Below are 72,089 nucleotides of genomic sequence, written 5' to 3' on the forward strand. Positions count from 1 at the left end.
GTAAGTATGGGATATTTTTGGAGGGATGAGTGTTTTATTTTTATTTTTTGTAAAGATTTTAATTGCTTTTAGAATTTTAAATTAGTAAGTACTAGTACTAGTTTAGTTCCCATGCGATGCACGGTTTTAAACAAACACATTGTGAAATTTGTTTATAATGCAGAGAAAGAAAGTTTTCTACTCTGTAAAATTTTTTGTATGCATGGTAAGTAATTTATACTGTAGCATATTACTTGTAAAATATACAAAAAAAGAAAAAAAAAAATCACAACGAACACTTTTGAACATTGATATAAAATACCTATAAAAATAAAAGAACTTTGTTGGGACAAAGGGTAAAGCATATGAAAAGTTTATTAGATAAAAAACAAAGGTGAAAGTAAAAAAATTAAAATAAAAAAATATTACTAATGACATCATCATAGCAAAATGGCGGGAAAAATAATTCACATGAGTGTTTAGCATTGGGGTATTGAATGCTCCTTGTGAAAGCAACTCTTAAATAATACATACTAGAATGTGTCCGTGCTAATACACGGGATATAATTAAGAATATGATTTAAAAAAATACAAAGTATGAAGATGCAGATAGTATTTAATAAAACCAAAAATAGTAACAACAAAAACCACACAAAAAAAAAAGAAAAAAAAATGATTACAATAAAAAATACCAAGTGTTGATTCCTTAAAAAAAAAGTCTTGAAATATTATGCTGTTAAGTCTTCAATTAGATTGTCCACGCATCTCTTGTTTTAGATATAGAATTCTTCCTTCCATCTTATTTGTAAAACAGATGCAAGTATGATACCATCATTTCCTATTTCAGGAACATGTAGTATGAAAGTGAATGTATTCATCAAACGTTCACTCAGATACTCCTCTAGAAAGTAGTCTCCAAATTCCTGTTCATAAATAACAAATGTAGTCATTATGCAGGTGAGTAATTCATTAACATATATGATTGAAGGATATACTTACATTATTTGTCATCGTTTGAATACTTGATATTGGACAACCGATAATCATCTCAGCATATTGGCCAAAGAGTGTAACAGACAATGTATTTGTAGCGTCACCAATTTTCACATGGATTCTATATATGTTATTATTGATATAATTAGGTATAGTGATATGTAAAGAAGGTTATACTTATATTTTTTAAATAAAATAAAAAAGTGAAAATACCTTGGCCTACTGGAGGAGGGGTCACACTCCACGCACATATCAACTCTCCTTGAGTGTCGAACACATGATTCATACCAAATAGGCATAGAAGAATCAATGGATAACACTTTTGCTAGTACTCGAAAGTATTTTACCTGAAAACACACATCAAATATTAAATACCTCATGTATAAGAAAATGAAATAAATAATGGTTTATGTACATACATTATGAGCAGCTGAAAACTAATTTAACTTGATCCTTTTACCATTAATCACCATTTCCATTTGATAGATACTATTGGCTAATATTTGACTCCAGCTGATATGTTTTTGGACATATCCATCATCCACATACCAATATGAGTTATATAAGTACATAAGTATGAAACATAAACTTACATTGTTGATTATGATGTTTTTAGGCTTACCATCCATGTAGATCATCAGTTTCATCAATATCAGGATCAATAAAATGTTTGGTACATCCAACAGTCGAAAGACATGTACATATTGGAAGGTTAGTAAAAGTATTCAAAGCAATGATAATAATGAAAATGACACCATATTCTTTCTAGGGTTATCTAATTTTAAAAATTTATTTTACCATAATAGGAGCCAACTGATACCATGGATGCACCCAACACATGATCCTGATTAAGTGTAATACCTCGTATTTTTATATGTATTTTATTTAAAATAAGTATTTTGAGAAGTATTTAAGTAAATTTAAATATTTTATTTAAAGTATTTTAATTATTTATTTTAATAAGTTTGGAAATATTTATAAAAGGAAAGTTTATTTAATTAATTAATTTAATTAAGTTGGGGTTTAATTTAAAGAAAGTTTTATTTTAGTAAAATTTTATTAGGGATGGGATTAGGAAAATTAAAAGAGAAAAGTGTAGGGAGAAGGATTTCTAGAGAAGGGGTATAAATATTCACACATGAGGCAAATCAAACTTTGCCCAAAGTGGAGAAAACCTAAGGTAAACTTCTCTCTCCTTTCTCCTTATTTTTCTTTCTTTTTCTTTCTTTTTTTCCCTTCCCCTTTTTCTTTTTTTTTCGGCTCCTCTTCACCACCACTGTCGACCACCAGTAGCAGGTGGCCGCCGGCGCTGGCAGCTGGCGTGGTGGCTGCCGCTGCCCCTCTCCCCTTTCGAATAAAAAAAAAATCAAAACTTTATTTTAAAAAAAAACCAATTTATTCCTAAATCTAATTGTTAATTATGAGTTTTGGGATTTGATTTTGATGTTTGATTATAAGTAATATGTTAATTAATTTTCAGATTATATTTTTAATTTAAAAGCCCCAATTTTTGAAACCCTAGGTTCTTGATTTATAAATTATTGAAGGATTATGATATATAATGGTGTAAACCTTTGATTAAAGTGTTTTAAGGCTAAATTACAGCAAGTCTTCATTAAAATATAGTGCTGGAATTTTCGGTAGAGCATTAGAAATCAAGTTTCTTTAAGGAATTTTAATTACCCATTAATTGGGATTAAAGTATGATGTTTTAAATATGATTTCAGCTTATTTTAATTAAATTATGAGGGGTTTTATAATAGTATATATTGCTGGAAATTTGTGTAGAGTGGATTTTAATACACTTCTATGATTTTAAATTGTAGGAGACTTTTGAAGTGAGCAATTTTTATTAGTCGTGGCGATTTTAAGATCGTATACAAGGTACGTTCGCGTACTTAGCATAATTATATTGATGTAGTAGCATGCTAAATGTGTTTGATTGATTACAAGTAGTATCATGCTAAGTTTGGAATGGAAACTATGATTTGGATGTTATTGGTGATTGGATTATAAAACATGATTTATTTGTGATGGATTATTGAATGGAAAATAATAGTTTGGAATATTGTTTATGAACCACATATTTATTTATAGCATGTTAGAGAGCATGTTTAATTAAACTAAATGTTTAATTTGGTTTGAAATATAGAAAAGAAATTTTATTATGGTTCATATAATTTTTATTGATGCTATAAGCATGTGAAAAGAGCTATTTAAGTGTCTTTGTACACGAGGAGTAAATTATATTTTTGGTGCCTTAGTGCACTTAAGGTGTTTTTAACACCGAGGGATAGGATTTGTGGCGCTTTATGCGTTTAAGGTGTCATTGGCACCGAGCTAGAATTAAAAAGGATTCAACATTAAATATTATGTGGTCACTAATTATTCAAGAATTAAATTGGTATATTTGGTTGATTGAATAATTATTGTTGATTGAATGATTGTGGTTTGAGAGTCATCACCAAGTTTAATAATCTGTAAATAACGTAAAGTGAAAGAGATTACGCACCAAAACTCTTGGAACGTATATACCTTGAGTATGAACATATGGGGGGAGTTATGGGGTTTTATATTTAACCATAACTTATACTGGAGTACAGGACGCTGTACATTCCTTTTATTATTATTATGCGCAGGAATTCCGCCACCTATGTGTGGTTATTGATGCTGGCACGGTTAACTCCCGTGTCAGTAACCTCAATTTATTTGGGAGAGGTTAGGGGGAAACCCGTTCGATGCGTAGTCAACATTAAATAAATTATGTAGTGTCTAGTGAGAACTTTGATTGATTGTTGTATGCTTGAAAAAAACAGGTGCAATGAGGTAAGTTGTGTATTTATAGGGAATTGTATGCTAGTGTGTTAATTACGCTTATGTACTCATCTTTGCTGATTGTGTGTTTGTTGGCCTTGTCTTTATCTTGGCCCTATGATGACCCATTTTTAATGGAGAGTAGTGGAAATAGGTAGAGATAAGCTTTTCAGGTGATGAAACATATTCATGAATGGGCATGAGTGAAGAGCGAATCATGCTAGTTTCTATAAGTATATGATGTGTTTATTGCTCTAATTATTTATGACATTATTGTTATGCATGACTAACGCAAAGGTTTTGAGTTCGATTTGGTTTTAATAAGGGCCTATAATGGTTCCAAGTTGTAGGTTGATTTTATTTTACTTCGTTTGACTTTGGTTTGACTTTACTTTCGTTGATTGACTTTTCAAGTTGACTTGTTTTGAATGGTTTTGAAATTAGTCTTCCGCTGTGTATCTTTGATAGTTGCCTTAGCCGTTTTCACGGTGGCGGTAATGTCTTAGATATTCCTATTTAAAGTTTTAAACAGGGCAAAACAGGTATTTTAAAAGAAAGGAATTTCTAGGGTGTTACATTAAGCTCATGGAATAAGAAACGACCTTGATCATGAGCAAACCCTTTCCATAAAGTTAGCCTCATTGATTCCATGTTGTAAATCAAAATATGTCTTTTTATTTAAAAAAATAAAATAAATAAAATAAAAAACTTAACATTGCATAAGTTGTTATAATTACATAAACATATTGTAACTTGTGTAATATGCTCTTACTTTGTGTTGCAGAGTAACACATCTCTTTTGAACTGTTGTCTTCCACCTGAGACTCTGTATGATTCAGACACATATATAACCAATCCAATAACATCTGTGTACATTCATCATCAAGAAAAAAAATCGGATATGACATTAAAACTCAAAAAATAATTTTAAAAATGCAATAAATATTCAAACTATGTATATTAATAACTAAAGACACATACCGATGAGAGGAGAATTGCCCATGTGAAGGTACTGTGGAATGTGGAAAAATTCAATAAACTTGAAATTGTACCTTGGGATATCATCACAATCATCAAGAATTTCTGTTATCATGGTCCTGATGCCAAATTTCAACCTCATTTGGTTATTGACATATTTATAAGATGTATCTAGAGGCATAAGCTCTAGCTGAGCAATTGAATAAACCTTTCCTTGTTTCAAGATCTCTTTATATTTATCAATGTCAGCATTAAATAATGTGATTTGAACTTCGTGCCCCTAGAAATTAAAAAATTCATACATAAGTGTCAAATAAATTAATATATTGGAAGAAAAAAATAAGCACTAAGTAAAAATATAGTTTCAATCTCTGAGTCAACGAATACCATACTCCATGAACGGTGGACGTAATTTGTACCTCTAGCTCTACTTTGTTCATTGACCATCCATAATAAACGCACTCTCATATTCACATTCAATGTCGTAAGGGCAATGCAACAACATGGTGTGCATCTTGTGTTCATTTCTTGCATTTTAACATCATTGAAATGGGCATAAAAAATAATTTACATACTATATCATTATTGATCCAACCTCGCACATGTATAAAGGTTATATAAATAGTATAGATAATGAAATAAATCTTTAATAAAGTAAAATGGAAGCATTAACATGACAAAGAAAATTAAAAAAATAAAATAAATGTATAGCTCTCAAATTACACTGAAAAAAACATTGCTAAGAGTTACTAAATAAATGTTATAACAAAACTACATACATAGCTAATTTACACTGTTTAATACTTCCTTATACACAATATTTTTAGTCAAACTGTTACAAACATCCTTCTTATTTTGTAGTAAGATTTTTAGCCCGAAAGGAGATGTAATTCGTGATAGCGCAACATATAATCGGCCATGACTAAACTCGGGCCTAGGGAGAAAAATGCCAACTTTGTTCAACGTTTGTCCTTGACTTTTTTTTATTGTCATGGCAAAGGTTAATTTTAATGGAAATTGTCTTCTTTTGAGACGGAGATCTATCTTTTTGTTAGAAGGTGTTAAATCAATTCGTGGAATCAGAATTGATTCTGTAGCTCTTGGGCATGTGATCACTTGTGCTTCAATCACCCTATGACCCAACTTCTTGATTATAAGGCGTGTTCCATTGCACAACCCTATGGATTGGTTCATATTGCACATCAATATTACCGGGGCACCAACTTTCAACTCTAAGCAATGATTAGGAAGACCCGACAAATTTAATGAGTTTAACAATTCCATAGGCTCCATGTTCTCAAGGAACCCACCATCTCTTGTATGACCCAAAGTATCTGAACTATAATATCTCTGCACATTTCCTGGTAGCATTGATAAAATTTTTGAATTTAACTCATCTACATCATTGTTTGTTGGTGCTAGAATTCCGCGATCCCTGAGGTACTCCCAATTCGTGTAATTTGAAGGGATGTTGGGATAGACAAAGTTAATGAGATTTTGCAAACCATGTTCATCATTGGTTATCAAAAATCATGTGGCATTTCAATCCAATTTGGTTCCCCTTCCTCTGTAATGGACACTCCTGCTATATCTCCTTCTCCAACTTTTATTATCCAATCAGCAAACTCTCGAATTTGTTCAAGGGTATCAGAGGGAACGTCACTTCGACATAAACGCATGTTTATCCTTAAGCACATAACTTGGAACTCTCTTCAAAAGGACGCTAGAAGCAAGGTAGCTGCAACAATAGATTCTCGTCCTTCATTTGGCACCACAGGAAGTATCTGTCTAAGCTCTCCACCAAGAACGACCAATTTACCTCCGAAAACTCAATTGTCATTACAAATATCCTTGAAATGTCGATCTACCGCCTCAAATGCTAATCGATGGGTCATTGGAGCTTCATCCCTTATAATCAATGATGTTCATGGATCAAATCAGCACGGGTTGAGTCTTTTTTGAAGTTACAAACGGAATGTTGATTAGGATCAAAAGGAATCTTGAAAGTCGAATGAGCAATTTTACCCCCAGGCAATAATAAAGCAGAAATTCCCGATGAAGCCACAGAGAGCACGATCTTTCTTTCAGATCTGAATTTCGCAATCAGAGTGTTCCATAGGTATGTATTTCCTGTCCCACCACTACCGTAGACAAAAAATAGGCCACCTACATCTCAAGAATGAACATCGAGTATTGCAGCATATACTCTATATTGATCCGTGTATAACCCTCTAACTAAGGTATAAAATCTGTTGGATTCATCATGTGTGTCATAATCAAGTTCATCTCTTATCAACCGATTTAAGGCATTGCGTGCTATCTCTAAAGAAGGTTGTGGCATGTTAGGGAAATCTATCAATGACCTTTCAAGTTTATTCAAGGTATGCTCAATCTCTTGTAATCTTTGATTCTGCATCTCTTTGAGAGTTAATAGTAAATTAGGGTTTCTAGTTTGACGTTGCATCATTCTCTCAAGGTCATCAGTAAGTTCACCCCAATGTTGTTCCCACAATTGTTTTGGATCACTTACTTATGAAAACATCAATATAGCGCAAAACATGTTTCTCAATTATGAACCCGATGCCCAGTTAGAGGCTTCTGACAAAGTTTCATTCCACTCATTATCATTGTCAAGCAACCCTAATGCATGACATGAAAATCTAAAGGTAGGGTGGGTGACACCATCAATAGTTCGTATATCTTCAAAAGATTCCGCTCCACAAACCTTAGTTAAAAGCATCCTTAAGTAATATCGTTCCCCAGAATTTGGATGAACAAAAGGCAATCTACCAATGTAAGGTCTTTCTTGCCGTTGTGCCCACCTTTTTGTAGAACGATCTCATTTGAATCCCATAGGAAAATTTTGATAAGTGTATTGATTTACTTCTGGAAAATCCTTGTTAGCTTGAAACCACATAGTTAACATGGTTTGTTGCAATCTTGGTCATTCAAGGACTGTGTGCAGATCATCATTATCACTAAAAACTACAAATTGTTTACTAGGTAGATGAAACTGAAGTAGTTCTGTTGAAGGATATTGATGTTGCAAATCAAACTTAAATATTCTCCAGCATGCTTCAATGGCCAATACATATTGTTGTTTCAATGAATACTACAAGAAGGGGGAAAATAAAACTAAGTAAGCTAAAGGAACAGAAAGATAGCTAAAGGAACTAAAAGTGCAAGAGAGATTTTTACGTAAAAAACTCCTTGGCCCTAATCAAGGAGAAAAAACACAACCACTTAGGATTTTAGGAAAAGAATCTTTACTAGAATAGGTCAAACAATCCCATTACAAACTAAAGACTCTAACTTTGAGTTCCTCAACGAACCCAAAGCCCCGAGGAGCAAGTCACCCAACTTGTTACTCTTCTCTTTCTCTCTTCTCACTTCTCTTTCTTTTCTCACTTCTCTTTCTCTTTCTCTTCTCACCTCTCTTTCTCTTCTCTTTCTCACAAATAGAAGTTCACTCAAACTTCCCAATTCCCCAATACAACTCGAAAAGATTAACTCTAGTATAAGGACATTAGAACACTCTAGCTATTTCTCTAGTGTGGAATTGACTATTGACTCGATTAAAGAAAACAAAGATTGGAATCTATTTGAGCAAGGGTGAGATTTTCCAACTGAAATCATATGACTATTTATAGACCAAAATTTGTTTAGGAAAAACTGACTTGTGCAGCAATTCCATAACGCCACTACTCCAACCCACTAAGAAGATCATGTCCTAAAATCAAGGAACAACACTCCTTAATGTGCAAGACCATGACTTTGAGAAAGATCATGGGGAGTATGACGCAAGTTTTGGAAAACAAACAGATTTTATTAGTTTAACTAATTTTCGAAAATAAATAAAATAAAATCTTTTTCATAAAGATAGAATTTAAACTCAACTATTTTCCTAAAAACTAGCTTGCACAATATTATCTTTTTAGACCAATTCCACACAGATATTTTCGAGTGTAATATTATCCTTACACTTACATAAATCCTAAAATATAAAAATATCTTAGTCTTCATGATTCTCTCCTGAAGCTTCTACTCCGAGACTTCTGTTCCTTAGAAGGAACTTCTCTTCTCTAGCAAAGCTTCCATTCTGAAGCTTCTATTCCCTGAGGGGAAACTTCTCTTCTCATGTCTTCATTTTTGAAGCACCAGTTCCTATGAGGGAACCCTTCTCTTTTAGATTGCGTTGTTCCTGGATTTCTTGTTCTTCATGGAATCTTCGCATGACACTCAATTCTCCTAGTCATTGCAACTGATCACACACTCAAACAATCAAGCTCTTATTAGTTTGTAAATAATTTAGGTTGTGTCATCATCAAAATCATTAAGTCCAACACATATCGACAATCTAAGTATTTTTTTATCTCATCCACTCTATTTCCTTGCCGTACCTCTTGACCACGTCGTGTGGTTGAATTGTTTTCAATGACAACCGTTGCTCGATCTTGACCTTTAGTAACATACTTGTATAGATACTTTACCATACTTCTCATAGCAACACGCTCAACATTTATGTGTGCATTGTACTTAACACATAGATCTCTATTATATGGTACCACCCAACGATTATCAACCTCCCTTCCATTAACAATGATGGGCTCTCTATTTTGTCTACGTCTATACTGCACAAAGCCATTATCATCAAAGGTAGTTTCAACACAAAATTTCTTCGGGAAATGCTTTGAACACTTTCTATCGATTAAACATGGCCCACATGGTCCCTGGAGCATGTTCTTGGTAACTGTTTCAAATTCCAAAGGATCTCTATCCTTGTTAGGTATTTCCGCAGAAATAATTACATCAATATCCTCTAGACACTTAGGTTTATCTTCTGGAGCCAATGTTATGAGAATATGCGCATGTGGAAGTCCGCGCTTTTGAAATTCAATGACATAAAAATCTGTAACATGAAATATGTCCCATGTTAATTAATTAGATATGTCAAGAAATATAGTAAGATTATATAATTAATCAACACAACTAAACAACAATGACTTTTCCAAACTTCTTGTTATCCTTCAAATCGCGAAGCATTTGTTTCAATTTGATCTTGAAAACACATGCTACAATGTCTGGTCTATCTTCAGTGCAACGACTTCCATGTGTAGATATCTCATTTTCAATCTCAAGCCAATTTGGATTGCAAGTGAAAGTTATAAATAAATCAGGCGGACCAATAACACGAACAATTGCCATAGCATCTTGATAATGATGGGCCATATTACGGGGGCTTCGTGTGAAGGATGATGGTAATATGAATAATCGACCTACATCAGTAGCATTGACATCTCTAGCCGTGATTGCATCTTGGAGTCCACTGTATAAATCAGAGCGAAGCCTGCCTTGATTTCTCCTTACCCATGATAATCGATATTGTTCCATTTCAGCGTATGCATCAACAACAAATTGTTGCAATAAGCGTCCGGAATCTATCAAGGTGTCACCTTCTTCTTCTCTATCATGTATCCTAAATGCATAGAATTGTCGCATTGTCATAGTATTTCGACTGTTACTTGTACTTGATACCTTAGGTATCCCAACTCTCCATCCATCGGTACCATATGGAAACAGTAGTGGGTATTGTAAAGGCATATAACTTGGATGAGTTTCATCAATCCTTTGTAACCCACCATCTATTTTTTGCAATATGATATCCCGATTACCTATGTCTTCAGTTCCATCACCTACCATTAATGCAGCCACCTCACTTGCGGTTGGTTGGATATATTGTCTGCCTTTTCTTGCGCAAATTAGCTTTATTCTCAAATCTTGATGCTCACCTTGATCGCGCAACATACTGCCAGCATTTCTGAAGACTGCAACATAAGGATTTATATCATTAAGCATCGTTTGTAGTCCTTGTAAAATTCTCAGATCTAAGGAAGAAGCCTCTGTGCCCCCCAGGTAATGCAGCCAATTGGATGTTTCGTTGTCAGTGTCATAAATGTACAACTGTGCAAACTTTGGTTCAGTTCTAGGCTCAGGGAGTAAAGTTCCAATTCTATGGTAATTACTACCACTTATACGATAAAAATATATAAGGACCTCTTCCATCATTAACTCTGTTATCAATCCGACCGCCCATAGAGGTGAAAGCTAATAGAGAATTGAGAGCTCTAATATTGTTTCGAAATTGTTGATATGGCAAAATTGACATCAGAAATGGCAGTGTCAAAGGTAAAAGCGGCTATTTAACTTGCCCACTTTGACAACAATGATAGAACCTTGGGTGTGTTTTAACTAGCTACCCTTTACCCTTTCTTCTATTCACATAAGGGCCTTGCAATTAGGACAAAAAACTATTCTAGGTCCAAACTCCCAACGTCTATCAAACTCATCTCTACGATATTGATGAGTCACTTCTGCATGCAAATGATTTATTTGAGTGAATATCAAATTAACAATGATATATTAGTAACGTGTGTGGTTAAGTAGCATGGCAAGGCAGTTACCTCTCCCTGCGACAATTTGCTCATCAGCTCTAGCATCATATTCTATCCCATTATCAAGAGAGCTTTCTGGAATCAAAGTTTATAAAATTTTAATATAATCCTTAATCAAGGTATTAATATTCTAAAGTAAATATTAATGGTTTTTATAAGTACCATTCATATTGATCTCATTAGCTAATTGTTTCACTTGACGTGTCACATCTTGACATTGATGTGTAGATCGACGTAATTGCATCATTAGTAATCGCAATGAACGTGCTTCTTTCTCCAATAAGTAATGACGTCGCTTGAAAATGGAATTCTTATGGTTTGTAGTGTGTTTGAATAGTAACCTTCGCCTAACGGCTAATCTAGCTTGTTTATGTTGCAAAATCTCTCTAAATCGATAATTACTTGTACTATGTCCATTCTTATCTATTAATTATACGATAACCGAGAAGGAAATTATTAGAACCGATATTATAGTTTGCACAAACATCAATAAATAAACTAAGTTGTAACAATTGATTTTTTCGTGTTAGTATTTTTAATTGACATGTTTTATTTTATCTAAGTTGTTGGCTTATATTTATTGGTAGTGGACCAACTCAACCAAAAACTTATGCTTATGGTTGAGGCTCATGAATATTTTTTATACACTATCATTTATATTTACATTTTCAAATTCACCCATTTAATCTTGTATGTCTGTAGACTTATATTTATACTTCGTTTTCATAAGTAATTAAACAATATATAAAAAAACATTAATCAAAATTATTAATAATTATACATGTTACGTAGTATAATTTTATATCTATACAATGTAAAGTGACAAATTGTATAACATGCCCATTACAACAGACAAAAAAAAGTCTCAATTCACCTAAATATCCATGGTCATTCACATAACCAAAATTAAAGCATCAAAATTAAAGCAAAAATTACTATATACATACCTGTAGGGTCTAGTAAGATAAAGGCGAAAGCAGTCAACTGATCTGTATACCGTAAAAAAGACCATAAATAAAAAAGATTAATAGATCATTCCAATAACTATAAATAAATAATACATGGATCACTTAAAAATTTGTGTTGATGAAAAATAAAATGCCAAAGTTAATTTACGATTTAAAATTGATTAGAAGAAGCTAGATTAGCATACATAAGTGAATTTGTTTATCAATGTATTGTGTATTATATATAGTTGTGTAATTCAAAAAATGAATTTGTCTCTTTGTTTTTAAGATAATACCAAGTATATAAATATATAAGTACTTATTATATATACTCTAAATTCATCAAATGCTTTTTTTAATCCTGTATATCCTATATATAAAGTGAAGAGGGGTTTTGGGTGATAAATTTTACTTTCCCAAATTACCACTCTAAATTCATCAAAGGTTCCTTATATTACGCGTGTGTGTTTTTAGCTTGTAATAAATAAGAAGGGGGGAGGGGGTAAATAAGAGGAGGGGGGAGGGGGAGGGTTCCTTCCTTAAAAATGGAATTACTTCTAAACATACGAATAGAATTAGCCCAACTTAGGATTGGGTATACTTGGCTTGAAATACAAAACCAAACAGCTATTGAACACATACATGAATAATCGAAACCAACCCACCAAAAATTAGCCTAGTAAATAATTAACAAAAATAAAAAATAAATAAAAAATAAGAAGGGGGTCCTATCTTTTTATTTGTTAAATATTTAGATATTCATAGGATTTGTATTAATCATGTGATTTGGAATATGGTGGCACGTTTCATAGTTAAGTGTTGTTAGTAAATGGTTTATTTTTTAAATATATATTTATATTTTTTAAATAAAAATTAGATGATTTTTTCTCCATAGGTTATTTTAAGTTCCATATGCATTATAACGGCAATTGCAATATGATATGTTAAATCATCATTGATAAATTATAATTCATATAGCACAATGAAAGTCTTAATAATTCACCAACTTGCAAAATACTCGTACAACAAAAGCATATATAATTACATAGATATAAATCTTTATTAGAATTTACAGATTAATAAATATTACTTTTTTTTTTGTCAACAGCATAAAAAGTATAATCAATGTATGTTGTAACCAATTATAAATAATAAATAACAGTTACTCTCCATTATACATTATGTCTACCGATAAAAAAAGTAAATTGACCAACATTTTGGGTTTTTGCTCTTCTTGTGCTATCTCTGTCGCTTAGGTTCTTCATCCATCATCTTCCTCCTTATACAACTTAGAATGAAAAAGGATGATGAGTATGATGTGATACCTTGTTCGAGCTCACCGCCAATTGATGTATTTGGTCGTTCAAGAAATTTGAAATTGTTGGTTATTATGTAGTAGATGGTGATAGATATTCCTACAAAAATGGATAGAATTACCGAAAATAAATTAATTGCAATGTTGATTTCATTCATCAAATGCAAAAGGACGTAATTAACTATGAAAATATAAGAAGAGAAGAAAAGAGTTAAGGAAATAAAATCAAATTAAATTAGACTTATCTAAAACTAACTAACTACAATTTCAAATTAAAAATAATGATTAAAAAAAAAAACATAAATCCATATACAGTAATTATCATATACAAACTTAGTGTGCAATCATCACACGAAATGTAACATATCTAAGTATATCCAAATCTAACATTTACAATAATGACATATCCATATACAAACTTAGCGTGTAATCATCACACGAAATCTAACATATCCAGATACATACTCCGTAATTATCATATAATCAAAGCCTAATTTCTAAATCGAACGACACAGCGAAATCATAAATCTTGATCGAGGAAATACCTATGATTTCATTTAATAAAGCATACTTGTATATAGCAGTAACCTACAATTGATAGAGTTGCAGATCAACATCAAATGGAAAAGGACGTTATTAACTATAAAAATATAAGAAGAGAAGAAAAGTGTTTTTTTTTTTTTTTAAAAAAAAAAAACTTACCTTTCACTTTAATTGTCAGTAGCATATAACATCATGTTTTTGGGAAATGAGAATGTATAGTTTAGTAAGTATTAAACTAACCGTGTGCTAGTGTTTTAAGTTGGAGTTTTAGATTTTAGTGGGTAGTTTGTTCTTTCATATTTTAGTGGGTAGTTACTATTTATTTATTTATTTATTTTTAATTTTTTTTTTAAAGTGTAATTGTTTTTTAAATTTTAAATTAGAAAGTAGAAGTAATTTTGGAGGGATTAGTGAATTTGGGTGGGAGTGAATGTAAGGCAAGTATTTGGGTTTTGGTGTTCTCTCGTTAAAGTTGGCTGTGCAATTATAGAATAGATAAGATGACTCTACAAAAAATCTTACTCGAGAATTTTCACCATTAACAAATAAGGACACATAAGTCAAGATATATATATATGTATATGTATATATATATATGTATATATATATATATAATATACACGCAAACTAATGAATTTCTATTTTTTTTTAATCAATTTCAAGCTCAAATTGTATCCTTAAAAACTAAAATGATCTCCAAAAATTTAATTGAACATTTTTCGACACGTAAACTATATTATATTTTGTTACCACTAACGAAATCTTGAATTTTTTTTTTCCAGAGGAGACAAAACATAGTAACTAGTGGTAGCAAAATCAATTGTTTTTTTTACTACCCCCGTTAAATATTTTTTGCAACTTTGAGAAGATTTACGGTTCACGATGCAAAAGTTAAGAGGCAAAGATAAAGAAAGTTAAGGAAAGTGATTAATTCTGTAGGAGGGAGAATGTAGGACCCTCATTTTAGTGGGGAAATTTGTTAAGAAAGGAGGAAGTTTATTTTCTCTCTCAAATTTTCACCAAAATTTAAAAAAAGTTTGAGATTTAGGACTTTTAAATTTCCTACTAGATTTTTTTTAAAAAAAAAATAAAAAAAAAAACAGCTAGCTTTTTTTCTCTCACTTGTTTTAACATCAAATATTCTTCATTTATGAGGCATATAAAAACCAGACTCCATTAACTCCTAGCATTCAATGTTCATCATAAAATTACAAACCATGAGTATTTTCAAAAGATAACTAAATACACTTGATTAGCCCATTAATACAAAAAAAAAAAAAAAAAAAAAAAAAAATCCCCTAACTATAATTAGTGCTGCACATCTTCACAATTGAGAAGCTTCATCAGCTTGAGACCTCCACCATCCACAAAAACCCACACGGCAGCTCCTTCTCGACAAAGAAAAGCTACAGCCAGCCCTGTTTGCCCAACCCTGATCTGAAAAAAAAAATTAAACAACATACATGGCAGAAATGGGTGAAGGCGTGTTTTTCGATGTTGATCAACTGTTAAGTGAGGAAGAATTGGCAGAACTTTACTATGACTACCAGGAAGACATGCAAGATCATAGCATGGAGGAATATGATTCAGAAAATGAAGCAATGCAAGAAGAAGAAATTGAAAACAGCTTACTTTACAAAAGAAGAGGGAAATTGTTGATGCAATGTTACTTAAGATGCAAAATGGCATTTTACCAAGAGGTTACAAGCATCAACTGCCTCTCCAATTCAGTGTTCACCGATTCCTCCAATCAGTGCCTCTGCATCTTAGGCAGACAGAAAGAAGTTATGCAGCTGCTCTGAAGATTTCTCATGTTACTCTTCACAATTTGAAGAAAAAAGGCAGGCTAAGGACACATATAAGAAGCAGTAACAAGCCAGCACTCACATCATACCACAAAGTTGCAAGACTGAAATAGGTCCTATCACACATAAATCCAATCATGGCAAGTGAGGACCCCCACTTTTGATGACATGAACCATGTCATCCACATAGATGAGAAATGGTTCTATCTCAACCCTAACAAGAGGAGATTTTATCTCCTTCCAAGTGAAGAAGATCCATATAGGGAATAAATTAAGAAGATTCAAACTTAAGATAATGTTCATGGCAGTTATTGGAAAGGCATTATATGAAAGAAATGGGGCATTACTACATGATGGGAAGTATGGCATATTCCCATTCACAGTGAAGGAGAGAGCTAAGAAATCAAGCAAAAACAGATTTGCAGGAACCTTAGAGACCAAGGCACTCCAAAATGTGAATAGAGAGGTGACTAGGGAGATGTTGCTCACAAAGGTCATACCAGCAATTATGTCTAACTGGCCAGAAAGTCTAAGTTTTAATCATAAACAAAGAAATTTTTCCCAAAATTATATGATTACAAAAATTAGACTTGATCTTACTCACAAAGAAAAGTAAAATAAGGCTCTTAAAATAAAATATCAACTTCTTATTATAACTTGAATAAAGGTATCAATCCCAAATAATGACTCTGTGGTACTGGTGATAGGCCGTCGTCGAGCCTACCAAAGATAAAAACCTAACTTGGTCTCTCTAATGGGTAGAAAGGGCAAGTAAGGGTCGATCCCACAAGGACTAAGGGGAGCACTAACAAATATTGATTTGTGATAAGCTAAGACAAGTCTTTTTGGGTTTTGAGTTATAAAGAAAAAACTACAAACAAGAATATAAAAAGGATCTTGGGAAGGTATCCACCAATTAAGTCATTCACAAACTACAATTTAACATACAAAACATAGCATTTGGGAATAAATTAGGGGAAGTCATTTAAGGCACCCAACTACTCTCTCAAGCTAGAGGGATTACTTGAATCATGAATACACCCTACTCTCGTGGTTACAAAGCATAAAGCAAGTGTTAAAACATAATCACAATGACATAAACATTCCCTTGACTAGAAATTCCTATTCTCATGGCATTTCAAGTCAATTAAGCATAATGGAGCTAACTCAAGTTCATCTCTCGATCCTTCGTTGAGAAAGCTTAGATAAATAGTTCTAGCAATGGCCACTTACAAGAACTAACAATGAAACCACTTAAGCTCAACTAATTAACATCCCACATTGGCTAAATCAACACATGCAAATAAGTATTTTGTGAATTCATTAATGGTTTCAACCATCCCAAGTAAAGGAATTACTCACAAATCATAATAAATTGCAAAAATAAGGAATTAACAACTAAGAACATGAATTCAAACACTAATCTAACATAAACAAGTAATTAAACTAGAAAAGATGCAAAAATAAGTAATTAAAGCAATAAAATAAGAGAGAGAGTAAGAAATTCTCATTGATATTGCAAGAAATAATCAAATCTTCAAGTCTCCTTCCTTCAATTCTTCATATTCCAAGCTTTCAACAAGTTTTTCCCACTTTTTCTCTCTAGAAAATGAGAGTTTCTCTCTCTAAAAACCCTAACCTAAGCTAAAATTACACTAAGAAGCTCTCCCTCTCTAAAATCGGAGCTAAGAAGGTATATATATTACCCCAAATAGAAAGGACGGAGAAAACAAGAAAAACTACCCGTCTACAGGTCGGCACGGACGTGCCAAAGGTTGCACGGACGTGCAGACCTGTTAAAATACGAGCACTAGCTACTGCCTGAACTTGCACGGACGTGCTTCATTTGGCACGGACGTGCAGGGACCTGCACGGACGTGCCACTTATTGGCACGGACGTGCAGCCCTTTTCTGGCGAAACAGCTTATTTTCGGAAGGTCATAACTTCTTCGTTACTCATCGGAATAAGGCATGTGACCAGTCGTTGGAAAGATCTTGAGATGAATTTGAATCACTTCAAAATATTGAGTAGAACAAAAGTTATAGTCAGTTGAAGTTGACCCTTGTGCAAACAATCCTTCAAAGCTTTCCAAATGCTTTCCATTTCTCTTTAAGGCACTCATCCTTCTTCCTCCATTGCTCTATCAACCAAGCTTGCCCTTCTCCTTGTTCACTCATGATTGATCACATCCATATATGGTGCTAAAAATAGCTACATTACATCAAAAACACAAACAACCTGTGAAGCATGGATGGTACAAAATTTGTATAAAAATAGGATAAATAATGAACTTTGATGTCGGATAATCACGAAAACAAGGTTCAAAAGTACCCTAAAATCGTACCAAATAACAAGTTATCAACTGGCTACTTATTTAAATTAATCATCTAAATCATACTATAATGAAATTCTAATAACCTTTATTAATGGCAAATTGCCTTATTCATGCTAACTCTACCCTAACAAAAATAAAACTCAAGGTATCACATTGCTGTTTTTATCTTTCTTCTCATCATAATTATTAACATCAAAATCGGGATCCTTCTCATCATCTGAGTCTTCAATAATTATTGCATTGTAAAGCGGATTAGGATTCCTAGTAGCTCTCCTTCCAGCATTTGGATCTTCAGGTGGTGGTTGTAGCCATTCAAGGTTATTCTCATCTGAAAATTCAATAAGAGTATAGTCATGGAACATTCTTTGGTAGGTTTTAATCTTATGCTTTTTGTTCTTTGTAGTCTTAAACTCATGTATATATTGGTAATCTTCCTCATCAGGATTAGCTGGCGTGATATTCCTTTCAAACCTCTCTAGAGTATCTTCACTTCGAGCATCATTCTCATCCTCAGACACAACAATGGGGTTGTTCCTAGTACCATTATTCGTGCTTTCAGACGTGCTTACTGAGTCACTCATTTCTTTTCTACGTCAACCCAACGCAACGAACATACAAAAGCATAACACAAGCACATCATAAAACACATCAATTAGGACATTAATTACAACATGTTAAATAAATAAGAAAAATAACACTTCATGTGACAATTAAATGAAAAGATATGTATGACATATGCATGCACTCCCTTCTTAAGTCTACCCAAAGCTCACTAAGTAGACAAAATAAGCTTCAAACTCATTTTAGATAAAACGTTTCAAACATACTAAGTTTTGAAAAAAAAAATTCACTTTAGCCTTTGAACTTAAATCCTCAACTGATAGTTAGGCGCCTAAGATACTAAGCTAATTGGCTTTAGTGGTAATTAAATCTAACCTAAGCTCTGATACCACTTTGTAACACCCCAATAATTCTCTCTTAAAAACCTGTGAGAAACCTGTATATAACCCGAACAATTTCAAGAGAATTACTGGCGTGCTACCGCCACGTGTTCAAACGTTAAGGCTATCTCAGAAATTAGCAGCGGAAAACCAAAACAGTTTTAAATAAACCTCAAAACAAAGGAATTAAATCAAAATAAGTATTACAAGTTGGAACCATTAAGACCCTTATTTAAAACCCAATAAAAGTAGTAAGTGATTAAATTCAGTGTTCAAATAAATTCAAACCCAAAAGAATTAGTGTCAAATAAAATCGAATTAAGATAAATTCAAACTTGCCAAAGAAATAAAATGCAAACAACCAACTCTCTACTCAAGATCCCACAACCCTGTTGAATGCTGCATGTGTAAGAACCTGTGGTTATTCTGCTCCCCAATATTACAAGTGTAAAATTTGGATCGTCATAGGGTCATTGAAAGACGAAGGCCATGACCAAAGAAAGACACACACAAAAGCACGCAGTCAGCAAAGCTGAGTACTTACAAGCTGCGAAATTAAATTAAGAAAATACTTAACATGCTACGAATAATCAAGCACAAGCATCATTAAATATAGACTCAATTCATGACTCGATTATTAAATTTATTAAGACCTCACTAATTGATATTGACTGACTCATTTAATTAGTTCATTGGATTTAGCAATAGACAAGGTTGTCCAACCCATGTCCTATTTGGAACATCAATAAAGAAAAACCCCATGCCTCCTTTCGGAAACATCCATAAACATCCAACGACCACGGGCGCGACTCTGTGACCGTAGTTAGTATGAGATCTCACCTAACTCCTAGTTTTAGAAAAATAATATTTGAAAGAGGAGACTCGTAGATCAGACGGCCTCGATAAAAGTACACGGCTAATACCCCATGTACCCCAACCCCTGATTGTCATTACTCCAGATGTGCACCATTCCAGAGTTTTATTGCTCATCCATCTTACACTTTACGTGATTTACAGGTTTAGACTTGGTGATGACTCATATACATTCCAATACAAACATCCCAAACAATTCAATCAAACATGACAAATTCTCAATTTAGATTCTTGATTTATTAGTGATAAACAACATTTATTAATTATTCCATTACTACCTCGGTGTATAAACACCTTGAGTGCATAAGGCACCCCAAAACCTTAACCTCATCTTACAAGACTTGAGTTTCTCCTTTACTCATCCTGTTTACATAATCATGAATGAGTAATAATTTGATCTTTACACCAATCACATACCTTTGCCTTTAAGCGCACCTTGCATAATTAGAGCACAAATAATACTTGCATTATAAACTAGTGCACATCATTTGAAATTCACAATGTATAACCAGATAATTTAACCCAGTCAATCCTATACATGATACTAAGTTATCGATCCGTCCTTAAACATGCACCTACAAGCAAGGTTTCGTAACTTGTACGTACCTTGAGTAAACAATTCGATTGGCCACTTTAAAACTAGAAGTCGCCTTCTACGAAGTCCTCTCCTAAACCAAACAATTAGAAATAAATCAATACCAAAGCAATTAAAATTACAGCAATACTAAACTACTTTAAAACCTCTTAAATCATCAAAATAAAGCCTTTAAATTGTCCCCAAAATCAAAGCTAGTAATATAACATCCCAACTTCAAGTTTATATGTTAGATTTATTAAAATATAGTGTTTTATATCAAATTACAGCAACTTTAAAGTGGGTAAATAAATCTGGAAATTTGTTTTAAGTATATAAAATAACCCCATAAGCGTAATTACTTGAAATAGTCATTATATAGCAAGTTAGTGTGTTAAAAACCCAAGAATATATCAATTCAATGCAATTAGAGGCTTCAAAATAAAAGGTATGAAATCTGAAAATTATTTTTAAAGTTAGAATATAAAGTTCAAAGCTTTTTCAATCACAAAATACTCACAATAATTATTTTATAGGTTTAGAAGCATAAAAAATGAAATTAACACTACTTGTTCATAAAAATTGAAACTTTAATAAATCTGAAAATTTATATATGATTAAAATAATTATACTTTAATGTAATTTAAACATAGTATGATTAGATAGTTTGATTAACACGTTATCAAGCCCTAAAACATGAAAAATCAATGCTTTAAACCCTAAAATATACAAAATACATAATCTGAAATTTTATTTAATAAATTAAACATGTCAAAACTTATAAATTTATAATCTTTTAGAATCCAAACATATTATCAAACCATAATAATATAATTTAGAACAAAATTTTAATTAAAGGTTGAAACTTTAAACAATTTTAATTAAGATAATAAAGCAATAAAAAAAATAAAGGAAGAGAGGGAGAAGAGGGGCGAACGACAGCAGCAGGCGGTAGCTGGTGGCCGACGGTGGTGCAGGCGGCGGTGGTGCTGGCTGGGCGGCAGCTGCTTTCTCTCTCTCTTTTTTTTTTTTTTTTTTTTTTTGTCGTGAAATTGGAGGAGGGGAAAGCTTGAGGGGTTTTATTATTAGAGTGGTTTAGTTTCCTAGTTCTAATAAAACTAGGACTGATACTTGGGCTTAAAGTGAGTGGGTTTTTTTTAAAAAAATTAGGCTTAATGAACTACGGGTTGGACTTGTATAATAATAAAAATATAAGTAATGAAATAATTTTTTATGAAATAGTTTTATCAACGTTTAAAATAGTAAAATAAATAATCATCTAATAATAATAATATTTTTTTTTGAAATGGTAGAATAAATCATATTAATAAATAATCATAGTTAAGTATTCACATAAGTATAAATTTTTTTGTATTCACATAATTATGGGGGATTACAAAGGCCGTAAGGGTAAATATGTAATTTTCATGTATTTTGTTTCCTAAAAATAGAAAGAAAACAGAAAGTTGCAGATAAAATTGATTATCATGTTTTGGCAAAAGTTGCAGAAAGCATTTAACGGAGGTAGTAAATAATATTAAAGTTAGTTAAATAAAATAAAACTTATGGAGTATAAATAGTAAAAATCACTTTTTTTTTTATTTATTTTTATTTATTTTTTTTGAAGCAATAGTAAAAATCACTTTTATTATTACTGTACTGTATTTTCCTTTTTTTTTTATTATTATTTTTTTATTTTTTTATGAAAGAAAGTAAAAATCACTTTTAAAAAATACAGAAAGTCAGATTTTTTAATAAAAATTACGTAAAATAACAATTAGGACACTCAGTGTTACATACTGTGCTCTTTCTCTCTCTCAGTTTCCCCCATTGTAGCGCACCCAACCTTTTCCATTGAAGCGCACTCCACGTTCTCCATTGTCGCAAGCAGCTTCTGAGGTAAGTTGATGTTTCTTTTTGTAATATCGAATATCAATTTCACAATTTAGGGTTTATCGTTAATTTAATTTTATTTGTCAGTATAGTAAATTTAGGGTTCGGATTATTGAAATATTGGTTCTAGTAAGGTTATGAACGATCATAACGAGCGATTTTGTTGCTAGAGAAGAAAATTATGAGCTTTATTTGATAATTCAATCAAATGTGCCTTTTGTTCTTAATGTTATGTGATTTTTCGAGCTTAATTTGATAATTAAATGAAATTTGGTTGCTAATGTGTTGCAGAACCCTATATGTTACGATTGAACTATGCTAATTTGGTGTTTAGGGTATAATTATTTTTTATTGTGTTAAATTTTAAGTATACATCGAGAAATTCCAATTTTTGATGAATAGTAGAGATGAAATTGATGTTGAGTTTAATGATTGTAAGGTAATAATAATTTGTACTGGAAAAATGGTTTTCATTTGACATTTTCTAAGCGTAGTTTGTTGATAGTTCGGAGTATAAATTTGTATACATTTGGAGGGGATGTTGGGTTTAATGATTGTTGGGTAATAATAATTTGTACTGGAAAAATATTTTTCGTTTGACATTTTCAAAGCGTAGTGGGGGGGGGGGTGAGGTTGATAATTTGGCGTTCAGTTAAGTAGAAACCAAGGGCACAAATATGAGTAGAATGAATAAACTATACTCACTTCCTTCAAAGTGCCTGCAGCCCTTTATCTTATTTAGGAATTTGGGTCAAAAGAAGTAATGGGAGACTTGTATGAATCTTATGATAGCATTCAGAATGCTTTTCTCGCAATGATATGGGCATTCAATAGAAACAAATTAACTCAAGTTGTGCTGAGACAAGTAGCATATGAAGAGGATGATAAACCATTGATGAATAGCTTAAGAACAGATCCAGCAGCTGGAAAAGGTGGGTACAGGAATAAAGTCAGACTTGGCATAGAAACATGTAACCAAGTATCGCAATAGTATTTGGAGGCACAATGGAAGAGTTTAGGTGGTCGAACCCAATTGATTGTGCACACCAATCTTGTCAGGTGTTGATAATGCCATAGATAACCCTTGTCAGAAAGACCTAGGTGGTTAGAAAGTGATGTACTGCCGATCATATTTTTTCTAAAAATGTAGCAGAGTTATAGATGTGATATTTTTATCCTACAACTGCTACTATTTGAAAAGAGCGACTTACAAACTACAATTAGTTTAGATTTGCCGAATTTAATTGACTGATGTACATGCGAAGACCAAAAATTTCACGCAATCAACAACTTAATGTATGATGTTTATGAAATGAAAGGAGTAATGAAGTTGTTCAGAGGATAAGAGCTTGATCATTCAGCTTATTTTGGGAATCTGAGCTAAAAAGTTGGAGGTCTTTATCTAAAATACTGATTTTTATCCGGCTTATAGTCTTGTGCTCTTAATTCTATATTTTTGTTTTGTGATTGTGTTTTTTTGATTGACTTGTATTAAATTGATCTACAAATGAGTCAAATCTTATTAAAATCCTAGTAAAAATGTTAATGTTAGTAGTACTCTTTTAAGTATTTTTCTTAATTATCAGCATCAAATTGGTATGCCACAATGATAGTACTATGTATAATTTGTATGATCTATAAAGAGCACATGAACTAAAGTTGCAGAAACCTGTTCCAGGAAGTGTGTATCGTAGTCAAGTTGATACTAGGTTTCTGCTCAGGTTTCTTATTCGTTCGCTTCTTGATGTTTCTATTTTTATTGTTTTTGATCTTACTCAACTTGGATTTTTAACCGGGGGGTGGGAATTATTCATGTGATGAGCAAACTAGTTATTTTGGGGTGGATGAGATGCTTTGCGAAATCATCAATACGTGCTCGAGAGGGATAAACGAGGGAGCTGTCCTAGATTAACACTAAACGCCTAATTAACGAGGGAGGTGTCCTTGATTAACACAAAATGCCTAGAAAAGTTGAACTATAGCCAGTCTTCCTTTTGTAGAGAAATTCTTAATTTCTAATACATGACGAAATCAATAGCTTACTACGATATAATTTCATATAAACCCACTTCTACATCAATTAAAGCAAGAGTTTAACAACCAAACAGAACAACCACACTTTCTTTAAATTACTACAACTTGAAAGGCTCCCAAATTCAGAATATTATCTGAAAAAATAGCAACAAATCAACTCATAATGGCAATATTAACTAAATTCTCCAACACTCAAATAGATAGACCACAATTTCAGATTTCATTCTAAAAACAAAATTCCATAGAATTCTCAAAATTACCTTCAGATGAGAAAATTCAAGGTCAGTGCCTAGCTGAGAAACTCCCTCTTTGCACAAGATTTCCTCTCTCTCTTCTTCTTCAGCAGCTTTCCTTCTTTCTATCTGGCACAACAATTTTGGGAGCTGTTGGGAGCTTTTAGCTTATACTCTACATCTTTTCTAATATACGCGGTTTTTAACTTGCATCTTTTTTGTTATTATTTTAATTATGTTAAATTTTTTTATTAACAAAAGTGTCATGGGATATTTTTTAAACATCTCTCCAAGATACATTAGCATTAGCTATTGCTCTGTCTTACTTTGCTTTTGGGATCTTCTCTTGGTGTTATTAATATTTCAGAGTTACTTGTTCAAGTTGTCTAACTGTTTCTGTTTTGTCGCCGTTATTTTAAGCTGTTCACGTAGTGAATTAATTGTATGTATGGGGTGATTATTTCACATTTACCTTTTACTTTAACATAGAATTGTTTTCTAAATGAACAGGCACGCAAACATATGCAAATAATTACGACATTGCCATAAGATAAACGAGGAGATTAACGGGGCGCCTGCTCCTAAAAGTATTCTTCGTTCTTTTCTTTCGGCTTCTTCTCTGTCTTGAAAGTTTTCTTACTATAAATTATTTTAGTTTTCTAGGTCAGCACATCTTCATCCTCTCTTTTTCATCATTTTCAATATTCATTTTATTTAGCCGGTTCTGTTGATTACATCAAATTCTGCCATCTTCAATTTGCGGAAGAAAAACGGAAATCAGAAAAAGAAATGCAAAAAAGAGAACAGGGAAAGCAAGGAGGGTCTGGAGGTGGTGTAGCCGCCACTCCGCCACCAAAAAGGGGACGTCCGCTTGGGAGTGGAACTAACAGCGCTGCCGTTGCTGCTGTTGCTGCCGCTGCAGATTCTGCCGCTCCTCATACTCTTCTGGGCCCTACCCTTCAGGTCCACAGTGCTTTTGCTGGTATGTCTCTTCCTTTTACGCTTAGCTCTCTACTTCCCTCCAACCTTTTCAATTTCAATCATATTTTCTTTGTCACCTGTATACATTTTTATTATAATTATTATTTTAGCACCAGAATTTTACCACCATAGATTTCAATTTTTGGTGCATTGTGTTACTGTTAATTTGATGGTACTTGTTGAATTGTGCACACAAATTGGGTTCTCTGATTTCTAGAATTTGATAGGTTGCATAGCTAAACAGTTTGATTTTATGAGATTAGGAAAATAAGGGATGTTTTGAGAGAAATAATAGAAAAGTAGGAGTGGGGAATTCGAAACAATTATGAATACCTGATTTAATTTACTTTCACTGGTTTTTTCATTAATTTTTATATTAAATTAATGAAAACTTAATTTAATATAAATTTGTAGATTAAATAGATTATTGTCAATGCTGTTTATATTATTGTCAATGTGTTTTCTTCATTTAAAGCTAACAAAGTCGTGTATAAAGAGTTGCAATTGGTTATATACTTTCGAAATCACACTATTTACTTTAATGTTATGTTTCACTACCGATGCACAATATTAGATTTAAACTCTTTAATGTTATGTTTAGTTTTATGTATGTATATTTTCCTGTCTCTACAAATCTATGTAGGTGTTACTTTAAGATTTAAACTCTTTGGGATTTTCAGATCAAAACCAGAAAAGGATTGTTTTGGCTCTGCAAAGTGGCTTGAAGAGTGATCTGACATGGGCACTAAATACTCTTACTGTACTCTCTTTCAAAGAAAAGGATGAAATTCGCAAAGATGCTACCCCACTGACTAAGATACCTGGATTGTTAGATGCTCTTCTTCAAATTGTATGTTATATCACACACTATCCTTATTTTTTTCCTGACTTTACACAAAGACATTTTTAAATTAGGAAGGTGATCTGTAGCCTTGCTTTTTTACTTTATAGATTGATGATTGGCGTGACATAGCTTTACCTAAAGATCTTTCCAGAAACCGGCGCGTGAGGCTGTTGGGTGCAAATGCTCTTGTAACTGGTTTTGGAAATGAATATGAGGCGTTGGCTTCCAGTGACAATTACTCGCAATCCATGTAAATTTTATTTGATTAAGTCATCATTATGCTTGCTTGATTCTGGATTGAATGTTAAAAGGTCTTACAGCCCTTGAGCTGATTGTGGAAAATGTTTATGCAGTGCTGCCCCTGGTTCTTATTCATCACAAAAAATTGCAGCAAGACATCGACCTACTGGTTGGTGGTTTGAGGAAGATGGTTTGTTCAATCTAGATGATGATGGGCGTGCTGAGAAGCAGCTGTGTGCTGTTGCTGCATCAAATATCCTCCGTAATTTCTCTTTCATGTATGAAAATGAAATTATCATGGCACAGCACCGTCATTGTTTGGAAACTGTATTTCAGTGTATAGAAGATCAAAACACAGGTGATAGTAACTAAATACGTTTAGTTTTAAGTTTTAAACTTAATGAAGACTGTATGTTATCATTGAAAGGCTTAACTGATTCTCCTTCAATGTGAAATTCTTATTGTTCAAGACATTCTCTTACAACAGTCATCATCCATTTAATATCAGAAAAATGTATCCACTTAGAATGTTGCACCATGAATCATCTATGTTAATATTTTATCCTTCAAATTATTTGTTTTGCTCATTTGCTGTTTTGCAGGGGGCGGGGAGGGCTTTTTACAATGTCTTATGCTAAAATTCAAAATTTCCTGTTTGAGGTCATTCAGTAATGATGCTTATCAACTTCTGTCTTTCTTCCAGAGGATGAAGAACTTGTGACAAATGCCCTGGAGACAATAGTCAATTTGGGCCCATATCTTGATCTACGAATATTCAGCTCTTCAAAGCCTTCATATATTAATATGACGTGAGCATTTGTTTTGCATCTGTAATGAGCTATTTGATCGCTGAAAGTATGAGCCTGTTATTAATATTCTTTTTGGATCCAGGGAAAAGAGTGCAGTTCAAGCTATCATGGGCATGCTTGATTCTCAGGTCAAAGCGTGGCATTGTGCTGCTGCAGAACTGCTTGGCCGTCTGATTATAAATCCTGATAATGAAACATTTCTTCTTTCATTTGCTACCCAGGTTGCAGCTACTTACTGTCTTAACATCTACAGCTTTCCTCAAGTTCCATATAAAACTCTTGGATATCTTGATAACATCCATATCTTTGCAGATTTACAAACGATTAGTTGATCTACTGAGCTTACCAGCAGTCGATGCACAGGCAGCGGCTGTGGGGGCACTCTACAATCTTGTGGAGGTCAATATGGACTGCCGGTTAAATCTGGCAAGTGAACGATGGTGAGATTTCTTTCCATTATCACCTCTAATAGCTTTGTGGTCCACCTACTTAAGGATGATCACTAACCATTTATATGCCAAAAATGACTTCCAGGGCTATAGATAGACTGTTGAAAGTAGTTAAGGCACCACATCCTGTTCCTGAAATTTGTCGGAAGGCAGCTACGATCTTAGAAAGCCTAGTCTCTGAGCCACAAAATCGAGTTCCACTCCTTGCATATGAGAACGCATTTGCAGAGATACTCTTCACGGAAAGTAAGCATGCTGATACTTTTGCAAGGATATTGTATGAACTGACTTCTCGGCCAAGCAACAAGCAAGGATCAGCACGTGGGATATGGGGCCTGTAGTAGAAGACCGATTTTAACAGAAAGTGATTAAAGATTTCAATCTTTAGCCTTTTTGTTTTGCCTGGTGTTCGCGAATCTTGTCAATGTATACATTTATTCATGAGCAGGAGCTAGTTCATAACCAAAATTGAAATGTATACATTTATGCATGAGCTCAAGTTAGTTTTTTTTTTTTTGTTGTTTTTTTTTTTTGTTTTTTGACGGGATCTCAAGTTAGTTTATGACAAAAATTGAAAGGTCTCTCAAAGGAATGTTCCAACATAAAGAAAATCTAAGCACTTTTAAATAGAGGGACTATAAAAAAATTTCTTGAAAGGGTGAAAGGAAAGCAATTCTTTCATTAGTTAATAAAGTATCCATTGTTTTCACAACTTCATTGGTAGCTTACCATCTAAGAGAAATCAATAACAAGATATTTCCATTTTAAAGAATTAAAGTTGCACAAATTGTTTTAAATAAATCTATCCTAACTTAGGTCACATTATAAACAAGTGTTTGTGCCTATTATTTAATTACTACCTTCGGTCCAATTTACTCGTAATAATTTCCTAAAACGGATGGCTCACATTACTCGCAACTATTGTGTTTCTTCCCTTTTTAGTATGTTTTTGGGTAGTAAATAACCAATATACCCTTATTTTTTTTAAAAAAATAACCTTATTAAATTACAAATCTGATTTCATTAGATTAAACCCCAAGCTTAAATAATTAAACCCCCTTCCCCTCAAATGTTCTCTCTCCTCCTCCAACCCATTTTTTTCATGGTGGTTTCGTGGTGTTAAGAGCGGCGGGGAAGTCGGTAGGTTTCAGATCAGCGGCCTCGTGGTTTAAGATCGGCGGGTTGGTTGTGTCGGTGTGCTGGGTTGTTTGTTTCGGTGTTGGTCGGCTCGTGGTTTCAGATTGTCGGGTTCGGTGGGTTGGTGGTTTCGTTGGTGTGGTCGTGGTTTCCTTGGTGCGGTGGTAGTTTCGTGGGTGCGGGGGTAGCAGATCGTGATTGCGTTGGTGGACCGGTGGTTTCGTGGTTGCGCTGGTGGTTCGTGGGTGCGGTGGTGGTTGTAGATCGTGGGCGCGGTAGTTGTTCGGTGCTACTGGGTGGTGGTGGTGGGTATTTCGGTGCTGCAGGTGGTGCTAGTGGTGTTGGGTTATTAGTTTAATTTTAGTTGAATTTTATTGGGTTGGATTAATACTTAAAGTGTGCCCTTATCTTTCACTAACTATATTTAAGATCTTTGACTTGGGAACCGCAACTTCTCCCTTTATTGCGTGAAAATTGGACCGAAGGTAGTATTAATTATGTGGGTTACGATTTGACTTTCGGGCCAAAGCATTAATCTCAAAAACCAATCAATAACACGGGGCATTGCCCACACTAAATAAATGTAGTAGAATTCCTAATTACGTGAATTTAATTTTAATACAATATTTTTATGGGTCATAATTAGATTGGTTATGTAAGGGTCGAGTCATGTTGGTTTCGAAATATGATGTTGTTCTATTAGGACGGATAAGATCGAATAAGGTCACTCCAGGTAAAATTATACGGAGTAAAATTTATTATTTTGTGTAAAAATCAGTTTGGATTCAGTTTGAGTTATGTTTAAATAGAGTTAATCTCATACTCCGTATTAGTTTAAGTCAACACTCAACATTGATTTTGACAATTTGGTAGGATTTCTACAGGTTCAAACTAAAACGGGATTTAACCCAAAAACAATTGCAATTAACATGACCAACATAACTTGTGATCTGGTTCGACCTGAAATCTGTTTCCATTTGATCCAATAAGACCAATCACTTGACTCAACCCATCTTCTTAAGGTCATCCATTCTCAGGTTAAATAAGATGTTTGATTAACATCTTATTGATTCGGGCCAATTTTGTACCATCAAATTGATTCGGGCCAGTTTTGATACATCAAATTTGGATATTACATCCATTTCATTTAATTGCAATAAAAGAATTTTTGTATCTTTTACAAATAATATCCCTTTATTGCAACTAAAATGGAACAGAGGTAATATCCAAATTCTTCGGGTATCATCGGGTTAGATTTCGATTGGTTAATTGAACCGAGACCCTTTATTAACAGCTCTACATCTAATTCATATACTTTATGTAGAAACATTATGTAGAAAGAGCCTAATATTATGATTTCAACTTATTATTGACTTATTGTATAATGTATATATTTTTCCTAGTTGTGTGTTTTTATATGTTGTTCTCCACTAGTTTGTCTATTTAATTTGTTTTTATTAATTTTCAACCTTGAAATTATTAGATGCTTAAGTAAAATAAATATTCTAAATTAGAGCGGACTTTTCATGAATAGCGAAGACTTTGATTGCTCCATTATAAAGTTTAATACAATCTCAATAGGTTAGCAGAGATCAAACAAAGTTTAATTAGAATAAAGTTACCTTTCTAAGATTAATTGCTATGGTACAAAATGAGGCCAAATTGTTACTAGCATCGCGAGTTAATCACAATGCGTACATGGAGCACTCGGGAACTTCCAATGCAAATCATGGGCATACAAGAGTGAGTACTCTAACAATGTAGCTAGCGTCGTTAAGACATTATTCTCAAGTGCATAAAATAATTAAAGTGTTACTCCGTAATAATAACTAGCACGTACTTTGATAACTATTGCAATTAGCGTTCAACACATGGTTTTAAATACTGCATTCGTTTCATAATGTATTTTAATGTGAAGAATTTTCTATTTTATCCGTTTCTTAGGAATTATAACGTTATTACTCCGTAGCATTTTCACTCCATCGTGTGAAATGAAAATAATAATTTTGCAACGCGAAGACTTTTAGCTATGATGGTTTCTTTAATTTATAGTTCTAGAAGTTGTACTATCATTTTTCTAGAAGCTTTAATACAATATAGTTGCTTCCTAAGTAAAATTTCGATAAATCAAATAGTAAACAAAAGTCAGTTGGCCAGAAGGAAAGGCATGTGCATGAGCAATATTTTATTTTGTTTTCTCATACCAATCTCGAATGATTGGAATTATTGTCTTATAAATATGAACAATAAAATTGATCAAATTAATATCATCATTCTTACAAATATAGAAGTACAAATGGAAAAAGATTCAATGGTGCATTTTAAGCTCTTCCTCATATTAGGAATTCTTCTGTTTCATTCTTCTGGTAATCAACTTATATTACTCAATCTGTTTCTTTAAGTTGTTTTCATTCAGTTTTTTTTTTTTTTTTTTTTTTTTTTTTTTTTTTTTTTTTTTTTTTCCGTTAAAAATTACCTAATAAAACCCAGATTTTGTGACAAATTACTTGATAAAAAGAAGTTGTAATAAATTATCCAATAAAAGGTAAAATGTTATAAAATACTAACTCTGTACGGAATTACACTGTTGACCCACTTCAAAACATCCCCAAGCTAAGCCACCACTTTTATCCCCAAAACCAACACAACCTGCTTGAATTGTCTCCATCATGCCGAAACCACCCTCCTACCCCAAAACCATCACCTCTTACCCCAAAAACCACCATCCGGAGCACAAAACTACTCTCACCAATTCAGAATATCCCCCAACCACCCCGAAAATAACTTTAGCACCTTGGAAACCAATCACCGTGGTGGTTTTGAGGGTGTTTTGAGGTAGGTCAAGAGTGAAAATTCAGCCAAAGGAAGTATTTTACAACATTTTATTTTTAATTTGGTAGTATCTTACAAGGTTTTTTTTTTATTAGGTTTTTTTTCACAAAATTTGGGTTTATCATGTAGTTTTTGAAAAAAAACTCTTTTTTTTTTTAATACAATTTTCAATGCATATTATTTGTAATAGTAATAACATATTTTAATTTGCATTGTAAAAAAATTATTGATAAAAGAGTTGAATTTAATACTATAAATAAAGACAAATCAAACAAAATTATACTCCAATCCGTACGTTTCGTTATAATTGCAATAGTTTGACTTTTGTACTATTCATATGCTTACTTTGACTATATTTTTTTTTTATCAATATGTAAAAAAATATGGATGTTGCCATATAAAATAATTTGAATTAATTTTTATGTGTATTTTCATCTTATTAAAATTTAATTTCATACTTCTTAATGATAAATTTTTATAAATATTATTGGTCAAAGTTGTTCATTGGCATGTATACCAAATTACCAATCAAAGTGTTGTGATTATTAACAAACGTAGGGAGTACATAAATATGTTTTTTTTTTAAAAAAAAAAATTTAAATTAAATTAATGTATCGACAAAGTATTAGACTCCATTGTCAAATGTCAATGGATCAATTATACACATAGTCTTTAAATATTACTCCATTTATAGTCTAAATTGTACTCCGTAACATTACTCTTGTAATACATTTTCTAAGGGAACTCTCAATTTTAAAATTAACGTCGATTACATTTGGTCATGTTGTAGATGTACTATGTAAAACACCCGGAGGACTAGAAGTTTCAGGAAAAGGTGGTTTTACACAAACACAAGGGCGGCATGGTAGAAAATTGTTGCAATATTGTGCCCTTCGAGGGTACACTTGTGATGTTTATGCGTGTTGTGGAGGATCTTTTTGCACTTATTATCCTTATAATGGTCATTATTTTTATTGTGTTTGGTCACCTATATAACTACAAGAAATATGGTTATCTTCCAAATAATTCAAGGTCGATCAAGACCAAAATTTTGCATCACTTTATGTAATGATTTATTTCCTTTTATTTTTAAATTGATTTGAAGGGATTGATCAATATGATCAATCTATTCCTAATTTATTTCCTCGTTTAGTTGATGTTGTTCGATTTTGGTAAATAAATTGAATAAGATTGAGCATTTTATACTTTGTACATGTGTTAGGCCAATTATTTATATTTTTAATTCTTTCACTTGCATTTTATGCGGCCTCCAATAATTTATGTATTTTTGGATGTCGGAGATAAGAAGAATTATAGAAAGTTGATCTTATTAAACACATTTTGAAATGCATAGAATAAGAATTCTCTTGATATTGATTTCTTACATGAACTACACAAATAACATGTAAATGAAACTTAATATGCACCTTAAATGGATCTGTTTTAAATGACTAAGTTTGTTTAAAATATCTCATACATGAATCAATAAAAATGTTTTCGGCTATATAGTAGAAAACGAAAGAAATTAAGATTGACTTAATTTTGATTTTTTTTTTATCTATTTTAATTGAATTGGGTATACGTCCAGTGAGGAGGGTGACATATCCTAACTTGTTGTATACAGAAAATTCAATTTAAATTTAATTGAAAAAAAAAGAACCTTTTATGTTACGATTGAACTATGCTAATATGGTGTTTAGGGTATAAGTATTTTTGATTGTGTTAAATTTTACACATTGAAAAATTCCAATTTGTTTTTATGAATATTAGAGATGAAATTGATGTTGAGTTAAATGATTGTAAGGTAATAATAATTTGTACTGGAAAAAAGGTTTTCGTTTGACATTGTCTAAGTGTAGTTTGTTGATAGTACGGAGTATAAATTGTGTACATTTGGAGGGGAGGTCGGGTCTAATGATTGTAGATTTGTAGGGTAATAATAATTTGTACTAGAAAAATACTTTTTATTTGACATTTTCAAAGTGTAGTTTGTTGATAGTACAGAGTATAAATTTGTATACATTTGGAGAGGGGGGGGGGGGTGGGGTTGATTTAGGAATTTGGGTCAAAAGAAGTAATGGGAGACTTGTGTGAATCTTATGATAGCATTCAGAATGCTTTTCTCGCAATGCTATGGGCATTCAATAGAAACAAATTAACTCAAGTTGTGCTGAGACAAGTAGCATATGAAGAGGATGATAAACCATTGATGAATAGCTTAAGAACAGATCCAGCAGCTGGAAAAGGTGGGTACAGGAATAAAGTCAGACTTGGCATAGAAACATGTAACCAAGTATCGCAATAGTATTTGGAGGCACAATGGAAGAGTTTAGGTGGTCGAACCCAATTGATTGTGCACACCAATCTTGTCAGGTGTTGATAATGCCATAGATAACCCTTGTCAGAAAGACCTAGGTGGTTAGAAAATGATGTACTGCCGATCATATTTTTTCTAAAAATGTAGCAGAGTTATAGATGTGATATTTTTATCCTACAACTGCTACTATTTGAAAAGAGCGACTTACAAACTACAATTAGTTTAGATTTGCCGAATTTAATTAACTGATGTACATGCGAAGACCAAAAGTTTCACGCAATCAACAACTTAATGTATGATGTTTCTGAAATGAAAGGAGTAATGAAGTTGTTCAGAGGATAAGAGCTTGATCATTCAGCTTATTTTGGGAATCTGAGCTAAAAAGTTGGAGGTCTTTATCTAAAATACTGATTTTTATCCGGCTTATAGTCTTGTGCTCTTAGTTCTATATTTTTGTCTTGTGATTGTGTTTTTTTTTTTTATTGACTTGTATTAAATTGATCTACAAATGAGTCAAATCTTATTAAAATCCTAGTAAAAATGTTAATGTTAGTAGTACTCTTTTAAGTATTTTTCTTAATTATCAGCATCAAATTGGTATGCCATAATGATAGTACTATGTAAAGATGGGCACGGCCCAATAGGATTCCGGCACGGCACGGCGGCCCACCTGGGCCGTGCCGTGAACAAAAATCTGGGAATCGGCACGGGCACGGCGGGCGGCACGGTGGCCGGCCCGTGGGTCGGCACGCCGGCACGACACATGGCACGAGGGCACGGTCCGACACGGCACTCATAATTTTTTTTTATTATATGTATTGTTGTTTTTTTGCTAAATTAATAGAATTATTTATATAACCTTAATTAAAATAAAGTTGTTCAAAACAAAATATATTAACATTAACATAAACATAAATTAATAACATTATTTATATAAAATTAAGTTGTACTAAAAAATATATATATATATCGTTTTTTATTTACATTATATATATATATATATATATATATATATATATATATATAAAAGTGGCACGGTCTGGCCCACGGCACGGCGCGCTAGACACGTGGGCCGTGCCGTGCCGTGGGCTGGGTTGTGCCAAATATAGGCCCGCCGCAGAGCCGGCACGACACGCCCACCACCGCGGCACGGCACGACCCATTGCCCATCTTTAGTACTATGTATAATTTGTATGATTAATAAAGAGCACGTGAACCAAAGTTGCAGAATCCTGCTCCAGGAAGTGTGTATCGTAGTCAATTTGATACTAGGTTTCTACTCAGGTTTCTTATTCCTTCGCTTCTTGATGTTTCTACTGTTATTGTTTTTGATCTTACTCAACTTGAATTTTTAACTAGGGGGGTGGTGGGAATTATTCATGTGATGAGCGAACTAGTTATTTTGGGGTCGATGAGATGCTTTGCGAAATCATCAATACGTGCTTGAGAGGGATAAACGAGGGAGCTGTCCTAGATTAACACTAAACGCCTAATTAACGAGGGAGGTGTCCTTCATTAACACAAAATGCCTAGAAAAGTTGAACTATAGCCAGTCTTCCTTTAGTAGAGAAATTCTTAATTTCTAATACATGAGGAAATCAATAGCTTACTGTAGGGAATATTTCAAGCATCCCCACTTGAGCCTCACTGTGATCATACATTTAAGCATGGTGGCGTCCAAAGGGAAGGAAGATAGAGCAAAAGAGTCGCCAACAAGTTTTAGGAACTTGTAAACCGTTCACAGGGTGAAGGTTACACCCCTTGACGATCCATGAGATCGCTAACTCCATAGTGGTCTGGAACCATGGCTGGATATTTGGGGATGAAGGTACAAATCCAACCTAAAAGAGATTTAATCTGCCCTAAAAATAGGCCTCTACTTTATCCTTCTCATATTCATGTGCACTTTCTGACTAATATACAATCAATATATTAATCCTAAACCTGTTTATTTATGTTGGTTGAATATTAATGCACAAATAAAGCTATTATTGGAGATCACTTGAATTATAATCATATTAGCCTAAACAAGATTATTAATTATCTTATTAAGCGTGATTACAAATACAATTCCCTTTAAACCTGCAAGAAAGGGCGTGATCAAGCAATACCAACAATAATATCAAGCAACATAATAGCAACAATCATCATCATAATAATATTCTCATCAAAGCATAATAATAGCAAGATCCAAGGCATGATACTAACAAGATTAATAACAAATCCTAGCATGTCACTAAACAGTAAAGACCAAAGCTTCATCCCTAACATGATACTAACATGATATAAGAAAGAATAGGAAACAACCTAAACATGATACTAGAAATTAATATAAAATTATAAACATGATTTATATATCAAAAGAATAATTAAGCAATTAAATTACTTACTTTGATGCCTCGTATCTCTTTCTAATAACAAAATACACACGTTAGTAACTTCAGGAAAAATATTTAATCAAACAAATAAATAATTGAAATAGGGATTTGGGACCAAACCCTTAGAAATTATCAACCTTTCACGTCGAGGGCGAAGGCAACTTCGAGCTTGGCTAGGTGTTTCTAGAACTTGTGAATGCGGTATTTTGTAAAAGGGAAGACTTAGAAAGAGGGAGAAAGAATAAGCTATTGCTGACAGAGAAGAGAAAAGATGATTTTTGATGATTGTGAATGATTTAAAACGGGGAAATACGACCCTATTTATAGAAAAAATAGTCCGAAAACGATAGAAAAGAACTAGAATTCGAATCGGAATAAATCTGGCTCCTGTCGCCAGCGACAGGATCCAGCGTGAAACGACGAGCATCACGCATGGCAACAGGGCCTGTCGTTTGGCGCTAATTAAAAGATAAAACGCACTTTTGTACGGAATCCTTTCTTTAATATAATTAAATAATTAAACTCCGTGTTTATCAATTTCAAATCAGATTTATCATAATAAGACACTTGTTTTATTCGAAATCAAACTCCATATTTTTAAAAGATATAATAATTAATCCTAACTCTATTAGAACTCAAAAATAATTTTCTAGACTACTCTAGAAAATTAGAATCAATCCTAATAATTTTAGGAATAATAATTAATAGGCCCTTCACTAGATCATTGGGCCATAAAATCATTTCAGACCCAATTTAGTACTTTGGCCATAATTTCCTCATTGTTCATCGAAATTGGGCTTATAATATATCATTGGAAATCTCTTTGCGAACTCGACCCAACTACACTATTATTGGTTCAAATTTTTACTTACACTCCACGGCAATGAACACTACCTACACCCCCACCCTCCGCGAGTGCCTCGCCCCCGCCCCTTTTCATTTATGAATTTCCTGCAAATGTTTATAACATGTTCATTTTTGAATTGGTAAATGTTCATTTATGTATCGTTAGATGTTCATTTTTATAACAAGGAGTTTTTTGTTCAAATTAATATATTTTCTGAATTGAATTCTAAGAATTTTCTACAAAAAAAAGGGGAGAAAATTAATTTATAAGAATTACCGCGTTCAAATCATTTTTATTGTAAGAAGCATTGCATCATCTAATGTTCATTTTTGTATCATCAAATGTTCATTTTTGTATCATCAAATGTTCATTTCAAGAGGCATGTGTAAGTTTCACAGTAAGATGTATAATATACAAATACATACGTTTTAGAATTCTACTTATTTAAATAAAACGTTGTTAAAAAATAATTTCCAATATAAAATAAATTTAATCTAATTACAATAATAACGCATTTCTATATAACTATATTATTACATGTAATAATTGTTTCATAAACATGAAAGTGAACCAAATGTATATCTGTGTCTTTTTTTTTAATTTTTTTTGACAAATACATATGTGTCTTGTTTAAATGAACATTCTTTGTTACATTTGATATAATAAAGTGTATATATGTATATCCTCCTTGTTGCACCTCTAATATATATATGTGTGTTTTTCATGAAATATATAATATGAGCACAATATATTTATCGCCTACCTTCAACTTCCTTACTTGATTATCCTGTACAATAAGACATCGATCAAGTTTTTTTTTTTAAAAAAAAAAAAAAAATTATAACATCACATTCCAAACAAAAGTACGTTAAATCTAAGGATTTAAAATTGAACTTTTACTCTTAATAATAATTACAAATTCAGAAATGAACACACTATAAATATATAAAAATATTTCAATATGAAAATGAAAATATATAAAATCTAAATGAACATGTATTAAATTCTAAATGAACGTGTATTAATATGAAAAAGAGCATATATAAAAAAATTCAAATGAATATCTATTAATGTAAATGACCATTAAAAATATTAATTCAATATGTCAAAATACAACTTAATATGTATTGATATTAAATGTGGATAAAATACCATAAGATTAAATTATATTTTAATATAGAATCACCAAAGGTTTATGATGAAAGAACAATATGTGATTTATTTTTGAACATATTTTGACATGTGAATGAACATACATTAATGTATGTGTGAATATATACATATCCAAATGAACATCTATGTATCAAATTCGAATAAACATCTATCAATATTAGAGCTAAAATGTATGTGATATAATATTCAAATGACGCTCATGAGCATATAATTTAATATGAAGTTAAATATGTATTATTATAGTCTATGTGGATATTTTCAAAATGAGAATGAACATGTACGTATTTACATTAAAATAAACATATTTTTAAGTACCAGTAAATATTCATTAATATGTAAAGATCATAAAAAAAATTAGGGTAATCTTCTCTCAATAATGAACCCTAGTAGATGTAAGGTAAGAATGTAAATGATCATATACTAATATCATAATGAACATCTATCAAAATGAAAATGAACATTTATCGAAAATGAACATTTTTTCAGCAACCGTTTTCTCCGACTGAACCTTTGAAGTGTTCTTCTTTGTTTCGTTTCTACAAAATACCATCAAATATAGTAGATTTTAGTCTATTTTGCACAAAAATAAGTGTAATTATAGTAGATTTTGTTTTAGAATATCAAAACGCAAAAAAAAATATAAAATCTAGGGTTTACACTCAAAATTCTACTTAAATGAACAAATTCTTACTCTTCTTTTTCGGAATTTTGTTGCGATTGACGAATTTCATCTCGAATGTCAGAAATTTTTACATGTTTTGATGCAATTTGCAGTAATTTTGAAGCAATTTGTAGTGATTTTCATGCAAAATTTTGGTTTTGATGAGAGAGAATTTCACGAAAATGGGTTTGAAATGAAGGTTTTGATATTTTTTTCTTTTTTGTATATAAATGTGAGGAAAGGGCGGTTACATGCATTTACTGTGGTTAGTGGGTAGTAACTGCAGGTAACTACATGGTTAGTGGGGTGTGGGTAAGGGTTTTATTGTAATTTGAGGGGGGGGGGGGTAGGTAGTTATGGCTACAAGGGGGTGTAGCTATTAGGAATTATCGGAACAAAGGGTTGTAAAATTGTAATGTTCAAAAATCGTGCATAGCACGCATCCCGGGAAAGACTAATGTGGCCAAGAAAGGGCCGAACGGTTAGAGTCCCTAATCCAAACCCTAATCTGTCAATTAATTATCTCCAAAATATTGGTGTACACTGATTAACCAGGTAATTGATTTTGTGCACAATCTCTCTTTATAAACTTTCTCGGGAACACCCCCGGGCGCAATTGACTCTCTCTGTTTTGCAGGACTCAGTTCGACTATACGAGCAGGCTCCCCCACTTACGCATCTTAAAATTCTTTTGCAGAAACAAATTGGCATCATTTATAGGGAAGCATCAAACAAAAAGATATGGTAAGCACTCGTCAAACCAACCCCTCTCAGAATATCGGTGGGCAGAACTATACCAAGGGACAGTTACGCCCACTCCATCAACAAAATAACCAGCAATTCAACCGATAAGATTAAGGTGAAAACATAGAATTTAACCAATCTTTAATCATGGGGATCAGAAATCGGTGACTAGACAAGATCTAGAAAAGTTGATCGAGCAGTTCAACAATACACTTCAATATTCAAAAAACAAAAAAACAATACACTTCAAGAAACTCTCAAATAGATGACTGACGCCCTAAAGAGCAATTAAGCGAGGCCTTCAACCCAACCACCAGGTCAAGAAGGACGTCGCGGGTCAAAGGGCACATCCTCATGACAATCCTCAACAAAGTGGAGGACATAGCCAAAGGGCACAACCCTACGATGCAACTTGGTCCGCCCATACTTGTGATCCCCCATAATTTTGAGTAAATTACAATTATATTTTATTATTTATTTATAAGATTATATTATGATAATTATGTATTTTAAAAATATTTTGGAAATATAGTAAAGTAAAACTAAATTATTTAGTCATTATTTCTTATTTCAACAACTACCTTGCTAACTATTATATTGTCAGTCATTATGCTACCCATATAAGTTAAAAGCCTAGTCCAAATTACCTCATAACCCAACTTTACATCTTATTTCAAACCTTTGGTATGTATTTGGGCCTAAACAAGCTATCCTAATTCCAATTGGACTGGGAACCCCAAATCATTTATTATTATTTAAACCCTTCACTCTTTTTTTTTTTTTTTTTTTTTTTTTCCCTCACAAAACTCACGCATAACCTATCTCACTCCTTATTCCTTATTCCTTTTTTTTTAAAAAAAAAGTAAAGAAGAATATTATGAAGTATAATAAATATTCATACGACATTTATAATAACAATAAAGACTTGTAAACCACATATCTAGAGAAAATAACATAACTTTTACAATCAAATTCATAAGTACTTTTGCATATCGGGCATAGCTCACACTCCACTGCTTCAAACTTAACGCGATTATTGATTTTAGATGTTTTTGCATCTTTCCAAGTAGAGATCTTCGCAATCTGCGCTGATGTTTTGATTGTAGAGTTGATGACGAATCCTAAACACATATGAATCCAAATCACATTCTCTTTTTTTTTTTTTTTTTTTTTTTTGAAAGAACACATTCTCAATTATTATTAAACCCTTAAAAATATAATTCTCATCTATCTTATAAAATTGGGAAAAACCCCAAAAACAAACGTGGATTAATAAATACTGCCAACGTTTTTTATCAAACCGCCAACAAAAGAGAAAAAGGGGACAAATTTACCCTTACTCATCCCCACTTTGCATTCTCTCTCCTAAGTTCAGCAAACCTCAAACTCAATCGTCAACCACCACAAAAGCCTCCACAAAACCAACCACCACCCACGCCACCATGACCACAACCACCACCACCCACTGCACCATCACCGCCCACAACAACCAAGAGGGCAAGGGCAAGAGGTACCAAATTTTTTTAAAGTTACCGATCTCCTTATATTTCCGGCAACCACCAACAACGGGTCACCAATCAACAACCATCGCAAAACGACGACCCACTACCTTCCCTTGTCACTCTGGAAGGTGTTTTTTTTTTATTTTTTTTTATTGGCGACCAGCACCGGTGTGCAAAATCGATCACCCGGAACGGTAATCAGTTTCCAACGCTGGTTTACCACGATAAATGGCGTCCAAAACCGGTCACCGTCCCAAGTGACCGGTTTTGCACGCTAATTGACCACGGTTAACTGGCATCCAAAACCGGTTATCGTGTTGATTAATTGGTTTTGTGTGCCGATTGTGAGAGCCAGAGATTTTAATAACAAAAGATCGGAGAAAGAAAGTCGTCGTCGCTGCCCTTCTACCTCCGACGTACTACCGCCGGGCCCACTGCTTCACTTTATCTTCAACGTACAACTGTTGTTGTGGTTGGGAAGTGGTGGTTGTGGCCCTTATTGGTGATGAAAGAGAAAAAAATTAAAGAGAAAGAGGAAATGGGTGGGGGTATAGTAAGGGTATTGGTGTACATTCACCTTAAATGTCGTGCGATTTTGATAAAAATCGTTGGCGGTATTTTAACACCCCCCAAAAAATTGGGACAGACTCTCATAAATGGAGTGAACAAAACAAATCAAATAACAAAAAAGTGAATTAAAAAGAAAAATGGTCGGATATAGTCTAATTTATTAGACTATTTCCGACCTAAAGTACCAATAAAATTAAAACCTAAAGAGAGAGAGAAGAAGTATGATTAGTTTTCCCTCCTTATTGCTGTTGCTATTGCTTTCATGATAAAAAAAAAAAAAATTCGAACTACCAACTGCACTGCCGCTTGCTGCTGCCTCTAGAGCCACCTGCTGCCGCCCCTTAACCACCGCACGCCTAGCCAGCCAACCAGCTCTAGTCTTTATATATATAGTCTTAAGTTTAAATTGTTATTATTATTGATTAATAGTGTTTATTTATTGTAAAAGACTACAATATTATGATTCTTATGATGTTAAAATTCTTGGATTAATTTTCGGATTTAAGTCATATGTTAGGGCTTAAAACGTGATTAATTGACTTAACTAAATACTTTGTGATTATATAATGTTAATACCTTATTATTGGTGATTAAACAGATTGTAAAAATATTGATTTTAGGGTTTAAAACCATTCTAAATCATGTTTTTAGAGCTTTAATTGCATTAGTTGACTATTTTAATTAAAACATATTAACGGGCTGTTAAAAATTTCAAGTTAAAGTTTAATTAAAAAAAATTCAGATTTTACATAAGCTGAATTTTTATTGATTCTAAAAAAATCCTTATAAATTAATCCCAGTTCTTATTGTTTTAGGGCCTGTTATGATTTACTGAACTGAACTTATTAGAGCTGAACTGAATTGAACTGAACTATTTGACTATTGATTAGTGATTTTTAACTACGGATTAATGATCTTTGATTATTTTTTATTATATATATAAGTGTATATACAAAAATACATACTTCCTCTGTTAACAGTTAATTGCAACATATACTAAAAATGGGTGCTAATCTTTTATTGCAACAATTTTTTTTTCCAATTTTGGTATGTTTTTTAAATCAAAATTACCTTCCTACCCTTATTATAAAATGATTAACATACACTTAAGTACTTAACTACAACATATTAAAATCCTAATCTAACATTACTATCTAACCATTCCCACCAAAAAAATCTGATCCCACTACCTCATTCATTTCCTTTTAATACTGCCCCCAAATTGATTCAACTACCCAGCTTCATCATTCATTGCAATCTTCAACCTTCAACCACCTGCATTTAATCCATGGCGTCAAACCCTAATCTAGATCTGTCTATAAAACCATCAATCCTTGCATTCCACGTGTTTCCCCTTCTGCTCTCAACATCTCTTCTCTGTATACTCTCTCTCCTCTCCATATTTCGACCTCGTTCTTTCTCAGAACTGAACAATTTCGACCGAAATTATGAGTTCTCCCCCTAAGAAATCATCTGATCCTTTCTCGTATGAGAATCTTGGTGTTGAGAAACAGGAAATCGATCTTTCAGCTCCTGGTGTTCAGCTCTACAAGTGCGAGCGAGGAACTGGTAAAATCAAACCAATTCGTCGGGCTTCTTTGTTGTGCACTAGATTCAAGAAATATGGGAATGGTGTTAAGATTAGTGAGATTGTCTCCGATGATGAAGATTCCTCTTATAAGGCAGATTTGGGCAAAGAAGCAACTGTGAACGCTCCAGTTGTTCCCATCTGCCCAGATGTGAAAAATAAGGCCCCTGTTGATGCCGATGTTGCCATTAATGGCGACCTTGAGGTTGCTAAATCTGCTCCTGCTAAGCAACAAAGCAAAGGTGCTCTTTTTGGACACAAAAGGGTTTGATCTGGGTACCCTATTGATGTGGAGAATATTGATCTGGCTCATCTGATGGAGTTCCACCCAGAAATGTTTCCTGACAATTGACTGATCAGCGTAACTACTTTCTAATCCTTCATTTTTGGTCATTTATGTTTGTGATTCTTAGTTTTGTTTATGAGTCCTTATTGATAATTATTTATGCGGTTTGTTTGTGGTTTATTGTTGTTAAATGATTGCCTGTGAGTAGTTGTGGCTTGTATATGCTTTTGGGGAATGTAATTGATGGATGATGATCTTGTTTGTGATTTCTGTCTATTTATTGACAATCATGGGTGGATAATAGGCCTATATTTTAGTGTTCTCAATGACATAATAGGAGAGAACTGAGTCCCTTATGTTCTATGCCTAATAGGTTGCCTTATGTTATTGTGTTGATGGTTGACTTATGTGACAATGATGATGGTTGCCTTCTGTGAGTGTGTTAATGCTTTGATGGTTGCCTTGAGTGATTGTGTTGGTGATTGCCTTATCTAGAATGAGTCCTTCCCCTAAATGTGCATATCCTAGGAAAACTCCAAATGATGAAGGGACTCAGTTGTAATTGAATGGCTTTATTTGATTTGCTCCAATAAATTCACAAGTGATTTGTTGTAGAGGTAACAACTTGGCCATTCTAAGTGAAAACAAATGCTCTTACTGATGGATGTAAACAATAACAATAACAGTAGTTCAAATGAGGTTAAAACACCATTTCTTTCATTACATCAATGTTTTACCAAAACACCTCATACATGACTTAAACATAACCATTACATAGAATCTAATTCAGGACTGCCAAAATATAACCTTGTTCTAATTGTATGCCAAAATACACATAACCAGTTCACAACAACAAAAAACATTAAACCCAACCAAAAGGAAACTACTAAGACAAAGGCAAAGACTAAGATGTTACCCAAAATGACTTGCTTCTTTCTTCATTGGTTATGTGTGGGAGTCTTTGTGATGATTCTTTGGTACCCCAAACTGTGTTTAGTCAGCATCCACCTCCATTTCTGTGTCCTCCACATTACCTTCACCTGTTGGTATGAAAAGTGTGTTTAAATAATTCACAGCATGTTCAATGAGTTCCCTTAGTACCTCCAAATACTCAGGGAGAATTCCTAGCCTGTCTAACTTCTTTTTTGCCATATGGGGAGGGTTAAAGTTATTAGCACCATCCTTGAGCAATATTTCAATCATGACAGCTTGGAGACTTAACCAAGTATACTTGTTAAGAGTTGGATCAAACTCTTCATATGCTTCTTTGACTTTCTGAATTAGATCATCAATAGTCTTTGGGAATGACTGGTACTGTAGTGACTGTATCACTTTGAACAAACCCAAGTCTAAGACATTTAAACCTGGACTTTGTGCTGGTTGGTATACTAGTTGTATGTTGAAACCATTTGCAGTACATGCTACCCTGAACTCTTCATCATTTGGGATTTGATGAGGCTTAGCATTATCCCACTGAATTAGCACATTTTTTGGTAGACTTTCAGGCCATTGTGTCTGGACTGCTGGAATTATGTGCTCCATTAACATTTTCCTTATTGCATCCTTAGTGACACTCTGTACAGCCTTAGTTTCAAGAGTCCCAGCCTCCCTGTTCTTACTCTTTTTCTTTGCCCTCGTGGTGTACACAAAAGGGAATATCCCATACTTCCCTGAATGTAGTAGCTGCCCAGTTGTGCTATATAGCGGCTTCCCTATCATTCCCATGAACATAGCCTTAACCTTGAATCTTTTTTATTGTTGGCACCTATAAGGGTTTTCTTCTTTTGGAAGAAGGTAAAACTTTCTTTCCTCAGGGTTCAAATAGAACCACTTTTCATCAATGTGGATAACTTGTTGCATGTCAACAAATGTGGGGTTTCCTTCTCCTGGTATGGGATTTATGTGAGCTAAAGCCCACTTAATCCTTGCAATCTTGTGGTTAGATGTAAGGGATGGGTGATTGGTGCTTGTGTGTGTTCTTAACCTCCCTTTTTCCTCAAATTGTGCAATGTGACATGAGAAATTTTCAAAGCTGCTGCATAGCTTCTTTCTGTGGTCCTCTTGTATAAAGGGACTGACATTAAAAACTCATCTGAATATTCTGTTGCTTTAGGACCACATCTGCCCAATTTTTAAGACCTGACATCAATTACATTCCCCTCAGTCATTTGTTGCTTGATTCTCTTGAATAACCTTGATAATGTTGACCTGTGAACATTGAATTTTTTGCTAGTTGAGCTTGAAATCCCCTTGGCAATTCACCATCTTTCATTTTTAGCAAAATTGCATCTACTATTTGTCGTTTCTGCTGTACTGTTAGATCTTTTTTTCCATAATTTGGACCTCTTCCATGTGGGATCTGTTGGTTGCTTGATTGCTCATTTTCTGCATTACCTTGATCGTTTGTTGAATCTTCATTCTGACTGGAATCTGAGAAGTCAGTGATGTCTTCTTCCATGAGTAGTTGGTCTATCCCAAAAAATTCTTGATCAAAGAAATCTGCCATTTTTTTTTTAGGTTTACTTATGTTTCAGATGAAGAAGGTCATGAAGTGGAGGTGGCGGTTTTTTTAGACAGCTGAAGCAGAACCGGAGCACGCAAATAAGGTGTTGAAGATGTTGTCACTAACTTAGCACTAATTAGGTTTAGGATGGTAGTATTTTGGGTAATTAAGCTAACAGTAGGACTGATTTAGTGCTAGCTTTTGTGGTTTAAATTGTGGATGTAATTTGGTTAGTGATAAGCCATGGTTTGTAACTTTTGAATTTCTGAAACAATTGAATTAATGTGTTGTACTATTTATACTCTCCTTTATATTCGTTGAAATGCAAGGACGGAAAACATTTGGTGCTAAATTTGAAAATTTGGAGTTGAAAAGTCAAATTTCAAATTTGGTGAAAATTTTAGGAGGGAAAAACACAACCCCTAAAGTCAGATTACTTGTTTATTTTAAAAGTTATGAAGGCCCACACTTCTTTCCCTCCTTTTAACTTCTTAATCACATGGCTTTATCTAACTATTAAGAACTCTTAAAAGTTTTGCATTGGAGTCCGCGTGCAACCCCTTTGTTGCAATTAACTATTAACGGAGGAAGTATTAAAATATTTATGGATAATAATAATAATAATAATAATAATAATAATAATAATAACAATAATAATAATAAATTCAAAAAATTCTCTCTGTAGGTGCGACGTTAGAGGCGATACTATGGGCAGTTAGGGTGCAGGTTCGACGTCCTTTTTCCGGTTGCAATTCTAGCGGTTTCCGGCAACGTTATCTTGGGTTTAATAGGTCCGGCGAGGGTACATTGGTGGCGGGTCAATTTCAGGCGACATCAAAGCATATTCAGGCGACATCATTGCTGCGGTTTTGGGCTCGTTTTATGATCGAATTTCCAGTCTATTTATGACGTTTTTTCAAGCCGATTTCTGGCGTCAATTCAGGGGGTTTCTCGGGCAAGGGCTGCGTTCTTTTCTCTGGTGTTTTTAGCGACATATTTCAGCAGTTTTAGACAATTATGGGGTACATTTTCTGGTCTGTTTTTGGTGCAGTTTTGGGTGTAATTCTGTAGCAGTTTTGGGTGTTCTTCTCGCCAGTTTTGGGAGAGTTATTTAGGTGTTTATTCCAGTTTAGAGCAGCTTTTTCCCGGCGACAATTGAGGGTATCGGGCTGCTGTTTTCAGGTAGCCTTTGGTGGGAGAGTTTAGGCTGTTTTCAGGGCACGATTCAAGCGATATTCTGGTCGTTTTTCAGGGAGTATTCTGGTTGTTTTTCTGCCGGCTATCGATTCAGTTTCTCGAGGTTCGACAGCGTTGTTTCAGACAGTGGTGAGGTAAAGTTTCTGGTCACGTATGTGCTATTTTTCAGTCGCATTCTTCTGGTCTTTTTGGTGTAGTTGTGTGTCGATTTTGGGTGTTTTTTTTGGTGGAGTTTTGGGTGTATTTTTGGTGCAGTTGGGAGGCAGTTTGTTGGTTGTTGTGTCTTGGTCTTATTCTGGGTTATGTTGTAGTTTTTGGTGGTGGCTGTGTAAAGCTATGTCGGCTGTCCAGGTGCAGTTTCATTGCCCCTTTATGGGTCTTAGTGGTTGCCAAGATGGTAGGGGCAATGGCCTTACTAAAGGTTCTCTTATCAAGCACCTCTGTGATTTTTGTATTGGTGCGCGGGATATCACACGACATTCTATTACTTCTAATTTGGCGGTTTATAATGAGGCTGAAGTTACTTTTTCACGTATGGGAATTTGGTTTTGTGGGGTTTGCTACAAAACGCATACGCATTGTACTAAGTGTCGTCATGGTACGAGTGAGTTTGTGTCACCCCCAGATGAAGGAGATGGTATTGCTTGTTTTGTGCTTCATGGTTTCTCCAAGCCACAAGCTCCCTCTTCTCTAGCTCAGCTTGGACGCATGGGTGGTTTGGTGCAAGATCAACATTGTGGTTTTGATGTGGCTCTTCTTGTTTGTTTGTTCTCTAAGGGGTTTCGTACAATGAAGTCTATACCTCCTAAGTGTCGTTTGGGATTTTCTCGGGTGCTGAAAGGTGCCCTTGATAAGGTGATCTCTAGGCCTGATGATATTTCTAATTGGATCTCTTTGTTGGTGTTACCTCTTTGCATCCTTAAAATCTTTCGCCCACGGAGCAGCTCTGAATCTAGTTCTTCGGTAAAGCGTTGGCATCAAGAAGAGAGTATTTCCCGTGCTATTTGTTCTTGGAGTGCACTAGGTGGTAGTTTGCAGCTTGTGAGGGATACTTTGGCAGAGGATTCTCCTACTTTATCAGTGGTTGGTGATGAGGACCTTGATTTAGAGGAGCGTAATATCAAGCAATGTCGTCGGAAGATTTGTGATGACCATTACAGTGCTGCAGTCCGGGTTCTTTCTTCTTCGGGTGTTACTCCTTATAATGACGCCACTCTCGCGGATTTACAATCTAAACAACCTACTTCTCCAGCTCCATCCTTGCCTGATATACATGTTGATGGCCTTCATCTCGTTACTACTTCTGCTGTTGTTTTGGATCGGATTAAGAGTTTTCCACGTGGCACATCATGTGGTAGGGACGGTTTACGTGCTCATCACCTTATGGATTGCTTGAGTGGTGCTGCTGTGGCTTATCAGATGAGTTAGTTGACTCTATTTCTAGGGTAGTTAATCTCTTTCTAGCTGGAAAGAGTCCTATGGAACTAGGAGAGTATATTGCAAGTGCTCCTCTTACACCACTAGTCAAGCCCGGTGGTGGTATTCGTCCTATAGCCGTGGGTACTATTTGGAGGCGTCTAGTTTCAAAGGTGGGTGCTATTATGGTTAGCCAGTCTTTAGGAAGTTACTTTGATGGTCTTCAATTTTGCGTTGGGGTTTCTTCAGGAGGTGAGGCAATTCTTCATGTTGTGAATTGGTTGATTGAGGATCGTGGTTTTGAGGTTGGCCTTTCTATGTTATTGGTGGATTTTCAAAATGCCTTCAATCTTGTTGATCGTACAGTCATGTTGCGTGAAGTTCGTCGTCGTTGTCCGGGCATTTCGTGATAGGTTGAATTATGCTTTTCAAATCCAGCCAGATTGTATTATGGGTACCAATCCTTATGGTCGTGTTAAGGAGTGCAGCAGGGTGATCCCCTTGGTCCTCTACTTTTTTCTTTGGTTTTACAGCCCATGGTTTGTAAAATCAGAGATGCTTTTGACTTATGTCTTCATGCATGGTATTTGGATGACGGAAGTGTTATTGGTGACACTTTGGTGGTGGGGAAGCATCTGCAGTTGATTATGGAGGAAGGGCCTCGTTTTGGGTTACATCTCAATGTGGAAAAAACTTAAGTTTTCTGGCCTTCAGAGGACCCTCGAAGCAGGCTTGTGGGTGTCTTTCCGCCTAATATTTCTCGACCCTCGCATGGTGTCAAGTTGCTAAGTAGTCTCGCTAGTTCCGATCCCGGTTTTGGAGGTGACCTTGTACTGCAGAGGGTGTCCAAGACCATTGCTCTAATGGATAAGGCAGGGTTTCTAAGCTCGATGATCCCCAGTGTGAGTTGTTGTTGCTTAGGGCATGTACCAGAGTTTGTAAACTCTACTTTGATTTACGTACTTGTCCTCCTAGTACTTTTAAGGTGGCTCAGCGCACTTTCGACGAGGCTCTTCGATCTTCCTTGGAGCGTATCGACACTGCTTCGGGACCTGGATTTGGCGATTGGCAACGGTTGCCACCTTACCATTTGTGTTTGGCGGACTTGGTGTTTATTCCACATGTGATGTTCGTCATTATGCTTTTCTTGCCTCTCGGTTACAGTCTGCTAGGTTGCAGACAAAGCTTCTATGGCATGCTGGTGTTGACGACCTTGGTCGAGCATTCGCGGATGCGTTGCTTCTGTTTAATGGAACGGTTGAGTCTGACATTTTGAGTAATCCTAGTGAGGTCGCTGCCCCTGAAGAAATTGGCAGATATATAATTCACAAAGATTACCGCATCTGCAGATCCACCTTCTCTTTATCTCCTCGTCAATCAGTATTGTGGAATCGCAGTAGGGAGATCACACCTCTGCTTAGCTTCGGGCGGTTCGTATTTCAGGGTTGGGTCAGACGATGAACGCAAAGACTTACCGATGTGTGTTGTGTTATCGCTTGGGTGTTCCTTTATTCACTATTTCGACGCCGTGCACTACTTGTTCAGGGGTTTTCACTAGGATATTTTCGGTGATCACGCGGTGTCGTGTGCTGGTATGGTTGGTATTAAACATCGGCATAATGTTGTTCAGGATACTCTTATTGATGTTTGTTATCGATCTGGGATTTCAGCTAGAAAGGAGGTTGACATTGGGTTGTCTGGAGGGAACGACGGGGCCCTTAGACCTGCAGATGTGTTACTTTATTTCTGGGATCGTGGTCGTGATGTCTGTGTTGATTTGACAGGGTCTTCTCCTTTGACACAGTCAAGGCTATTTGGCTTTGAGCCTGGACGGGCTGTAATTTAAGCAGCTCATCGGAAGCGGGTCAAGTATGAATCTAGTTGTCGAGCAATTGGATATGGATTCCTTCCCTTCTCCTTTTCTACACTTGGGGAGTTAGACAAGGAGGCTGTCGCGTTGCTGAAGCGAATTCAGAAGCTCTCGACGACTCAGGACATCGGGGCTCGTGTTGCTGCTCATATTTTTACTAGGATAGGCTTTTCTATAGCTAGAGGAGTGGGGGCCCAGATTGTATCTCGGCTTCCCACTAATTTTTTGTAGGTTGTATGACTTTATCAATTTTTGAGATATAATAATAATAATAATAATAATAATAATAATAATAATAGTAATAATAATAATAGTAATAATAATAGTAGTAATAAAATGCGATAATAATAGTAATAATAGTTAAAATTAAATACTAATAATATTAATAATAAATTTAATAATGATAACAATAATAAAAATAAAAACAATAGTAGTTTCGGCAATAATACTTTGTATTGCGTACTTGTCCTCTTATTACTTTTGAGGCGGCTCAGCGCACTTTCGATGGGGCTCTTTGATCTTCTTTAGAGCGTATTGTTACTGTTTCGGGGCCTGGGTTTGGCGATTGGCAGTGGCGGCTTGCCACCTTACCATTTGCGTTTGGAGGGCTTGGTGTTTATTCCGCAGGTGATGTTCGTCACTATGCTTTTCTTGCTTCTCGGTTGCAGTCTGCTGGGTTGCAGACACAACTTCTACGGCATGCTGGTGTTGTTGGTCTTGGACGAGCCTTTGAGGATGCGCATGGATTTACAGACCAAAAATGACTTGGTTGGTAGGAGTTAGGAAGGATTTGAAGTGCATGGATTTACATGAGGATGAAGCTTTGGATCGTAAAGGATGGAGGAAAAAGATTTATGTTGATGATTACACGGAATAATCAAATTTGATTCATGTTAGCCGACCCCACTTTTGGGATTAAGGCTTTGATTGATTGATCAGATCTAGCATCCAACTATTCATAAATGTATGCTTCCTATTCATAAATGCCACATTTTTACAAGGATTATACCATATTGACTTGCTCACATATACAGTAAGCTCTAGAAAACACAAAATTGAGTGTAGACCATAGTCTATAATTCTATATAGAGTATTGAGTATAATATGTATTATACTTAACTTTAAACTTTATTCAACTTATATTGTATTAGGTACGGAGTATTATATTTTGGGAAAATATTGATTAAAATCCAGCAGAATACAGTAATACACACTCTAACAAGGGCCACCTACCCCTTAACGTGTTAAAATAAAACTTTTTTTTTTAATGGTGTTAAAAAATAATTTTGCACTTTTTTGGTGTTAAAAGCCATTTTTTTCCAACAATTAAAGTAATTTATAAATTGAAAAAAAGCCGCCACCACCCCTTCCGACAACCCCCCTGTGCCGACCGACCCAAACCGCCTCCTTTACCCCCTTATCCCTGCCGCGACCACCTACCCCTCTATGAAAAATTGAAAAGATTTGAACTCGTCCCCTGATTTTTGCACTTCACAGCCACATTAATAACAATAAGCCCCAACACCCACATTTACAAAATAAGAATGGTGTTCAAAATGCAGCAAAATACACTCTAACAAGGGCCACCTACCTTTACTGGATTGATGAGTAATACTTTTAGCATAACCTATACTCACAACAATATGCATTGCTCTTAACCCCACATTCAATAGCAAAACAAGTGCCATGAGGATCAAACAGAGTCTCTTTATTTATAAAGGCTGAAACTATCGCAAAGTTGAATAAAGCTAAAACCTTGAGAACAACTTCAGATTCAAATAGTCAACATAAACATTCAAATGTCATAATGAATATTATCCATAATTTACATTCATAATTAAAGCTATTTATGTTGCCTTGTTCAATTGCTCTTGGAATCTGACTCGCCTGGCATCAAACTCTTTTAAGATAAACCAGCCAAAGCCTTACTATCAGGTGTTCCTTCAGCAGTGTTGGTCCTTAAATCTGTCAAGAACAAGAAGAAATACAGTGGCAGGTTAACAGCAAGATGGTAAACTCAAGACCTCCATATAATATATACCCTTTTCAGACTTACCCAGCCCATGAATAAATAGCCAGGTTTCTAAATATATAATGCAAGAATTAGAAGCATAGGGAGAGATGTTAGAAAGAAGAATTTTCATTGGTCTAACCAGAAAGTAGCAGGACGGTACCTGAATGTTCCCTACAAGCCTTACAATATCTTTTAATCTTGTTAACAACCACTTCTCGCAGATTCTTTCCAGTATTTCCAGTAAGGTCTTTTCCCATAGAATCTATGCGTGCAGCGGTACTACATGTGGAAGCAAGCACACGGCTAGCACCTGTTGTCAAAGCCGAGGGAAAGGTTTGCAATATATCTAACTCCTGAAGATAGCCGAAGTGTAGCTGTGTGGAAAGTCCATCCAGATTTCTCCTTTGGGATCCCAGGAGTTGGACATTGCACGCTATCATCTTCCCCAACTGCTCCAATCCTCCGGCTGCCACCATAAGCTTTGCTGCAACAGTTGTTCCAACAATAGCAGAGAGATTCGGCGCAAGATACACCATCCTGCTATCCACCAAATCAAGGAGCCTTTTCCTCAGTGAAACAAGATCCAGCACTTGATCACAGGCTTCATCAACAATTTCAAAACCAGCCTTCTTAACAGCGCGAACAAAGTCAATAGGGTGTGTGACGAGGGACTCAGCTTCAGGAAAGTTTCGACCATAATTGTCACGGATGAAAGCATACAGAATGTACACACTATCCTCAATATCTACCATTAGTCGAATACAATAAAAAATCAGGTGATATTCAACTTTATCCGCCAAACCTACTCCAGAATAAGAAGGAACCTCGTGATCTTTTAGCAGCTCTTCAACTTTCTGCCACAATCATCAATTGAATTATTGGAAATCCTCATAAAATTTTCTACTACAAAGTTGAAATTGACACAAATATAAACAAAACCTCGTGAACTTTAAGCATATCTTAAATTTTTTTTGCCAAATTATCAACTGAAATTCTGAAATTATCGACTACGAAGTACACATTGTTGAAAATTGCACAGAAATAATGAAATTATATCTACTTTCATAAATCTTAACCCTAACAACAAACGAAAACCCTAGCGATGCATCAAGCTCGGAGAATTGATACTGAATTATTCGGCTCAATAAACAAGAAAAATTCGGGAAAAAACTAAATTGAAAAAGAGGTGCTGGAAAGATTACCTGTATGATCTCAGGGTAGCAAGATGATCCACAAAGTGCTGATACATGATTATCATCATTGTCCTCATGCTTGCTTCCGAAACCATCAACGTTTTCGTCAATCGCCATTGTTAAACCTGACTTCTGCTTAATCTCCTCCTCAATCGCCTTTGCTAAACCTGACGAGAGAGTTTTGTGTCTAATTGTGGTAATCTAATGTTCGTAGAGTTGTCAGTTTCCGACCTAAACCGTTAAACCCGACTGTTTCGAAACGATTCGAAAAGGAACTGAATTGTTTAAAACCCGTTTTTTGGAAATCGAAAACTGACCCGACCCAATTTTTTCAAACCCGAAACTAAATTGAACCGAATTTGTGCGAACCGTTACTAACCCGACCGATTATCAAGCAAAACCGTTACAACCCGAAACTGAAAGCAACCCAAACCGTTTACGTCTAAGCCCGATAGTAAGCCGACCCATTTAAAACCGAAAACCGTTAAAATCCTGCAAAAATATGATAAACCTAAATCATTCCAACCCGTAACCTGTTGTAATCGAACCATTTATAATCTGTAACCTGTTGAGACCAAGCCGTTTAAAACCCGTAACCCGTTACTCGGTCAGAAGTAACTCAAGTAACCCCTGATCGAGTAAAGTAACCCGGCCACACGATGTGACCAGCCACATATAAAAATCCCCCCATTTAAAAATGAGGTGGCCAGTGGCGCAAGTAGAAACGAGGAAAAAAATATGACTTCATGTGGGTATTGATTGTTATTCATTGAGTTGAATTATTTCAAATCTTTCCATACAGTTTAAGAATAAAAAAAAAAGGTTGTTTTCAAGTTGTACTTTGTATATCATTATTTTGAGGGTTAAAAATATATGATTAAGATATATTTATAAGTAAATTCATTATTACTCAATAAAGCATTTTATTTTAAAATTTTGTGAAATGAATTTGAGTATCAAGTTTTGTAAGCCGCGCCGTGCATTGCACGGGTGCTGTACTTGAGGGTTTCGATCAGGGGTTAGTTAAATACTCTATCATGGGTTAATTAAGAGGTTAATCGGTCAGGGGTTACTCGATTTACTTGGTCAAGGTTTACTTGACGGGTTCGGTCAGGGGTTACTAGAGGGGTTCGATTAGGGGTTAATTACTCGGTCATGGGTTACTTAAGGGGTTACTCGGTCAGGTTTTACTCGAGGGGTTATTCGTCCCGAAACTGAAAGCAACCCAAACCGTTTACGTCTAAGCCCGATAGTAAGCCGACCCATTTAAAACCGAAAACCGTTAAAATCCTGCAAAAATATGATAAACCTAAATCATTCCAACCCGTAACCTGTTGTAATCGAACCATTTATAATCTGTAACCTGTTGTGACCGAACCGTTTACGACTCTTAACCCGTTGAGACCAAGCCGTTTAAAACCCGTAACCCGTTATGACCGAGTCATTTACAACCTGTAACCCAATATGTTTATAATCTAATCCGTTTCAATCCACTACTCGATAAACCTAACTTATTTATGACTTAACTTGATTATAACATGACCTGTTCCTACCCGTTATCTGACTAACTCAACTCGATAATCATCCGACTCAATTTTAACCCGATATGATTTGAACTGAAACCCGCTTCAAATTGGGTAAACTCGTTTTCAAACCAACCAAGTTCAACCTAAACCGATTATAACCTGAAACGATAATGATTGGACCCGATTTTACCCGATATGTTTTGAACCGAAACCCAGTTTTGAACCGACCCAGTTTAACCCAAACTGATTATGACCCGAACCAATTACGACCCGTCCTGATTAAGACCCAAACTGTTTTTAACCAAAACCCACTTTAAACAGGCTAAACCCGTTTTCAAACCGACCCGGTTCAACCCAAATTGATTATGACCCGAACCGACTAGAACCCGACCCGATAAGGACCCGATCCGAATAGAAACTGCAATTAAAAAAACCAAACCGAACTGACCTGATAATTTTCAAAACCGACCAAAACCGACCCGCTAATTATTTCAACCCGTTATAAACCGATTTGTTCTAACCCGAAACTGATAAACCCAACCCAAACCCGAACTGTTTACCCGAATTGACACCCCTAAATGTTCGTATAAATCTAACCCTAATTATCGTATATGAATCAAAACAATTAATCTAAAAAGTAATTGTTTAGACCTACTCGGTGGGCTCGACTACGGGAAATAATGAAATTACCAAATGCCCTCGGAACAATACAAATTTTTACCTACACCCCACGGCAGGGAACACTACCTACACCCCCCACCCTCCGCGAGTGCCCCGCCCCCGCCCCCGCCCCTTTTCATTTATGAATTTCATGCAAATGTTTATAACATGTTCATTTTGAATTGGTAAATGTTCATTTATGTATCGTAGATGTTTATTTTTATAACAAAGAGTTTTTTGTTCAAATTAATATATTTTCTGAATTGAATTCCAAGAATTTTCTACAAAAAAAAAAAAAAAAAGGAGAGAAAAATTTATTTATAAGAATTACCGCGTTCAAATCATTTTTATTGTAAGAAGCATTGCATCATCTAATGTTCATTTTTGTATCATCAAATGTTCATTTTTGTATCATTAAATGTTCATTTCAAGAGGTACGTGTAAGTTTCATAGTAAGATGTATAGTATACAAATACATACGTTTTAGAATTCTACTTATTTAAATAAAACGTTGTTAAAAAATAATTTCCAATATAAAATAAATTTAATCTAATTACAATAATAACGCATTTCTATATAAATATATTATTACATGTAATAATTGTTTCATAAACATGAAAGTGAACCAAATGTATATCTGTGTCTTTTTTTTTTTTTTTTTTTGACAAATACATCTGTGTCTTGTTTAAATGAACATTCTTTGTTACATTTGATATAATAAAGTGTATATATGTATATCCTCCTTGTTGCACCTCTAATATATATATATATATATATATGTGTGTGTGTGTGTGTGTGTGTGTGTGTGTGTGTGTGTGTTTTTCATGAAATATATAATATGAGCACAATATATTTATCGCCTTCAACTTCCTTACTTGATTATCCTGTACAATAAGAGATCGATCAAGTTTTTTTAAAAAAAAAAAAATTATAACATCACATTCCAAACAAAAGTATGTTAAATCTAAGGATTTAAAATTGAAATTTTACGCATTAATAATAATTACAAATTCATAAATGAACACACTATAAATATATAAAAGTATTTTAATGTGAAAATGAAAACTTATAAAATCTAAATGAACATGTATTAAATTCTAAATGAACATGTATTAATATGAAAAAGAGCATATATAAAAAAATTCAAATGAATATCTATTAATGTAAATTAAAAATAATAATTTAATATGTCAAAACACAACTTAATATGAATTGATATTAAATGTGGATAAAATACCATAAGATTAAATTATATTTTAAAATAGAATCACCAAAGGTTTATGATGAATGAACAATATGTGATTTATTTTTGAACATTTTTTGACATGTGAATGAACATACATTAATATATGTGTGAATATACACATATCCAAATGAACATCTATGTATATTAAAAAAAACTCCCTTGAAAGAGAGGGGCGAAACTACCTCGCGAGAAAGGTTGCTCTTCCTTGAAAGAGAGGCTTCCATCATCATTAATCATTCAATTATGGCCGATGAATTAGCAAAACAATGTTCAAAATTAAGAATTCTTGATCAGGAAAACGAGATAGTAAATGTTGGTGATGTCGAAGCAGAGGAATCGGAAGAACGTGTTACCCTAATGCTGGTGGGGAAATTGATTACTGATCGCAATTACAATCTTGATGCATTCAAGCGAACCATGTTACAAGCCTGGTCCGTATCGAAGAGAGTAGTGATTAGAGTCATTGGCACAAACTTATTTGCCTTCCAATTCTTCCATTGGAAGGATCGTGAGAAGGTTTTGGCGGGGCACCCTTGGTGTTTCGAAAATAATCTGCTTGCTTTATGTGAAGTCGACGGTAACAAACAGCCCTCGGATGTATTACCAACCCATTCTCCGTTTTGGGTGAGACTTGAGAACTTACCTTTTAATAAACGATCTGATAGTATCATTAGAGCAATAACTACCTCCATGGGCGATTTGTTGGAGATTGAACAAGATGACTTAGGCCTAGACAAATACAGGAGGGTGAAAATAAACCTTGACATCTCGAAACCCTTGAGGAGGTTTATCAATATGAGGGGGAAGGATGGTAGGGTTCTGCAAATCGATCTGAAGTACGAACGTTTGCCTTTCTTTTGTTTGATGTGCGGTGTTATTGGCCATAGCGAGAAGGATTGTCTCAATTTCGAGAGGAAGAACAAGACCAAGGTTTGGGGTGGAGCTTGCGCCTCCGTGCAACCCCAAGCAAAGGTAGACAAAAACTGATGAATGAAATTGAGGAAGTTAAAGCCTGCAGGAAAATTCTTTTCGTGCCTAAACTAGAAGCACCTACTGAAGAGAGTCTTGATAAGACTGGTGGCAGGTCTCAGGGGTAGAAGGCAGTAGAAGACCATCGTGGTGCATCCCAACTCGAGGCTAACAAGTCTGCCCAGCCTGACATCACTGCTGAAAATAGAATGTTGCCTTTTTCGAATGATGATTGCTTTCAGTTAATAGGGGATGAGGGAATGAGTGTGAGTTTCTCACAAGACAAAGAACCTGCTCCTGCTTTTTTGTTTTTGGCAGAATCGGACTTGGAAAAGGGGATGACTTAAAAAGGAGTCAAACTTAGAAAAGAAGGTAGTGGAAGGACTGGAGTGAAAGATGTAGGGGGAGGGGTTAACAAGTGTGGGAAGAGGAAAGAGTGCACAAAAGGGGATGATATGATGTTGATGAAGTTTCAAAACGAGCTCGTGTACTTAGTATGTTGGCTTCTGATGAAGTAGCGGGAGTTAGAATGACCCAACCCCGCGAACAACCATGAATCTATTATGCTGGAACTGCCGAGGGATGGGCAACTCTCGGGCAGTTAAAGCGCTAAAAAGATGGTGCTTGCAATATGGCCCGGAGGTACTTTTTATTTCAGAAACTAAAATAAATAAAATTGCGTCTGAAAAACTCAAAGATAGGTTTGGTTTTGATTGTGTGATAGGTGTGAGTAGTATTGGTTTAGCTGGTGGTTTGTGTATATACTGGAAGAGTGATGTTGCTACTTTTTCTTTGGTTACGATGTCACAAAATCACATTTGCGATGACATTAGCGTGTCGAATGGGAAGTCGTGGAGGTTTGTAGGGTTGTATGGTTGGCCGGAGTCGGGGAGTAAATGGAGAACCTAGCAGCTCCTTCGTGACTTGTGCTACTCTTTCGAGGGGCCTATGTTGATAGGGGGTGACTACAACGAAATCTTGAGTTACGATGAGAAAGCTGGTGGGGCAGATTCTGTGAGGAGTGAAATACCTGAATTTCGAGCTGCTCTTGATGACTGTAAACTAAGAGATCTTGGTTTTACTGGTCAATGGTTCACATGGGAGAAAGGAAAAACTGAAAAAACTCTGATCCGAGAAAGACTAGACAAATATTGTGGCAATGAGGAGTGGTTACGTTTGTTCCCAGAAGCCTCGGTCGAGCACTTGGTACGGGTTAAATCTGATCACTGTGCAATTTTAGCTAGGCTCAAAAGGCCTAAGAAAAATCTTAAGAGGGGTAAGAAGATTTTCAAATTTGAAACTTCCTGGCTCCTTGATGCAACATGTGAACAAGCTGTTCGTGAGACTTGGAAGGAGTCTGCTGGTCGCGACATTTTAGAGAGGCTTGAAGGTATTCTTACTGCTCTTAGAGTATGGAGTGCAAAAAAGTTTGAGAACATAGAGAAGCAAATAGGGGATACAGAGAAGGCATTGAGGGAAGCACAAGGAGGGAACATGTCCAATGAGACCCTTGAATTTTGTTCGACCCTTGAAGCACAACTGGAGGAGCTAGAAAACAAGCAAGAGGCATATTGGTATCTTCGATCGAGAGTCTCTGAGATTAGGGATGGTGACCGTAATACTAGTTATTTCCATCATAAAGCATCTCAGAGAAGGAAAAGAAATGAGATCAAAGGTCTCTTTGACGCAAATGGGGTATGGAAGGAAGAAGAAGAGGATTTCGAAGACATTGCACAAATTTTTTTCACAGGCCTTTTCACTTCTACGGGACCTTCCCTGGAAGATTGTGACAAGGTACTAGAGGCGATTACCCCGAAAATCACAGATGAGAATAATGATTTTTTACTTAGGCCCTACACTAAAGATGAGATATTTGCAGCTATCTGTGCAATGCATCCCTGTAAAGCTCCGGGTCCAGATGGTCTTCATGCCATATTTTATCAGAAATTCTGGCACATTATCGGGGAAGAGGTTTTCACTTCGGTCAGCAAAATTCTTCATGGTATGTGCTCCTCTAAGCCGATTAATAATACCAACATTGCTCTTGTTCCGTAGATAAAATCTCCAATGCATATCTCAGAGTTCCGTCCTATTTCCTTATGAAATGTCTTATATAAAATAGCTTCTAAGGCCATGACTATGCGCTTGAAATCTGTTTTACCAGATATTATATCAGAAAATCAGAGTGCATTTGTTACGGGTAGATTGATTACGGAAAACGCTCTGATTGCTATGGAAATTTTCCATACCATGAAAAAGCGTAGCAAAGAGAAGAAAGGGACTATTGCATTGAAACTTGACATGAGCAAGGTTTATGACAGAGTCGAATGGTATTTTCTGGAGAAATTGTTGGCAAAAATGGGGTTCGAAGATCGATGGATTTGGCTAGTAATGGATTGTGTCTCAACGGTCTCTTACTCTTTTATTATCAACCGTAATGTCGTGGGTTCGGTCATCCCCTCTAGAGGTTTGAGGCAAGGAGACCCTCTCTCTCTTTATCTCTTTATGGTAGCAGACGCTTTTTCAGCTTTAATTGAGAAAGCTTCAGATCACAGATTAATTCACGGAGCAGGGGCGAGTCGATGTGGACCAAAATATCTCACCTTTTCTTTGCTGGCGACAGTTTGCTTTTTGCAAGGGCCAACCGAGAGGAATGCTCAAGGATAGTTGATTTACTCAACATTTATGAAGTAGCATCCGGACAGAAAATTAATTATGAAAAATCGGAGGTCTCTTTTATCAAAGGCGTTGAGAAGTCAAAACAAGAAGAATTGGTTGATTTATTGAAAATGCGGCTTGTTAATAAACACAACAAGTATCTAGGCATCCCTTATGTGATTGGAAGATCTAAGAGAATGGTGTTTGCGGCTTTGAAATACAGAATTTGGAAGAAATTGCAAGGCTTCAAGGAGAAACTTTTGTCAAGGGCAGGGAAAGAAGTCCTTATAAAATCAGTCATTCAAGCTATCCCGACTTACTTGATGGGGGTTTATAAATTGCCTAGTAGTGTTATTGATGAGATAAGATCACTAACGGCAAAAATTTTTGGGGTAATTCGGATAGCAGACGACGTGTGCATTGGATAAATTGGGAAGCTCTATGCAAACCAAAATGTTTGGGTGGCATGGGGTTTCGAGATTTAGGGGTGTTCAATGAAGCACTTCTCGGGAAGAAGGCATGGAGGCTTATTACTAAGCCTAATTCTCTCTTTGGGCGTGTGATGAAGGGTAAATATTACCCGAAATCTGATTTTTTGGATTCTTCTCTTGGTTTTAATTGTAGCTACTCTTGGCGGAGTATATGGGGTTCGAAGTCTCTAGTCAAGGAAGGCCTTATCTGGCGTGTAGGGGATGGATCAAAAATCAAAATCTTCACTGATCCCTGGTTAGCAGACGAAAATGGGAGGTTTGTGTTAACTCCCACTGTTGATGGTCTGCATTCTGTGAGCGACTTAATCGACAAAAGCACTACTAACTGGAACTTTGAACTCTTATCGGCTACCTTCTCCGAAAGAGATGTCAGGTGCATAATGGCTATACCCCTTAGCCCTCGAGAGCCCGACGACATGCTAACTTGGGCTTTCTCTTGGGATGGTAATTACTCTGTAAAATCTGCATATATGCTTGGAATGTCATGTGATTTGGATGCTTTCCATCAAGCATGGGTACTTCTTTGGAACCTCGATACTATCCCGAAAATTAATTTTTTTTTGTGGCGGGTCGGACTTGGTGCTTCTGCCAGAAATGCTGCTGGTGAAGTGCTTTTTGCAGGTGTTCGCCGCATTCGTGTTTATTGGTCTCCAGAAATTGCAGAATGTAAGGCCCTTCATTTCGGTGTGAAGCTTGCTCAGCGCTATGGTTACAAGAAGGTCATTGTTGAATCTGATTACCAGACTGTCCTTTTTCGTCTTTCAAAGGCAGCTACCTTCCTCACAGATTTAGACTCCGTTCTTGATGATATTTTCTTTCTTAGCACTAATTTTGACTTTATTTCTTGGTCTCATGTTAGAAGGGATGGGAATTCTGTTGCCCATCACCTTGCTAGTTTAGTACCCTATGGTGTAAGTAAGGTTGGGAGAACTTTTGCCCCCCTGTTATTTCTTCTTATGTTCTAATGGACAAGTTGTCCATTGATTAATAAAATGTGGTACTAAACGTTTCTCAAAAAAAAAAAAAAAAAAAAGAACATCTATGTATCAAATTTGAATAAGCATCTATCAATATTAGAGCTAAAATGTATGTAATATAATATTCAAATGACGCTCATGAGCATATAATTTAATATGAAGTTAAATATGTATTATTATAGTCTATGTGGATATTTTCAAAATGAGAATGAACATGTACGTATTTACATTCAAATAAACATATGTTTAAATACCAGTAAATATTCATTAATATGTAAAGATCATAAAAAAAAATTAGGGTAATCTTCTCTCAATAATGAACCCTAGTAGATGTAAGGTAAAAATGTAAATGATCATATACTAATATCATAATGAACATCTATCAAAATGAAAATGAACATTTATTGAAAATGAACATGTGTTCAGCAACCGTCTTCTCCGACGGAACCTTCGAAGTGTTCTTCTCTGTTTAGTTTCTACAAAAATACCATCAAATATAGTAGATTTTAGTCTCTTTTGCACAAAAATAAGTGTAATTATAGTAGATTTTGTTTTAGAATATCAAAACGCAAAAAAATATAAAATCTTGGGTTTACACTCAAAATTCTACTTAAATGAACAAATTCTTACTCTTCTTTTTCGGAAATTTGTTGCGATTGACGAATTTCATCTCGAAAGTCAGACATTTTTACATGTTTTGATGCAATTTGCAGTAATTTTGAAGCAATTTGTAGTGATTTTCATGCGAAATGTTGGTTTTGATGAGAGAGAATTTCACGAAAAGGAGCTTGAAATGAAGGTTTTGATTTTTTTTTTCTTTTTTGTATATAAATGTGAGGGATGGGCGGTTATTTGCATTTACCGTGGTTAGTGGATGGTAACTGTAGGTAACTACATGGTTAGTGGGGTGTGGGTAAGGGTTTTACTGTAATTTGAGGGGGGGGGGATAGGTAGTTATGGCTAAAGGGGGTGTAGCCATTAGGAATTAGATTGTCGCCTACCACCTTAGTCATCGCATATATGATATATATCATCCATTTTTAACTCCTATGCATAGTTTAATTAATCACATATATACTAGCTTACCTTATTTGTTTAATTAATCACTTATATACTAGCTTACCTTATTTGTTTAATTATACCATTTATTCAATTCTTGCTCCTTTCACGAGAGTGTAGTAGTTATCACAAAGTACTACATTTGTCTATGAAATTTCTTAACACTTTCTGTTTTCGTCTTACGGTTTCTCTCTTACATTCGCTCAATATAACATACTTTCACTCCAATAGTTTGTGTGCAAATTGCTATAAGTGTTTAAGAAGTTTCATTAAAATTAATTCAAGTCCAATTACGAGTAAAATTTTCAAATTTCCCTCTCTTCATGACGGAGGCTTAATTAGCTTTATCTAATCAAGTTTACGACTCCGAATAAGCACCACTATGTCCATAATTACGAAAATATCTTTGATTAGTTTAAGAATCCAATTTTCATAATAGTAAAATACATTTATACTAATATCGACAAGAAATATAAGGTCTTTTACGAAAACCTTTTATAAAATAATGCTGACTTGAGCATTAAAGGGGCGAATTGAACTCAAATCACTCTCCAAGGCAGGTCACCTTGGAGAATTACCCTTGGATGATCTCGTAAGGACACCTACTTAAACAACTTCTTAAACACTTATAGCAATTTGCACACAAACTATTGGAGTGAAAGTATGTTATATTGAGCGAATGTAAGAGAGAAACCGTAAGACGAAAACAGAAAGTGTTAAGAAATTTCATAGACAAATGTAGTACTTTGTGATAACTACTACACTCTCGTGAAAGGAGCAAGAATTGAATAAATGGTATAATTAAACAAATAAGGTAAGCTAGTATATAAGTGATTAATTAAACAAATAAGGTAAGCTAGTATATATGTGATTAATTAAACTATGCATAGGAGTTAAAAATGGATGATATATATCATATATGCGATGACTAAGGTGGTAGGCGACAATCTAATTCCTAATGGCTACACCCCCTTTAACCATAACTACCTATCCACCCCCCCTCAAATTACAGTAAAACCCTTACCCACACCCCACTAACCATGTAGTTACCTACAGTTACCATCCACTAACCACGGTAAATGCAAATAACCGCCCATCCCTCACATTTATATACAAAAAAAAAAAAAATCAAAAACATCATTTCAAAACCATTTTCGACAAATTCTCTCTCATTAAAACCAAAAACTCGCAAGAAACTCACTACAAATTGCTTCAAAATTACTGCAAATTGCATCAAAACATTTAAAAATGTCTGACATTCAAGATGAAGTTCTTCAATTGCAACCAGATTCCGAAAAAAAAAGAGTAAGAATATTTGTTCATTTTAGTAGAATTTTGAGTGTAAACCCTAGATTTTATATTTTAATTTGCGATTTGATATTCTAAAACAAAATCTACTATAATTACACTTACTTTTGTGCAAAATAGACTAAAATATACTGTATTTGGTGGTATTTTTGTCGGAAACGAAACAGAGAAGAACGCTTCGAAGGTTCCGTCGGAGAAGACGGTTGCTAAACAAATGTTCATTTTTAGTAAATGTTCATTTTCATTTTGATAGATGTTCATTATGATATTAATATATGATCATTTACATTCTTACCTTACATCTACTAGGGTTCATTCTTGAGAGAAGATTACCCTAATTTTGTTTATGATCTTTACATATTAATGAATATTTACTGGTATTTAAACATATGTTTATTTGAATGTAAATACGTACATGTTCATTCTCATATTGAAAATATCCACATAGACTATAATAATACATGTTTAACTTCATATTAAATTATATATTCATGAGCGTCATTTGAATATTATATTACATACATTTTAGCTCTAATATTGATAGATGCTTATTCGAATTTGATACATAGATATTCATTTGGACATGTCAAAAAATGTTCAAAAATAAATCACATATTGTTCATTCATCATAAACCTTATATGATTCTATTTTAAAATATGAATTCTATTTTAAAAAATGTTCAAAAATAAATCACATATTGTCACTTACATCATGGAGTTATATAATTCTTAATTGATTTTTTTTTTTAAAAGTGAATAAAATACAATCAATCCTCAACTCTTAAAAGATATAATAACAAGTGTCCCTGTTGAAAAAGACATGTCTGCAATTGCAAGTTATAATAATCATTTATAATAGATTATATGTTCATTTTGACATGATGTTTTTTTTGAAATTCTTTTGATCTATATATATATATATATATATATATATATATATATATATATATGTGTGTGTGTGTGTGTGTGTGTGTGTGTGTGTGTGTGTGTGTGTGTGTGTGTGTGTGTGTTTATGATTGTTTATGATTGTTCATTTAAATATACAAAAATGTTCATTTCACTAACACTTCAATATAGATTCTTTAGGTTCATGTAACATAACTGAAAGATAATGTTCATTTACGAAATTCAAAAATATTCATTTTAGTATGCAGTTATGTTTATATGTGGCCTAAATCATAAAGTTTCATTCCTCTGAAATAATTTGATCATATATGAAATTCAAAATGTTCATTTATATATAAAGTAATGTTCATTTTTAAATACATATTTGTATTGGTTCATTTCAGTATGCATATATGATCTTCCAGATCGAGAGTAAGGAAGACAATTCTGGAGACATGTAAGTGTGTAATCTACATGATTTGAAGGTGTTTATTTGATTAGTCACTTACATTATGGAGTTTGTAATTGTTAATTGATTTTATTTTTTTTTAAAAAAATTATGTATGAATAGAGATGACGATGTGTATGAATAGAGATGACAATGGTATTCTTATTCAATCAATTGTGGATAAAATACAAAAAGAGCGCCAAGCTTAATCTCATTTAGTTGATCATAAACTTTTAAAGTATATAATAACATCAGGTGGTCGGTCCTGTTGAAAAATATATGTATGCAATTGTAAGGTATAATGATCATTTATAATAGACTATATGTTCATTTTGACATGACATTATTCTTAAAATTCTTTTGATATATATATATATATATATATATATATATATATATATATTTGAATAATACTTTGATATAGATTCTTTAAGTTCATGTAACATAATATAAAGACAATGTTCATTTTTATGCAAATTTGTGAACACGTATATTCTAAAAGTTTTTATATGTTCATTTTATTTGGATACAATGATCATTTATATAAAACATATAACATTTTTATTTTTATGTACATTTTTGTTTTGCCAATTGAACATTTATTAAATATGTAATATCAATATAACATTTATGCATATATATATTGATATACAAACATAGTTTATATTGGAGTGATGTTTCATATAGGGTAGGTGATCGAAACATAACCTAAAATTTAGAGATGGAAATTCTAAACCTTACCTATGATTATATTGACATTGTAATTTGTTTGGATTACAGATAAACCAAATTAGGAAGCTGAGAATACAGTACACTGCTCAATTGATGCTATTTTCGGAAAATACAGAAGCTAGAGGCAATAGAAGAAGAGCAAAGAAGATTTATGGAAGCACAAATTACTAAAAATATTGATCTTTTCAAATATTTGTTCATTTATGGATTTCTAAATGATCAAGTACATTAATATTCATATTTTTTAATTCATTAGTATAGGTTATATTGTATAAAAGAAAACACACACACACACACACACATATATATATATATATATTGGAGTGAAAATATTCTTCAACAAGAAGTCATATGTTCATTACTAGAATATTTTATGTTCAATTACATAACAACTGTAACAAAATGCAATAAAATATTCATAACCAAAAGACAAATGTCATTGCTAAAACTAAACATGTTCGATTACACATCAATTATTAGAAAAAGACAAATTCTTAATTATTATTGTTTGCCAACCTATTCGCTACCTTAGTATCAAAAAAAACTAACAACCTATCATACTTAGAAGAAATATGTTAACTACCACATTAATTAAACACTTTGAATTGAACATCTCTTGGAACACTTGGAGGCCAGAACTTAAAAGCACACTTAAAGGAACTTGATTATTTCTTGAATCACTTGAAGGAACTTGGCACAAACATTTCTTGAATCACTTGAAGAAACTTGGCCTTTTTTTGGAGCCGTTGGAGGATGTTGATTAATATGATTCAAAATGATCATTGTATCTTTCATAAACTTCTTCTTCCTTACCAAGTAACACAGATTTAGTTACTTTAATTCTTTACAAAGAATTTCATCATTATTACCCACTGCACAAAAATGAACATAATTAGTAACATATATGTACAAATACAAAACAATAAACAACAAAAATCTTAATGATCATTTAGCATTTATCAAATTTATCAAAATAAAAAACAAGAAATTATAATAATTACAATAAAAATAAATTACTGATTATCAAAATATTTCATGTAAATAATAATACCACAATATGTACATTAGTATAAATGAACATGATCATTTAGCATTGTCAAATTGATCAAAATGATAAAAAACTCTATAAAAACACAAAAACGTATCTACAAAATTTATAAAACATATTAACAGAATAATTGTTGTTCATAGCAATAAAATATAATCAACCACATAAAACACTTTCTTAGTAACAATTAAGAAATAAAAACTACAAAATAATTATAGATTAGTACAATAACAATCAATATTAGAAATCGAATAAATACAGAAATTGTAATACAAATTAACGTAAAATAACAATCAAAATCAGCAATCAATAAACAATGCATAGCTAACTAACTCACATAGATCGAAATCAGAGACAAAATTAATCAAAATTGAACTAAAATTAACTTGAATTATAACAGCAAACACAAATCGAACTAAAATAGAGACAAAATTGATCAAAACAACTCACATTCACTACAAAATTAAGTCAATATAGCAACAACTAAAATTTGTTGTTATTCACCAAAAATCCGTTGCTAACTCTAGTTAGCAACGAGTTGGAAACGAAAATTTGTTGTTGCTAAAAGGCTTGTTGCCATAAGATTTTGGCTACCAGTTGCAAAACAATTTTGTTGCAATATTGCATGAAATTAAAAATAATTTCCATGATGGTTGCTGTTCTTGGTGCATTCGTTGCAAATTTTGACAACAGATTACCATTGGTTGTTGCTAAATGTAGCAACAAATTATTAATGTTAGTTCCTTAAAATAGCAACAAATTATTCATGTTGGTTTCTAAAAATAGCAACAAATTATTAATGTTGATTCGTAAATATAGCAACAAATTATTCATATTTGTTCCTAAAAATAGCAACAAACCATTAATATTGGTTGTTATCAACACTACGAGACATAAACCTAATCTTTATTAGCTTTTCGGTTCCACCCGATCCGCTTACCAATCCGAAACCTCACTTGGGTCAACTCGCAAGGCTTTACATGTAAGGCTCTTTGAATCTCCAGTCTCAAGAATCGCAATTGGTAGGAGGCGAACCTGTGATCTCAAAGTCACTTAGTGCAACTCTTACCAACTATACCAAGTACTATTTGTTTACTTCTATGCACAAAATTGATAATTAGTGAACGAAAGATTAGAGACAAAATTGAAAAATTTGTCTCTAAATTAGGGAGAAATCAAAAATCCGTCTCTAAATTAGAGACAAAATTGAAATCAGTCTCTATTTGATGTTTTATAGCAACAAATCATAAGAAGAGCATCTCTAATGGCAACAAATATAAAAGTGGCCTACATATCGATTGACAACAAATTGTAACATAACTTGTTTCCAATGGAAATAAACTAGAATTTGATGCCATTATAGCAACAAATAATAAGAATAGTATCTCCAATGGCAACAAATAAAATTTCACTGTCATTAACTGACATTGGTAAATGGCAACAAATAAAAAAATACATTTATCATCTAGCAACAATAGTTTAGACGACTTGTTTCAAATGGCAACAATTCAAAAATTCATTGTCTTTCTTTGTTTCTAAAGCAATACAAATAAAATATCAGTTGTCATAGTTTGTTGCTATATGGAAACAAGACAAAAATATGATGCATCTAGTAACAACTAGTAAGACAAATTGTTTTAAATAGCAACAAATAAAAAAACACGTAGCCATTAATTATTAAAAAGTAAAGCATAAAATGTCGCTTTTAATTAGGCAATGAAAAAATTATTTTCGTTGCTATTTAGCAACGTTTTAAAAATTTGTTGCCAAACTTAGTTGCTAAAAAGCTTTTATTTTTGTAGTGATTGATCGACAAACGAATCAAGCAATCAAACAACATAAGGAAAATTACTTCACTATCACATTCAAAATCGGCAATTGAAGAATGCAGAACTTCACAATCAATCACACTCAACAATCTAATCAATGATTCATCCTTGAATAAGAGAGAAACAATGTTGAACAAGAGAGAAAAAATGCCAAAAAAAAAAAAAAAAAAAAAAAGAACGAAAAAAAAACAACAAAAAATTAGAGTATAAATCATATATATATATGGATTGAAGGATAAGAAAGGAACTTAATAAGAGAAAAAAAAAGAAATAAAAAATAAAGCAAAACGACGTAGTACATGGGGGGGAGTAGGGAGCTTTACCTACAGGGGGTTGTAGCTAAAAATTTTCATTTGATTAACATCTTATTGATTCGGGCCAATTTTGTACCATCAAATTGATTCGGGCCAGTTTTGATACAAAAAATTTGGATATTACATCCGTTTTATTTAATTGCAATAAAAGAATTTTTTATCTTTTACAAATAATATCCCTTTATTACAATTAAAATGAAACAGAGGTAATATCCAAATTCTTCGGGTATCATCTAGTTAGATTTCGATTGGTTTCAGTTGGTTAATTGAACCGAGACCCTTTATTAACAACTCTACATCCAATTCATATACTTTATGTAGAAACATTATGTAGAAAGAGCCTAATATTATGATTTCAACTTATTATTGACTTATTGTATAATGTATATATTTTTCCTAGTTGTGTGTTTTTATATGTTGTTCTCCTCCCTTTGCAATTGTCAAAAAAAAAAAAAAAAAAAAAAAATGTTGTTCTCTACTAGTTTGTCTATTTAATTTGTTTTTAATTAATTTTCAACCTTGAAATTATTAGATGCTTGAGTAAAATAAGTAATCTAAAGAGCGGACTTTTCATGAATAGCAGACTTTGATTGCTCCATTATAAAGTTTAATATAATCTCAATAGGTTAGCAGAGATCAAACAAAGTTTAATTAGAATAAAGTTACCTTTCTAAGATTAATTGCTATGGTACAAAATGAGGCCAAATTGTTACTAGCATCGCGAGTTAATCACAATGCGTACATGGAGCACTCGGGAACTTCCAATGCAAATCATGGGCATACAAGAGTGAGTACTCGAACAATGTAGCTAGCGTCGTTAAGACATTATTCTCAAGTGCATAAAATAATTAAAGTGTTACTCCGTAATACTAACTAGCACGCACGTACTTTGATAACTATTGCAATTAGCATTAAACACATGGTTTTAAATACTGCATTCATTTCATAATGTATTTTAATGTGAAGAATTTTATATTTTATCCGTTTCTTAGGAATTATAACGTTATTACTCCGTAGCATTTTCACTCCATTGTGTGAAATGAAAATAATAATTTTGCAACGCGAAGACTTTTAGCTATGATGGTGTCTTTAATTTATAGTTCTAGAAGTTGTACTATCATTTTTCTAGAAGCTTTAATACAATATAGTTGCTTCCTAAGTAAAATTTCGATAAATCAAATAGTAAACAAAAGTCAGTTGGCCAGAAGGAAAGGCATGTGCATGAGCAATATTTTATTTTGTTTTCTCATACCAATCTCGAATTTGATTGGAATTATTGTCTTATAAATATGAACAATAAAATTGATCAAATTAATATCATCATTCTTACAAATATAGAAGTACAAATGGAAAATAATTCAATGGTGCATTTTAAGCTCTTCCTAATATTAGGAATTCTTCTGTTTCATTCTTCTGGTAATCAACTTATATTACTCAATCTGTTTCTTTAAATTGTTTTCATTCATTTTTTTTTTTTTTTTTTTTGTTAAAATTATCTAATAAAACCCAGATTTTGTGACAAACTACTTGATAAAAAGTTGTAATAAATTATCTAATAAAAGGTAAAATGTTATAAAATACTAACTATGTACGGAATTACACTGTTGACCCACCTCAGAACATCCCCAAGCTAAGCCACCACTTTTATCCCTAAAACCAACACAACCTGCTTGAATTG

The 72,089-nt window shown here is 33.9% G+C and overlaps 3 protein-coding genes across 3 annotated transcripts; 2 read left to right on the forward strand and 1 right to left on the reverse strand.

Moving 5' to 3' along the window:
• The first annotated feature begins 22,305 nt into the window (after window positions 1-22,305).
• LOC145572168 (armadillo repeat-containing protein LFR-like) lies at window positions 22,306-28,547 on the forward strand. The gene is made up of 10 exons (XM_081631187.1): window positions 22,306-22,449; window positions 25,221-25,297; window positions 25,429-25,692; window positions 26,372-26,541; window positions 26,643-26,785; window positions 26,889-27,133; window positions 27,479-27,584; window positions 27,667-27,805; window positions 27,897-28,024; window positions 28,119-28,547. The coding sequence occupies exons 3-10, from the start codon at window positions 25,500-25,502 to the stop codon at window positions 28,372-28,374; spliced, it is 1,380 nt and encodes a 459-aa protein (XP_081487313.1). The 5' UTR covers window positions 22,306-22,449; window positions 25,221-25,297; window positions 25,429-25,499; the 3' UTR covers window positions 28,375-28,547.
• A 24,305-nt stretch (window positions 28,548-52,852) lies between these two features.
• LOC145572169 (U4/U6 small nuclear ribonucleoprotein Prp31 homolog) lies at window positions 52,853-54,563 on the reverse strand. Its single transcript, XM_081631188.1, has 3 exons — window positions 54,271-54,563; window positions 53,229-53,922; window positions 52,853-53,019 (listed from the first exon to the last, which is right to left on the reverse strand). The coding sequence occupies exons 1-3, from the start codon at window positions 54,376-54,378 to the stop codon at window positions 52,958-52,960; spliced, it is 864 nt and encodes a 287-aa protein (XP_081487314.1). The 5' UTR covers window positions 54,379-54,563; the 3' UTR covers window positions 52,853-52,957.
• A 3,373-nt stretch (window positions 54,564-57,936) lies between these two features.
• On the forward strand, window positions 57,937-59,009 carry LOC145571005 (uncharacterized). The gene is made up of 2 exons (XM_081630113.1): window positions 57,937-58,623; window positions 58,905-59,009. Exons 1-2 carry the CDS (start codon window positions 57,937-57,939, stop codon window positions 59,007-59,009), a joined length of 792 nt encoding a protein of 263 aa, XP_081486239.1.
• The last annotated feature ends 13,080 nt before the right edge of the window (window positions 59,010-72,089 follow it).

Source organism: Chenopodium album, chromosome 12, assembly GCF_948465745.1.
Source record: "Chenopodium album chromosome 12, dcCheAlbu1.1, whole genome shotgun sequence".
NCBI lineage: Eukaryota > Viridiplantae > Streptophyta > Magnoliopsida > Caryophyllales > Amaranthaceae > Chenopodium > Chenopodium album.

Coding starts and splice junctions, on each gene's coding strand:
- LOC145571005 (XM_081630113.1), top strand. CDS start 57,937: ATGGCCGATGAATTAGCAAAACAATGTTCAAAATTAAGAATTCTTGAT. Junction 58,624..58,904: donor AGAGGAAGAACAAGACCAAG/GTTTGGGGTGGA, acceptor GATTGCTTTCAG/TTAATAGGGGATGAGGGAAT.
- LOC145572169 (XM_081631188.1), bottom strand. CDS start 54,378: ATGGCGATTGACGAAAACGTTGATGGTTTCGGAAGCAAGCATGAGGAC. Junction 53,923..54,270: donor GCTACCCTGAGATCATACAG/GTAATCTTTCCA, acceptor TGATTGTGGCAG/AAAGTTGAAGAGCTGCTAAA. Junction 53,020..53,228: donor GGCTTGTAGGGAACATTCAG/GTACCGTCCTGC, acceptor TGTTCTTGACAG/ATTTAAGGACCAACACTGCT.
- LOC145572168 (XM_081631187.1), top strand. CDS start 25,500: ATGCAAAAAAGAGAACAGGGAAAGCAAGGAGGGTCTGGAGGTGGTGTA. Junction 25,693..26,371: donor GGTCCACAGTGCTTTTGCTG/GTATGTCTCTTC, acceptor TGGGATTTTCAG/ATCAAAACCAGAAAAGGATT. Junction 27,806..27,896: donor TTCTTTCATTTGCTACCCAG/GTTGCAGCTACT, acceptor ATATCTTTGCAG/ATTTACAAACGATTAGTTGA.